At 36.3% G+C, this 72,089-nt stretch overlaps 1 protein-coding gene and 3 long non-coding RNA genes across 11 annotated transcripts in view; 3 read left to right on the forward strand and 1 right to left on the reverse strand.

Annotated features, from left to right (window-relative positions):
• Window positions 1-360, forward strand: part of LOC113306834 — a 1,280-nt gene extending 920 nt beyond the window's left edge. Inside the window, exon 3 of the mRNA XM_026555748.1 lies at window positions 36-360. Within this exon, the coding sequence (XP_026411533.1) occupies window positions 36-186 (151 nt within the window). The 3' untranslated portion in view covers window positions 187-360. The remainder of the gene's footprint in view (window positions 1-35) is intronic.
• Window positions 361-29,303: 28,943 nt separating this feature from the next.
• Window positions 29,304-35,618, forward strand: LOC113302633. 8 transcript variants are annotated; one of them, XR_003336986.1, is made up of 8 exons: window positions 29,304-29,446; window positions 29,639-29,697; window positions 31,518-31,744; window positions 32,396-32,483; window positions 32,799-33,185; window positions 33,289-33,987; window positions 34,436-34,566; window positions 35,218-35,618. It is a non-coding gene; the product is annotated as an uncharacterized LOC113302633 (long non-coding RNA). The 8 variants fall into 8 exon arrangements; XR_003336981.1 differs by lacking the exon at window positions 35,218-35,618 and having other exon boundaries at window positions 31,518-31,767; window positions 34,436-34,932; XR_003336979.1 differs by lacking the exon at window positions 35,218-35,618 and having other exon boundaries at window positions 34,436-34,932.
• Window positions 35,619-36,622: 1,004 nt separating this feature from the next.
• Window positions 36,623-37,874, forward strand: LOC113304085. The gene is made up of 2 exons (XR_003338039.1): window positions 36,623-36,769; window positions 37,580-37,874. It is a non-coding gene; the product is annotated as an uncharacterized LOC113304085 (long non-coding RNA).
• A 3,613-nt stretch (window positions 37,875-41,487) lies between these two features.
• LOC113302634 lies at window positions 41,488-42,939 on the reverse strand. Its single transcript, XR_003336987.1, has 2 exons — window positions 42,634-42,939; window positions 41,488-42,294 (listed from the first exon to the last, which is right to left on the reverse strand). It is a non-coding gene; the product is annotated as an uncharacterized LOC113302634 (long non-coding RNA).
• Between the last annotated feature and the right edge of the window lie 29,150 nt (window positions 42,940-72,089).

A 72,089-nucleotide genomic window follows, 5' to 3' on the forward strand; every position in this document is an offset into this window, starting at 1 on the left:
TTTGAGTTCTGATTCTTATTTTGTTTATATTACAGAGTTACCAAAGAGAATAGCGCTGCAGGAATTCTTGAAAATTTCGAAGAGGGAGAGAAATATGCCGAACATAGATTCAGAAAATTCGTCCAAGGTCGTCGTCCTGAGATCATGCCTTCTGTCAACAACTTCTTCACAGATCCTAAATTCTAAAAATGATGTATGTTCTTGAAATTTCATTTTCCATACTTTAAAACTGTCACGAATACAATGTAGTAGGGAAAAAGTACTCGAACAAGGTTATCTGGAGAAATAGCTGAATATTATTGCATAACTATTGGTGTATGACTCAATCTCATTCATTAATAAAAGTAGTCTTTTTGGACTTGAAAGTCTTTTTCAGTTAAACTGATATATTCATAATTTCAACCCGAGAATAATATATATCCCCGCCCCTTTTCCCCACTCTTTTCCCCGCGCCTATGTGTCATGTAGGTATTAGTTAATCCAATAATAATGGGACTCCTGCTAATCCCAATTCAAGGTATCAATGACTAAGATCATTTCCATCTGATGGTGGAAGAGACTGGGGTAAGTGTAGAAGCTTCGATTTTAACCAGCGGCACTATGTGGAAACTTAGACTAGAGCCAAATTGGCCATATGAAATGGTAGAGAAGGAAATTTTGGTCCTAGGTGCTATAGAAATGTTCGTAATTCTGGGACCAGAGGCCACTGATAAAAGTAATTTTGGAATTTTTTGTCCAGTGAGACAAAAATTTGCATTCATTCAGAATTCAATTCCTTGACTGCCAATTACCCGAACTTAAAATTTTGGAAATTTTAGTCCAGTTCGTTAGGAGCCTCACTTTCGTACTCGTGCTCTAGAGTTTGTTTGGAATTCTCATAAAATGAAAACTCCTCTCATGTATATTATGGGGTTAGACTAGATCTTCAAGGGGAATAGACTCGGTGGTTTCGGAATTGCCAGGGGAAGGTCTGGGCTATGCCATATATCAAAAAGATAAACACTAAAAATACTAAATACATATGATTCAGAGAGAAATTCAATGTTTTTTTTGAGGATGATGATTTTTGGGTTTCTTTCCGACCATTTGAATATCCTCATCAAAATCTAATGTTCCCCTATAAAGGAACAATAATTGCATAATACAGTGATTTCAATCAAAGTCAGTAACCATGGGAAATATTGATTATTGAAATCTATGTCAAGCCGGAACAAATCGTCATCGACGATATACATCATCACAAGTTCACAAACACCCATAAAGGAAATCATGTTCTTATGTCAATAATCAATCATTAGAACATTTAACGAAATAACAAAAATCCAAACCCAAAATCCCTGTAAATCAAGGATGAGTTTTATTATTACCCAAAATTTACTCTAATACTAATTAGAATAAATTTGGGCAACATATGATTAATCGAAACATGATTAGTTTTGTTATGTAGTTTTGATACTTCTGATTTGCAATAAAACCTTCATTGGACTTTCTTACTTCTTTAATTATTTCGTCATTTTCTGATTATGCCACCCCTCCAACCTATTTAGTTTTGTATTTTTTTTCATATTCGGCAGACCAAAGCGTAAAAGACCTTGCTCACTATCTTTCATATTTTTCTGGATTAAAAGCAATTTGTAGCAACATTTACATTAAAACCCAGTTATAAACTAAGCAACCTTATTTGAACAACTATAACGTCTTTCATGGAGTCGTGCTATTATTATTTACATTCTAACTTGGTTCTCAATTATTCATTCCTTTTTTATTAATAATTCTCCAATCTAACTGTTTCTTCAAAGAAATTTTCTTTCACCCTTCTCATTTCTTACTGCACCAATTCACAAGCCTTTACTTCCAAAACGAGGGGGTACCAATTACACCACATATTTTTTTCGTTCGGCAACCTGTATGGACAAATTCTTAATACAATTCCAAGTAGATCAACTTAATGATCTTTGAACAAAATTGTACAAATTTTTATACATCTTTCTCTTAAAATCAGAAAGTTCTAGACAAGGAGTCGGTGAACCTGATATAACCGTAAGATTACTTGGACGATTCCAAAGATCAATACCCAAGTTCAAGCTAGTTGAATCCAATAACCGGATTGGAATTCTGCCAAACAAAAAACTTGTTACCTATCTTTCAAGATACGAAAGAACAAGTTCTTATATTAGATCACAATCAATATGGATTATATAACTATGATTGATTATGTATTATAATCCTATTATAAAGATAGACAATATAATGTGGAAAAGGAAAAACACAAGACACCAGAAGTTTTGTTAACGAGGAAACCACAACTGCGAAAAAAAACCCGGGACCTTGTCCAGATTTGAACACCAAACTGTATTAAGCCGTTACAGACATTAGCCTACTATCAGAACTTCAGACTGAAATGTAGTTGAGACCGAATCCGCCCTCCAAGCAATTCAGTTGTAGTCGTGCTCCTTACGTCTTTTGAATCTTTTAAAATTCTACGCAATTGATTCCCTTAGTTGACGTCCTTTAAAACCTAAGTGAAGACTTTTGATACCAATATGCCTCAAACAGATAAGCATATATGATTTATGTTTAGATCGTGAGATCAAGGTGAGGAATTTTTTTTGCAATAGACAAATCTATCAAACCTCAATATCCAGTACTTATGACTTCTGAAGAGCATCCTAGATTATTATTCACCTGACAAGAACAATCTTAGACGAGTTCAATTAAGAATCATTATCAGATATCTATCTTGTGGAATCAAAAAGTCTGGGACGAAGAAACTTTGCGATTACTATCTATCTTACCTGAAAGAGATTATGAAAACCTCGATAATAGAAAAGCAAAATTAGGATATGCGAACTATCAAGGTGAAAGATGATCGGACCTGCGCTCACGAATACCTAAGTGAAGTCTTTAGGTCGTTAACCTAATTATGTTTCACAGGGGAAACATAGATATCTATCTTTTGGAATCTTTATCAGATATCTATCTTGTAGAATCACAAAGTCTGAGACGAATAAACTTTGCGATTACTATCTATCTTTCCTGAAAGAGATTATGAAAACCTCGATAACAAAAAAGCAAAATCAGGATACGCGAACTATTAGGGTGAAAGATAGTCTGACCTGGCCTCATGAATCCCTAAGTGAAGTCTTTAGGTCGTTAACCTAATTATGTTTCATAGAGGACTAATCTAGCATACAACTAGGATACATGAAAGTGTCGGGGATTGAATTTCCCAGTTGTTTGAGTCTCTCTATTTAAATATTTTCTAGATCAAAGGTCGCTTAACATTCAAGTGAAGATAGCTTGGGAATCAACCAAATATTTTATCTGTTTAGATAAAACTCTGATTATGGTTTCACGTAAGCATATGAGAAATGCAACTTGAAATCACATAGAAAAATATACATTATGGTCATCCGTAAACGGTGTATAATGATAGTTCATGGTAGGTTAACCATTTGAAGCTAAGCCATATTCATTTAACCTTTTAGACTTTAATCTCGATGCACAATCACAAGTGATTAAGTGATCAAATATGTCTTAGAAGTGTTTTCCAGATTAAGTGAACAAATGACAAAAATATCATAGAAATAGTTTGAATGTATCTGAAAATATTCATCAGCGTAAGTACATGTACCGGATACGTGTACTAGACCCAATTCGTGAAATCATACTGCCAAGGTAGTGTACCCTTAAGGAAATTCTCGGACAGACTATTTTGTGACGCATACTGGGTACATGTACCGTAAGTCGGTTTATGAACTCAGACTATTTTGGTATGCGTACTGGGTAGCCAATTCACGAGCTAAGCATGTTTTAGTATGCCACGGGGTATGTGTACCATGAGTCGTTACCGAACTAGAGCTTCATCGATACACGTACTGAGTATGCGTATCACTGATCCGGAACCAGTATATTAACAAGTTATCTGATTATATATTTTTTATTTGGGTGTTGGAACCTTTAATGGTTGGATGGTTGACATCTTGCCTACAAGTATGAAGCCCGAACTTCATATCTGCACTTGATGCGTTGATAACTCCCTCGTCTTATGGATAAGATGTGGAAGATGAAGTTCAGCAGGCATGTTTTGAAATATTATACGGGGAATAGGCTGGACCAATTTAACGGTAGTCTTAGAGGGGTTCCAGATCTATTTGGAAACAAGTCTTGGCCAATATCATGTATTGCAAAAGTAAAAATAATCTTTACTTTCAGCTTCAGAGATTTTTTTATTGATTTTAATTAGGAATGGGAGACGATGTTGCAGGCAATATAGCTGATGAGGATGCATACGGAAGATCTAATTAATGCTGGAGGACCTGTCACTCTAGATCAACTTAATCATCATGCATATAATCCATTTTATTGAAATGATTAGATTAGTTAAATTTGTTAGATTAGTTAGTTGATTTATATGAGTGGATTTGGAAATAATTGAGAGTAAGAAAAAGTATGAAGTAATAGAGGAAGTTTTTTTTTGGGGGGGGGGGGGGGAAGTTAGGGTTTTTGAGAAATCTGTGATATGAGTGAGATGAGTGATTCTAATCCTGATTTTGAAGTGGGGGAGTCTTCTAAATTTATTCCTACGGATGAGTACTTGTATGATGATCTACCAAATCATGATCAAATGGATTATATGCATGATCCTCACTTTTATTTTAAGAGAAGGTTAGTGCACATACGTTTACTAGGTCAACTTAATGGTCCGTGGACAAAATTGTACAAATTTTTTATATATCTTTCTCTTAAAATCAGAAAGTTATATACAAGGAGTCGGTGAACCTGATATAACCATAAGATTACTTGGACGATTCCAAAGATCAATATCCAAGTTCAAGCTAGTTGAATCCAATAACCGGATTGGAATTCTGCCAAATAAAAAACTTGTTACCTATCTTTCAAGATACGAATTCTACAAGAACAAGTTCTTATATTAGATCACAATCAATATGGATTATATAACTACGATTGATTATGTATTATAATCCTATTATAAAGATAGACAATATAATGTGAAAAAGGAAAAACACAAGACACCAGAAGTTTTGTTAACGAGGAAACCACAACTACGAAAAAAACCCGGGACCTTGTCCAGATTTGAACACCAAACTGTATTAAGCCGTTACAGACACTAGCCTACTATCAGAACTTCGGACTGAAATATAGTTGAGACCGAATCCGCCCTCCAAGCAAATCAGTTGTAGTCGTACTACTTACGTCTTTTGAATCTTTTAAAATTATACGCAAGTGATTCCCTTAGTTGACGTCCTTTACAACCTAAGTGAAGACTTTTGATACCAATATGCCTCTAACATATAAGCATATATGATTTATGTTTAGAACGTGGGATCAAGGTGAGGAAATTTGTTTGCAATAGACAAATCTATCAAACCTCAATATCCAGTACTTATGACTTCTGAAGAGCATCCTAGATTATTATTCACCTGACAAGAACAATCTTAGACGAGTTCAATTAAGAATCATTATCAGATATCTATGTTATGGAATCAAAAAGTCCGGGACGAAGAAACTTTGTGATTACTATCTATCTTGCCTGAAAGAGATTATGAAAACTTCGATAATAGAAAAGCAAAATTAGGATATGCGAACTATCAAGGTGAAAGATAATCGGACCTGGCCTCACGAATACCTAAGTGAAGTCTTTAGGTTGTTAACCTAATTATGTTTCACAGGGGAAACATAGATATCTATCTTGTGGAATCTTTATAAGATATCTATCTTGTAGAATCACAAAGTATGAGACGAAGAAACTTTGCGATTACTATCCATCTTGCCTGAATGAGATTATGAAAACCTCGATAACAAAAAAGCAAAATCAGGATACGCGAACTATCAAGGTGAAAGATAGTCTGACCTGGCCTCATGAATCCCTAAGTGAAGTCTTTAGGTCGTTAACCTAATTATGTTTCATAGAGGAATACTCTAGCATACAACTAGGATACATGAAAGTGCCAGGGATTGAATTTCCCAGTTGTTTGAGTCTCTCTATTTAAATATTTTCTAGATCAAAGGTCGCTTAACATTCAAGTGAAGATAGCTTGGGAATCAACCAAACATTTTATCTGTTTAGATAAAACTCTGATTATGGTTTCACGTAAGCATATGGTAAATGCGACTTGAAATCACATAGCAAAATATACATTATGGTCAGCCGTAAACGGTGTATAATGATAGTTCATGGTAGGTTAACCATTTGAACCATAAGCTTAGCCATATTCATTTAACACTTTAGAGTTTAATCTCGATGCACAATCACAAGGGATTAAGTGATCAAATATGTCTTAGATGTGTTTTCCAGATTAAGTGATCAAATGCCAAAAATATCATAAAAATAATTTGAATGCATCTGAAAATATTCAGCAGGGTAAGTACATGTACCGGGTACGTGTACTATACCCAATTCGTGAAATCAGACTGCCAAGGTAGTGTACCCTTAAGGAAATTCTCGGACAGACTATTTTGTGACGCATACTGGGTACATGTAGCGTAAGTCGATTTCTGAACTCAGGCTGTTTTGGTATGCGTACTGGGTAGCCAATTCACGAACCAAGCATGTTTTGGTATGCCTACGTGGTATGTGTACCATGAGTTGTTACCGAACTAGAGCTTCATCGATACACATACTTGGTCTTTGGTACCGTTCAAGTTAATTTCTCTTGTATTCAATTAGACTCCCAGATTGTTATTTGCTTGAGTAAGTATTGAATCGAGAAATTGAGATATAACCCCTTAAAATTAAATCTGACTGTCTAGTTGATTCTCTTAAAAGTATATTGGAGTTAGTCCATACAGATTGCTAAGCAAAATATTGGGTGAGGTTGTTAGACCCCCACTTTTTCACTAAAAACCCCATCCAAGCGAACTGGATCCCCATTTCACAGCACTAGATTCTGTGCAATGCTACCTTATCTAGACAGTAGCCCAAAAAATCATAAATATCTACCTTTTCAAGACAAACCCCCTGATTTGTTTTTCAGTACATGTTCGAAATCCGTAATATACATTACCACTTCTAGATAAAGATGCCTAACCCAAGCAGATGACTAAACAAACCAGAACCCTCTCCCAATCACCAACTTCCTATGGACATTACCATGTCCCAAAAAAAAATAAATTTTTTCTTGTGGAAAACAATTATTGAAGGTCTCTTAATCATATCCACCTCACCAACTCCAAGCTCTAACAAAGCTGTAACAATGACACAAAATCGGTTCTGTTAGAGAACTGCTCGGTCGAACTCGCAACCGTTGCTATCTCAAGCTTGTTTGTCAAGTTTAGTTGCCAAAACTATAAGTCTTGATTTCTATTATACTTATAGCTAAGTCTCGGATTAGGATAGAAAGTGTAGTTGAGCATTATAATTCACGACGTTCATCGATTGAAGACGAATAACTACTAAAGGGATCTTGTGGAACTTCATCAACAAAAGGTATGTGGAGACTTGAACTCATCTATCACTCAAAAGTCTATCTATTATATCTCCTATTTGAGATAAAAGTCGCATATCTATATAGACTTCAATTATGCACATTTGATATTTCGAGATGAGTTTAACTCGCTTACATAGTTCTCGAAATATGTGTTGGTAAGCTTTCTCTTTAACCAAGTTCATCTTATATTCTTGACGAAGGTCAAAAGATGATCATGAGAAAATCGCCTTGTAACATCTTACATAATTTGTGTGAGACAGACATACAGTCATTTGATGTAGACTCGGATGTTTCGTATTGATCATTCGATCACTTGAAAATTGCTTTGAAGCTAATAGTTTGTTTGAGACATCTATTGTCGTCTTCCAAGAATGTTCCAATGGTTGAAATGAGAGTTTAGAACAATTGGATATAAGCATAGTATGCGTACTTGCATATATGTAATCCAAGTCCGAGAACCATAGTATGCATACCCGTATGCGTACTGGTTGGTTTAACGAAAGTCTGGGAACCTTGTACGCATATCGGTACCCGTACTGGCGTGAGGTTGAGGTCCGGGAATTTCTGCGGAGTTTGGAAAGTATGCGTACTCGTTCGCATACTGGTGAACCCAAACTTAGTCTGGGTACTTAGGTATGCATGCCCGTATGCATATCTGAGTAAGTTAAGTTCTAAAATCGGTTTGTTCATGAACTAATACATTTATATAATAAGGAATGCAATCTTTTGCAAACCGTGGCTATAATGTTCATGACTTGATTCGAGTGAATCAAAATCGATTTTGCTTCAATCGTGTCTTGTATACTTCTTTGAGAATATAAACAATTGGACAACTCTAGAAGTAGTTTTGTCATTTGAACTAGTTATGGTTAAGATGAATGAGGTTGATATGAAAGTGTTCATATGGGTAACTTTGGTTAACTATTGTTGAGCCAACAAAGGTGTACACGTTTAGGTACGTTACTCGTATCTAAATGAAGTCACTTTTCATTTGTGTGTAACAATCTAAGTTCGATCTAACGACTGAAAGATATTAGCTTGAGTCTAACAAGGTTTTCATCTAACGGTGAATATTAAATGCTTTGTTACCAAGGAAGCATTGATTTTAAACCCTGATTTGAAGATTATATACGGGATAACTTTAGCAACTGGGAAACCTAATCCCCACACCTCATATGTGATACTAGTTGCGACTAGAGTTGATTCTCCTTTAACCTTAGGTTTTTCCAGAACCCTGTAGGTTAACGACTTGAAGACTTCACTGGGATTATGAAGCTAGACCCAACTATTTTCTATGTAGTTGCGTGTTCTGATCTTGCTGTTTTCTATCGTGATTGAGTACTATATTTTCTAAGATTTGCTCGAGATTTAATCTCTGATAGGCAAGATAAAAAGTAGTCACAAACATCTCCGTCTCATCGTTTGTGATTCCACAATATCTTGTTTCACAACCATACAATTAAGATTATTGTGAGGTGATTGATATTTCTAGGCCGTTCTTCGGGAATATAAGTCTGGTATATCAATTGGTTCCTGCTCACCTTGATTTATCAAAAGACATAAGAAAACTTTTTTGTCTATTCAATAGACTCTTTTGTGTGAGACAGATTGGTTTATCAAGTCTTCGACTTTAGGTCGTAGCAACTCTTAATTGTGGGTGAGATCATCTAAGGGAATCAAGTGCGCATAATACGACGTGGTTCTAGAGGCGTAAAGAACGCGGCTATACCTTGATCAGTGTGATATTGCTTACAGCTTAATTGCATTCCAGTCGAAGTTAACTTGGAGTAGGCTAGTGTCTGTAGCGGCTTAATACCGTGTGGCGTTCAAATCTGGACTAGGTCCCGGGGTTTTTCTGCATTTGCAGTTTCCTCGTTAACAAAACTTCTGATGACTATGTTATGTTCAATCAATTGTGAATCCAACGTTTGGTTGTTGATTATATTGATTGATACTTGGATATTGGTTTTTGATACCGTCCAAGTTATTTCTTATATTCAATCGGGCTCACAAATTCCTATTTGTTGATTGCGGATTGAACGAGAAATTGAGATATAACTCTTTGATATACTTTTCTTAAGATTGAGTCTCACTGTCTAGTTGATTCTCTTGAAAGTATATTGGAGTTAGTCCATACAGATTTCTATGCGAAATATTAGGTGTGGTTGTTAGACCCCCTCTTTTTCAGGTTCACTTTCTATTTCGGTTCCAAATAACATCTTATGCTTGGAACACCTTCCTCGCTCGCCTTTCAAACCAACTAGGTGCTCACGACTGATAGACACATTTTTGTGTCTATGTTGTCCTTAATTTCATGTATTGTTGGTACTCGATTTTTGTACTTATTATGGTATTTTATGTGTTTGTATGCATTTTTGGGAAATAAACATTATTGGAAAAATCGGCTCGAAAAGTTGTCTAAAGCACCCGGAGGACACATGTTACTCGGACTCGCACTGTTAGATAAGGGGCACTCAATTACTAAGGGGCACCTCAACGGATAAGGGACACCTTCCTTACTATTCACACCCCATAAGGCAAGTGCTAAAGGGACACCCATACAGGATTAGGGGGAGGTCATCTTCTCCATTTGAATTTGGAATTTGGCGGGAAAAGCTATTATCAAAACACCAAAATTAGGGTTCGTGATTTGAAGGCGTTTTAGGGAGTCAATGGCTGAAATCAAATGGGTTTGTTGCTAGGGACTAAACAGGGCTGGTAAGGTCCTTGGAATCGATTAGATTTGGCCGAAGAATCGTGTGGAAGCAAAACACGAGTGAGGGAAAACTTTGGTGTTCTTACTTTCACGAGGGTTGATATTCTCTTTCCCGAGTTATTCTATGGTTGGCACGAGCCTGGAATGTGTATGGATCATTTTATTTTCAATATTCAGCGTGTTGAATGGAGTTAGGAAGCTGCAGACGCGTGAGAAGGAAAATCAGGGAAGAAAATATTCCGAGAATATTTTTCTTCACTGTCGAGTAATGGGAGATTTCGTGGAGTAATGAGGAGTTATCCTTGGCCCTGTTGATTATAAATACAACTTTGGGGTAGCGTAGAAGGGATATAGAGAGTTTGGGAGAGTTACAGAGCATCACAGAGCCGAAAAATCGAGTTGCAGAGAACACCATTTCTGCTGCTGCAGAACTGAAGAACATGAAGAACAGACTCACGAAGACAGTCGTTTATCAACAGTGATAACGACACATAGGCGGGGGTCGTAGAAGCTGAACAACGACAGTTGGCTTTTATCATTTTATGTAACAGTGTTTTGCAACAATTAAAAACGTTGCAAACACCCGAATTTTATTAGTTGTTCTCCAATTCATAATTTGTAAACACTTTGAGCAATGAAATCAACTTTTGAGCGCGTTTCCACAATGATGAGCTAAACCCAATCCTTGGGGCGACGGAGGATGCTATCTTTCCAATGAAAAAGTGGTAATTCTTAATTATTTAATTTGTGCAATTTTTATTTATGATTATTTTACTAGATTGAAAATAAATTTTATGGTTTTTGTTAAACAATTGTATTTTCTTTTGATGGAACATGCTTAGCCTAGGGTTTTGATGTCTCATGCTTTGGATTAACATTTGTTGTTTCTAAAAATCTACTTTTGCAATAGTTGAGAATCAATTTGAATGTGTGAAATTGCATGATTATAATTAGTATAACTTTGGAATTGGTAAATAGCGAATCCTAGCCCCAGTCTCTCCATAATTCTCACAACATTTTTTATTCGAGTTTGTTATATTTTTTTTATTTATAAAAATTAAGTCTAAAAAAAATCTTCCTTCACAAGTCTCAATGAACCTTTTTACTACAACAACTTTGAAACCCCATCACCAGGCATATACCTGGTACAACAACATCGCACCAGGAAGCATCGCCAATTTGGGAGCAATGGTTAACGCTTTCTACAGGAAATACTTCTTCGTCTCTGAGCAGATTACTCTTTCTGACTTAGGAAGGATGGCACAGAAGAACGCTGAAAATCCCAATGACTATGTGAAGAGGTTCAGAATTCAGGCCTTGGATTGCCATGACGCCAACATTACTGAACAACAACTGGTGGATTTGTGCATCAACGGGATGATCCCAGTCTATAGAGCTTTGCTGGAAAATCTCCGTTTTCCGACCTTCTCAGAACTTCATGAAGCGTCCAAGCGGTCAGCAACTACTGTACCTACTTTACTGGAAAGAGCAAAGTCTACAAGGTTGCGGAATCTCGAAGTATCCGACGCCTAGTCAAAAAATCAGTACAATCACCAACCTTCCATGAACGTTGTTGCTGAATGGAGCAAAGGGAAAGCCGAGCCATCACAGCACAAGCATGCTTCTCCAATCTCCCAGAAGCGCAAAGAGAGGATGAATAATCTTGAAATGCACAAACTTCAACCCTGCATCAACAAATGGGAATATGATCAGACAAACTCAAACTTCCCTCTTCTCACCGAAGAAGTGATCGATTTACTGGAAGTCTGGATTCGAGATGGTGCAACCAAATTTCCATTCACCAGAGGAGAGCCGATCGAAGAAGAAATAGAGAATCACAGAACTTTAATCTCCCCGAACAACCTTCCGACGAAGCAGTTCAGTCGTTGATCGAGCATATCTGCGAATTGATTTATCTGTCAAGAGCTCAAAAGAAAGACATGCTCACGGCTCTGAATCACATCGTGTCAGCAAATCCATTTCGGAAATACTTTTTAAGCCTCTACCCATAGACAAAGAGATGTATGACTGGGGACTGCTCACCACAGTCAATCTCCAAGAAAATGAATTTGAGAGAATGTTGATCGATGTTGTCGCTTCTATCAACACCATCCCACTGAAAACCCTCAGAGCCGCATGCATCACTCGATAAGAATCTACTCGTCATCCCATCATCGGAGCACTTGGAGAAATTTCGAACTTTGACGAGGTTGAAGCAAAAACCTGCAAAAGATGCATAGACATTCATCAAGAGGTTCCGCACTCAGGCAAGTCTCATTCCTTCCATGTCCATGTCATTTATTTCCTCACATGCTATCCTAGTATGGGGACTCAATTCTGCTAGAAACTCTGCAATACGTTATGAATGGTAGCTTCACCGCATTGGTATTTTACCAAGTGGTTGAATCTGACACCGCTTCGAATCGAGCATCTCACCGAGACATTCACTACTAAGAGATGACGGAATCATGGCAAAGAACACTTTTGGCATTTCTCCACTTGTAGGAATGTCCACGAGTATCAGAAATCTCTGATGTCTGCACAAGTGTTGAATCCCACTATCGCAACAGAATGTTGAATCAACAGAAGATACACGGGCCTAGACGATCAAGCCTAAGAGATTTGACGCTTCAGCGCTCAAGCACATAATAAGCCTTCGAATTGTACTCCCAATCAAAGAGTACACCTTCGATAATAACGCCTCTAGCTTCAGCACTACATCTCGACGATGATACACTGGTTCAACACCGACACGATCAAAGTGTAGCTGAATTACAATCGATAAGTCTTCACTATCCCATGAAAATACTTCTGAAGCAGATGTAATATCATTCATCAATGGATGCTAAAAACTCCTTCAAATTATGCTAAGTGAATGAGGGATGCACTGGAGACTTGATCTTATTGGAAATATCAATTCAATATATTTCAATAAATGTTATCCACACAACAAGTCATTGCAACTTGATGAAACGTCATCAAAATGAACCTATCTACATCACAATCCCCTGCACGACTGGGGAACTTGCTCTCTTCACCAATCATATCCAGAATGAAGACTGTTGTTGCTATCTACCGCGCAACAACATCGATTCCATGACGAAGACACTTCACAGTAAAGTCATATCATGAGAATTTGGGTTGAAATACTAATACACCTTCATCTTAGGAATGCTCAACTCACCAATTAGTTCGTGCATGCTCACTGGATGGAAGAGCAAAGAACATCATCTTCGGTCTCTGGAGAAACTCCAACCATAGTATCGGCATCAAAAAAGGACGAGTGGAGGAACTCCGTTCATGGTCTCAGCATCAACAAGAATTTCTGGAGAAAATTCAATTGTGGTCTCATCAGCCTCAGACGCAACATCCGACTTCATCAACTATCCATTCTCTGAAGCGTTACTCTATCGATCGTACTTCTTCAAGCTCTGATGATTCATATCAATATGTTTATACCTGAAAACATAGTAACATGAACGTCTTCCCAAAGCTTATACGACAGACGGGCATAAACCAAAGTCTTCTACAAGATGTTTTCATCACTTCTACAAATGAGATACAACACACTTCAGGCCATGGGTTTATAAAAACGTACCAATGGTTGGGGAATGGGACAATACTTCCTCAATGAAAGATGTTCGTATATGTCTCTTCTACAACATACCAAAAGGGCGCATCAATCGTACATACGAGATGAAAGATATGGCCTTTACCGTCAGGTCTACGAAATCTAAATTTTTTGTACGGGATTACAAATTACAAATGTGCACGCTTCGTTGGCTGACCTCTGCAACTCCAAATTGAGTGATTCTTTTCTCATGTGATAACTCAGTCTCCTAGCTTCAAAATTTTGGGTCAAGCATCGAATTTCCTACGTCGTATGAGGTTCCTACAGTTTCCAGATCATACAACATGCAAGCAACAATTCTTAGACGGGATTCATAACTTCTACAGTCGATCGGTGTCCACCAGGTCGTTCCGCTAAGTCCTTCATCAAGGTACCTCCAAATTCGACCACCTAGATCTTTACATCAATTTTTCTACCTGGGTCCTCTATCTAGGTCTTGTCATAAGAAGAGAAAAGCGAAAAGAGAGATTTAACAAAATACTAGGGACTGACGGTCCACTAATCATGGCGATCAGCTTCACAGTCCAAGACTCGTGACACCAGACTCTCATGTGCTGATCATTCATCATAAAAGGAATGATGCCACCTAGACATGCAATCATGGTCATTACATCACCCCCTCTTGAGAGCAACCTCAGTGGTGGTCCCGTGACTAGGATTTCGGAAGTGATGTTTCTACGACTGACAGAAACAAGATGGCACTGCAAGCACCATGCTCATGTATCAATCAAGGAGTGCCGATCTAAATATAATAAATGATATCAAGATCCTTCACCAACCGTTCAAGACACAAGCGAATGGTCTAAAGACGCAAAGGGAGTATTTTACGACAAACCCGTCTGAGATAATTTTACACTTCCCTGTACAAAGTGACGATCTGGGAGAAACTGGTGAAGAATATAGGGATGGGTCATATACCATTCTCTTCGTATGGATGTTATCTACAACATATCCAAAATTCACAGAAATTGGATGAACGAGCAAGGAAATGTGGCCAAAACATTGGGCAACATACAATCTGAAAAAGTTCTGAAAGTCTCCTGGAAGTTTACTGTTTCGCCTTTTTCAGGCCCTAAACATGCTCTAAACTCAAAAATCTTCTTCAATAAAGCTTGGAGATTTTATGGGCATGAAGATACATATGCAGACCGCGAAAATCCGACTTTGTTCGAAGATTCTACAGCATTTTTACTAAAAGGTTAAAGTCTGAAATTTTCTGGTGACGTATTTCGGCAAGATTACTCGTATACTCACATGGATTCTCATTTATTCATTCAGAAATCAGCAACAATTAAAAACGACAAAGAGGTCCGGTTATAGAAGCTGAACAGCGACAGTTGGCTTTTATCGTTTTATGTAACAGTGTTTTGCAACAATTAAAAACGTTGCAAACATCCGATTTTTAATAGTTTTTCTCCAATTCATCATTTGTAAACACTTTGAGCAATGAAATCAACTTTTGAGCGCGTTTCCACAATGATGAGCTAAACCCAATCCTTGGGACGACGGAGGATGCTATCTTTCCAATGAAAAAGTGGTAATTCTTAATTATTTAATTTGTGCAATTTTTATTTATGATTATTTGCCTAGATTGATTTTATGGTTTTTGTTAAACAATTGTATTTTCTTTTGATGGAACATGCTTAGCCTAGGGTTTTGATGTCTCATGCTTTGGATTAACATTTGTTGTTTCTAAAAATCTACTTTTGCAATAGTTGAGAATCAATTTGAACGTGTGAAATTGCATGATTATAATTAGTATCACTTTGGAATTGGTAAATAGCGGAATCCTAACCCCAGACTCTCCATAATTCTCACAACACTTTTTATTCGAGTTTGTTTTTTTATTTTTATTTATAAAAATTAAGTCTAAAAAAATCTTCCTTCACAAGTCTCAACGAACCTTTTTACTACAACAACTTTGAAAATCACATCAAATTTTTGGCGCCGCCGACACGGACTTGTCTTTAGGCTAGAGTTTTTAGATTTTTTTTTTTAGGTTTTTTTTTTATTTGTTCTTCTTTACGTTTTTGGGTTTTTGTCCTTTTCTTTCAGATTTTGGAATTTGTAGAGAAAGAAAATTTTGCCAAAGCTTTTGGTGAATACTTAAAGACTGGAGTAAAAGGAAAAGCAAAAGGAGCGAAAGAAGAAGATTTTTTTTTATAAAAAAAGAGAAAAAAAAAAGAGAGACATTTTTATTTTTGTAGATTTTTTTTTTTTTGACTTTCTTTTTATTTTGCACTTTATATTTTTGGACTTTGGACTTTAAATTTTGGGACATTATTTTTAAACCCTACGGAAGGGTAGTTTAAATATAAATTGATTGCAGAGAAGGACGGTGATTACGATATCACTTCGGCCCCTCGGGTTCGTACATGACATAGGAGTCGTGGCCCGAGTCGACTACAAAGGTTCATCCCCCGTCTGGTACGGGAGGTAAGTTTGTCGAAACACTCGCGAATCCCCTGTCAGCGAGTTACTGTCTTCCTTCGTATGCATATATGTTGAGGACTTGAAAACGGCTGCTTTAATTTCCTAGTAAAGGGCAAGGACTGACCATACAAGATAAGGGTTCGGATTTCATCACCGTTCTCTTCTTGCCCGCCTTAGGAAAACGACACCAAACGCGAACCTAAGCCTAAAATTTTGACTAGAACGAGACCGATAGGGTAACGAGCTTAACAGGAAAGTCATTCGAAAAATATTGGTTACTCTTTTAAGCATAATTCGAAGTTCTTGACGGTTTCTGTAAGTTGAATGCGTGACTGCGCCGCCTTGTAATACCGGTGAGGCCTTTGGTATCAAAGCTCCACCGAACTTCCCTCGCCTCTATTCAACTTACTTTGACTCGGATTGATTCCATAGGGGTTTGCTTAAATTGTAACGAATTCCCGTTCGAAGGATTAGAAGTTGGTCTAGAAACAATCTAAGTGGAGCCATCATGCTTTTTGTTTGCTAGAAATCAGTAGGTTTGCTGTGGTGGAGTCAGCCTTGTTTGTGTTTGCATAGAACATCCCTTTCGTTTTAGGACTTTTCTTTTTGATTTTGTTTTTCTAGTGTATGCCCGAAGTTTTTAAACGAGCTTGTAAAAGAAACACTCTAGGTCGTTTTATTAGTGACAAACCTAGTAGTTCTTCTTGTGAAGGCGGGGAGCTCGAAGACTCTTCTTTTGAGAGCCCCGTTTTTGGAAACTTCAGTTTTGAGAATCTGTCTCTTCGTGAGGAAAGTATCCCTAGTACTCCTAGTCATTTGGTAGTGCTAGAAATGACAACTTTGAAAGCTTTGCTAAACCCAACTAGGATCTCTCGACCGTCTTGTATCAAGTTAGCTGAAACCGAGGCAAATTATGAACTGAAACCTGGGACTTTACAGATGCTCCCAATGTTTTTAGGGAAGGAGAATGAGAACCCCTATTTTCATGTTAGGGAATTTGAGGAAGTTTGTAGTACTCTGAAAATTAAAAACCTAAGTGATGATGCGTTGAAACTTAGGTTATTCCCCTTTTCCTTAAAAGATAAAGCCAAATCTTGGTTGTATAGTTTGGACTTTGAGTCAATTGAAACCTATGACCAACTTACTTCTGCCTTTATACATAAGTTTTTCCCAAGGCATAAAACATCGTCTATTAGGACACAAATATGTACTTTTTCCCAACAAGAGGGAGAATCTTTATATAGGTACTTAGAAAGGTTCAATGACTTGATATCTCAATGTCCTCATCATGGTTTGGAGAAGGTTAGGTTAGTTCAGATCCTCTACGAGGGTTTAGATTATTCAACAACAACCATGGTTGAGTCCTTATTCACAGGTGGGTTTGAGAATAAAACTGTTGATGAAGTGATGACATTTTTGAATGAAATCGCCGATAAGACCCAACAATGGAAAAACAGTAGGGAACCCCAGAAAACAATTCTTCTAAGTTGAGGAAATGTTAATAGGGTAGAAGTTTCTCATGAGTCCGATGCCAAAATAGCATATATAGCCAAAAGGTTAGAAGCCTTAGAATTAGGTCATTCTAGTGGTAGTAGTGGAAGAAATGAGCCTTTTTGGGAAGGCCATGCTATTGAAGAGCAAGCCAATGCTTTTTATAACAACACTAGGTTTGATAACCGACAGAAGTTTGACCCATATTCAGAAACCTATAACCCTGGCTAGAGAAACCATCCAAACCTTTCTTGGTCCAAGGGCCAGAATCAAGGTCAGTCTAGTGATGCTCAGGTTCCCCCAGGTTTTGTCTATACTAAGAATCCTTCAACTCCGGCACAGTTTCAGATCCCTTCAGATAAGAAAATCATGAGTTTAGAAGAGTCTCTTGCCTTGTTAACTCGGAACACTTTAGAATTTCAGCAATCGGTTGCACAAGGATTAGATGAAAATAAAAAGATGGTACAAGCTAACTCTCAGGTTATTTCCGAGTTGAAAACCCAGGTTAGTCAGATAAATAAGACATTGAGAGAAAAAGGAAAGTTTCCTAGTCAACCACAACCCAACCCTAGGGGACTCCATCAAATATCTTTAGCTGTGAGAAATCATCAAACCATGTGAACTCGATAACAATCCTTAGGAGTGGTAAAACGGTAGACAATAAGGTAGCCATGCCTAGTGGACATACTGTAGTTCCACCTTCTACTTCCCAAGAGGAGCCCGTAGACGAGGAAACTGAAACAATCTCTAAGGATTCCCAAGAAATTCCTGATAGGTCTACCTTTGTGCCTAGAGCCCCATATCCACATTTGTTAACCCCAACAAAGAAAGAGTCGACTTTCAACGAGATAATGGAAACATTTAAGCAGGTGAACATCAACATTCCGCTATTATAAGCAATTAGGCAGATGCCTGCTTATGCCAAGTTCCTTAAAGATCTTTGTAGCGTAAGCTTAATGTCCATAAGAAAGCTTTTTTAGCTGGTCAGATAAGTTCCATTCTTCTGAACCAAACACCCCCTAAGTATAAGGATCCTGGATGCCCCACCATATCTTGTGCGATTGGTAATCACATGGTCGAGAAAGCTTTACTTGACTTAGGAGCTAGTGTTAACTTACTCATGTATCATGTATACACCCATCTAGGTCTTGCTAAGTTGAAACCGACTAAAATGACACTACAATTAGCTGATAGGTCTGTCAAAGTTCCCCGTGGTGTCATAGAGGATGTTCTGATTGAGGTTGATAAGTTTATTTATCCTGTGGATTTCATTGTTCTAGACACCCAGCCTGTTCAGGACCCAAGTCGTCAAATCCCAGTGATTTTAGGTCGCCCATTTTTAGCCACAGCTAACGCTGTCATCAACTGTAGGACTGGGCTTATGAACATATCCTTTGGTAACATGACCACTGAACTAAATGTCTTTAATGTTACTAGACAACCTTCTGAGAACGATGATTTAGAAGAAGTGAATATGATTAGAACTTTAGTTCAGGATTTGGTTCAGGATAATTGGCTTGACACTTTGCTGGTAGATTCTTTAGACGATTTTGAGGAAACCATTCTCTTAGATCAGATATGCGATCAATCTTTAGAAGAAGCTCTTGAGTATTTTAAAGATTCTATGGACCCAGAAATTCAGGCAATAGTTAGAGGTTTGTCTGTGAACCCTAAGTTCGGGGGTAGTGATGGTTCTTGTGATTGTATCGTATCCCTAATTAGAGTCCCTAACTTGGGACTCGAGCCTTGTACATCTGATATATTACTTGAGTCTTTTCAGACTCCGCAACCCGATCATCCTGATACTGTCCAGGAGGTAACCCAGGTATTAGAGACCCGTTTTTCGGATGAATCTATTTATCGAGACACACATATGAAGTTCAATTACGCGCCGCAGATAAACCCAGTTGTCTTGACAGAAACCTTAGATGAGGACGTGCTCCTTCTTTTCATTTTTCTGAATCAGTGCAGTTGTCTCATATTGGTGTCAGCTCTATTTGGTCTTATGGACCCACAATTGTTTCGACTATTGATGTATGACTTTGGAAGGTGACAATCCTTTTTGAGGTATTTTATGTCTAGCTAAAGACTTTAAATTTAGCATTTCCCGAGAGGTACTCATGCTTACGGTAATATCCTTCCTTATTTCTTTTTCCATCCATCAAGTGGTAACAGTTTCTTATTGTTCATGCTTTTAATTTCATCTTTAGAACATTGAGGACGATGTTAGATTTAAGTTTGGGGGTGGGGAAGAAACTTTTTGTTAGCTCTTAGCTACAACAAATAAACTCCAGAGCCTAGAAATTTATGCTTATTAAGGTTGGCACTAACCAATCTAAGTGGATGGGAACATCTTGGTTATAGGAGTTGAGGAACCAATCTGATTAGATGGAAACATCTAAAGGCACAGAGCTCAGGTGTTAGAATTAAAAAAAAACATGGTAGTTTCGCCATATCTCGTTGAATCCTAATCCTTCTGTTTTTATTTTTTTTTAAGTGATTTGGTGGGGCACACGATTCAAGTTGTTACCTTTGCTAGGGTGGAATAGAGTGATTGAGATACCACACACAAAAAAAAAACGAGACCAGACCATTAGACCAACCGGAATAAATTCAATAAAGTCGACCACTGGTCCCCTTGTATATGCCAGTTGTGTTGATATTAGTCAGACCGGTATCTCAGTCCATCAGGATAGGTTCACCTTGGCAGAGGTCTTCAGACAGATATGAGAAACACCGTTCACTTTTAACCATCTCTTTATCCATCTTCTTAATCTTTCTATGTGATTGGTTGACTCCGGTTATGATGTACAGAAACTATCTGAGTAGAGCTCTGTCACTTATATATGAATTTTAGTATGCTGAGTGCAAACTCGTGTACAACAATTGGAATTTCGCATCAGGGTACTTCCTCCTATAGTCAATGATTGTATGCCAACCAAGGAGATTCTTTAGTGCCTTCCAAGGTTCTGCGTAGATAGCTAGGGTCTGTAGTAAAGGTTTTATGGGTACACCTCCGGTAAATCCTCCGGAGATAACACTCCGCCGCTAGGGCCACCTAGCGGTTTAACGCCTTGCTGCACGTGCTAAGTTTAGTAATTTTATTTTTCTAGATTAGATTTGCTCGAGGACTAGCAAATAATAAGTTTGGGGGTATTTGATAGACACATTTTTGTGTCTACGTTGTCCTTAATTTCATGCATTCTTGGTACTCAATTTTTGTACTTATTATGGTATTTTATGTGTTTGTAGGAATTTTTGGGAAATAAACATTATTGGAAAAATCGGCTCGAAAAGTTGTCTAAAGCACCCGGAGGACACATGTTATTCGGACTCGCACTGTTATATAAGGGGCACTCAATTACTAAGGGGCACCTCAACGGATAAGGGACACCTTCCTTACTATTCACACCCCATAAGGCAAGTGCTAAAGGGACACCCGTACAGGATTAGGGGGAGGACATCTTCTCCATTTGAATTTGGAATTTGGCGGGAAAAGCTATTATCAAAACACCAAAATTAGGGTTCGTGATTTGAAGGCGTTTTAGGGAGTCAATGGCTGAAATCAAATGGGTTTGTTGCTAGGGACTAAACAGGGCTGGTAAGGTCCTTGGAATCGATTAGATTTGGCCGAAGAATCGTGTGGAAGCAAAACACGAGTGAGGGAAAACTTTGGTATTCTTACTTTCACTAGGGTTGATATTCTCTTTCCCGAGTTATTCTATGATTGGCACGAGCCTGGAATGTGTATGGATCATTTTATTTTCAATATTCAGCGTGTTGAATGGAGTTAGGAAGCTGCATACGCGTGAGAAGGAAAATCAGGGAAGAAAATATTCCGAGAATATTTTTCTTCACTGTCGAGTAATGGGAGATTTCGTGGAGTAATGAGGAGTTATCCTTGGCCCTGTTGATTATAAATACAACTCTGGGGTAGAGTAGAAGGGGGATAGAGAGTTTGGGAGAGATACAGAGCATCACAGAGCCGAAAAATCGAGTTGCAGAGAACACCATTTCTGTTGCTGCAGAACTGAAGAACACGAAGAACAAACTCACGAAGACAGTCGTTTATCAACAGTGATAACGACACAGAGGCGGGGGTCATAGAAGCTGAACAACGACAGTTGGATTTTATCGTTTTATGTAACAGTGTTTTGCAACAATTAAAAATGTTGCAAACACCCAATTTTTAATAGTTTTTCTCCAATTCATCATTTGTAAACACTTTGAGCAATGAAATCAACTTTTGAGCGCGTTTCCACAATGATGAGCTAAACCCAATCCTTGGGGCGACGGAGAATGCTATCTTTCTAATGAAAAAGTGGTAATTCTTAATTATTTAATTTGTGCAATTTTTATTTATGATTATTTGCCTAGATTGAAAATAGATTTTATGGTTTTTGTTAAATAATTGTATTTTCTTTTGATGGAACATGCTTAGCCTAGGGTTTTGATGTCTCATGCTTTGGATTAACATTTGTTGTTTCTAAAAATCTACTTTTGCAATAGTTGAGAATCAATTTGAACGTGTGAAATTGCATGATTATAATTAGTATCACTTTGGAATTGGTAAATAGCGGAATCTTATCCCCAGTCTCTCCATAATTCTCACAACACTTTTTATTCGAGTTTGTTATATTTTTTTATTTATAAAAATTAAGTCTAAAAAAATCTTCCTTCAGAAGTCTCAACGAACCTTTATACTACAACAACTTTGAAAATCACAACAACGACCTGCCAGCAACACATCAAACCGATCACTCAAAGTAGGTTGGATGCGCGGTTTTGGAAACCCTAATTTATGTTATCGGCAACACATTACTGTCGCAAAACGATCTCGGCCGTCCAACCTAGCTAGACAAATCGACCGACCCAGATCCAATTATAGGCAGTCAATGAGGTGTCGAGTATTCTCGAGGGAGACTCGCCTTTAGCCCTGGCCAATCGAATTTCTCCCAGCCTGCAGCTAATGCTTAAAATCGTTAGCTCAAAGTAGGTCGGCTACACGTCTTTAAAAGCCTCAAGGTCGACCAACGACATCACATAACTGCCGCAAAGCAATCTCAGCCAGCCGAATTGACCGACCTAGATCTGATTTTGGGGAACCAATGAGATGTCGCCGTGATAGCCGGTTGTCCCTCTTCCATAAGAATTGGTAGGCCAATCCTCAGCATACCCATATAGCTCCTGGAAGCTTCCTAAAGATGCCATTCATGCTTATTTTAAGATATTAAGTTCTGCGACTACGCTGACAGGCTTCATGTGCATCAATTATTTTGAGTTGCTTGCTTAAAACAGATGTTTTATATGCATCGATTACAATCGATATTTTATAAATAACTGTTTCATAAATAATTTAATTATTTAACCTTAGAGAATTACATGTTATTTCTTGCGTCAAGTCTCACAACTTGACTTGTAACATATGACTGCCCGTCGCCTACCTTGCGCGTGATTGGTCAAAATAATTAGGTCTTGCAAGAAAGACCCACTCAGCAACTTGCTACATATTTTTCCACGAAAATACTCGTGATATCAAACATGTCACAAACTGTGGGATGTTCATCATGTTATTGGTCTGGCGGTTTACAACATGCGGCGTGCAACACGCCCATTTTGAGAAAGTGTCAGGAAAGGTGGACGGTTGATAACAGTAAAGGAATAGTGGGTGTAAAACTGACCGATATTTCCTTCATGACAGGGACATGGTTTTCACCACTTTTACACGATCCCCACTTCTCCACTACTTAACTACTACCTACACTTCCTACGAGATCAGTGTGTTCAACTATGACTTGTATAAATAGATTTTCAATCTATTTCAACCAACATCGGTTTTGGTTATCAACACAAGTATCCATAAAACACCAAGAACTTATAGCTTACATTCCGCAAGCAAGTTCCACATTCTGATACAAGTCATAAAACAACCACACCTTCATAATTCATTATTCTGATCTCAACACCTTCTTCGCTTCCCTCCCTAAGATCAATCCCTCTCCTTCATTTTGTGACCGAAGCAGGACTGGAACGACCATTTATTGATTTAGGCCAGGATTGTACATATTGATCTCTCGAATCTAAACTAATCATGTGCAGTACATTTGTTTAGGGTTTAGATTCGTTTCTCGGTGACACACCCAATTTACCATTTCCAGCAGAATCAGTTTTTACCCTACTACAAATTGGCGACCACAGTGGGAGATTAATCTCTCGGTTACAAGAGATTAATCTCCAGAATGATGGATCTTAGGTCTAAATTCAATCTTCAATTTCATATAAATTTTCTCAATTCCAGAATGATGGATCTTAGGTCTAAATTCAATCATTAACCAAAATTCACTTCAATCACCAATCCCAACTTTCCACTTTGTAGTGTACCCCGGTCAGTCAAACTCTTCCAAAGCCACGAATGCTCGAAATCCAATCCATGGAAGGTATGGCAAAAATGCTAGAGGATGTTGTCGCAAATCAAGCTGATATCGTCAAGCTGCAAAATGAGACACTTTGTCTCCTAAAGAGTATGGCAAACCATTTGTGGCAAGTGTCAGCAAACATTCGCTCGGGGAACGCCTCCAATTTTAGAGATGACACAAAAAATGTTGAATCCTTATCTGAAGTTTGTGCCTCCGCCAGTGATGATGCAGACAGAGTACATAGCCGTATCAGACGGGAGCAGAAAGGGAATGATCAACTAAATTCAGCAAGTGACAAAGAGCTGAGGCAGTTTGACCAGGCTAAGGGTAGAGACCATCCAGGTGTGTCACAATATATGCGTGATAAAGGTAAGGAACCGGCTTATGAAGCTTTGTTGGAAAACCTGTATCTTTAGACCCTCGCGGAAGTTCAGAGAGTTGTCCAACAGTCCGCAGCCACGACCGCAATAACCTTACTAAAAATAGAAGCACATGAAGAAGGGGAAATCTACCAAGGCATCCATGAAGAAGTGAACTGCGCCAATGAACGGTATTCAGTCCAACCACCTCATATAGTGTCACTGATGCAGGGCCCTCAAGAGAAGTTGTACTTCAACAAAATTCCCAAATTAAACGATCCGCGCATGCACTAACACTCCCTTAAGTCTTGACTCTGCCCTCAAAGTGAGATTCATTTCAAATCCTACAAGAATTTCCATGACAACAACTGCTAACGCGAGATAAATCAGACTCAAAGTACCCACGCTTCCCGCTCCCAATAGGAAAAGTTCTAGAGTTGCTGGAAGTTTGGGCACGAGACGGGGTGGTTCAACTGCCTCATGTATGGTTCCCTCCAACTGATCAAGATATGATAGATTCAAGATATTGTCACTATCACAGATTCATCTATCATCCTATCAGTGAATGCAATGTCCTGAAACGCATTTTCCAGGAAAAGATTAACTCGGGAGAATTACGTCTACGAAATTGAGGTCCTCCATTTTTCTACAGGCCAACATGTGCAGTTAACAAAAAGCAACAAAAAACCAAAGGGCGGGGACTTCTAATTACTAGGGTTGCATCACACAAAGAACTTGGATTTGAAGTAATTATCCTGGAAAGTCCAGTTTCGTTTGATGGGAGGTCTCGTGAACAAGTAAGTTTCATTAAACAATCATTTACACAACCAATTGTTTCGAAATTTGTTGGGGACTTGACACAGACGTCAGTCCCATATTAAGAATAGCAGCCAATAACCCGATTATTCTAAAATGTCATATCACTCGTTCCTATAGTATTTACCTTTTTCATGCAATATTTGCAATTTCTCCAAAATGATTGCGCTACTTGCATTCGTAATTAGGATTTTAACTTATTAGTTGATCCAAGTATCATTCCTTTCAGAAAATTACTCAAGAATCATTTCAAAAATAAATCATTTAAAAAATCCTCACAAAGCAATTACCTACTAGTTCGAAGACCAGAAAAAAAAAATGAAACCACGAAAGAGATGTCTCACGTCTCTCAAAGACACCTAAAAAGGGAATATAAAAGAGAAAGAACAAAGTATACAACGGAACCAGCAGGCGTGCATCCTTCTTGGAGAAAGCATTTTTCATGTCCTGGAGCGCGGCGTGTTTCAACTTCAACTCATGGGACAACTTTTTGATCTTCACTTCCTGCTGATTAATGAGATCCGCAGAAGGAACTTCAACCATTTCAGTTTGCAGCTCTCGGATTTTGGAAATCCCTTTACATAACCAGGAGGTGTTAAACTCAAAGTTCGCATACATATCCCGATGGTGCTCCCAGTTTGAGACTACTTATTCAGAAACGCTGTGCCCAGTCACGTTACACTTGTTGCTAATTGAAGACAAGGCCTCTTCAACACGTTTGGCTAGTGAAAAACGACTTGTGGATTTCTTGGTCATGGCGATGTGCCCATGTTTCTTCCATATTTGAGTATACAACTCCCCATATTTATCCGTCCCTCTGAATCCTCCAATCAACACGTGGTCTATAAATGAAGCATCAAATGGGGGATCAAAAGCAGCTCCTGCAGCAGAATGCACAACTAACGCCATGTCAGTTTTGGGGGGTTCCTTGGAGGCGATCGGGTCTACAACCACAGACGCAACATCTTCATTCTCCTTGGAAGGAACATCAATGTCCCATGCATCATTATCCATCTCCACCTCGAGATTATCTTCTTGTACAGTCTCGTCCTGTAGCATCATTGATTAATACTTATTTTGTATTGAAGGACAAATCATTTAAGTCGGAGAATGTATAAAAGACATACCAGCTCATCCTCCGGCTCGCTGGAATAGCTAGATTCGCTATTACACTTAGAAGTTATTCCTTCATCACCGCCAGATCCTGAACCTTCTTCGCCTTCATCTTCATCTTCGAGAGACTCAGTATCACCGGATTTCTCCTCTGGAGGCGCCATGTTTCGGTTGCGTGCGAGTCTAGTAACGACGTTCATGCTTGCTTAAAATCGATGCTTTATATGCATCGATTACAACCAATATTTTATAAATAAAAATTTCATAAATAATTTAATTATTTAACCTTAGAGCATTAAATGTTATTTCTTGCGGCAAGTCTCACAACTTGACTTATAACATATGACTGTCCGCCGTCTAGCTTGCGCGTGATTGGTCAAAATAATTAGGTCTTCCAAGCAAGACTCACTCAGCAACTTGCTACATATTTTCCAAGAAAATACTTGAGAAATAAAACATGTCACAAACTGGGGGATGTTCATCAGGGTATTGGTCTGGCGGTTTACAGCAATGCGGCGTGCAACACGCTCATTATGAGAAAGTGTCAGGAAAGGCGAACGGTTGATAGCAATAAAGGAGTAGTGGGTGTAAAACTGACCGATCTTTCCTTCATGACAGGGACATGGTTTTCACCACTTTTACACGATCCCCACTTCTCCACTACTTAATTACCTCCACTTCCTACGAGATCAGTGTGTTCAACTATGACTTGTATAAATAGGTTTTCAATCTATTTCAACCAACATCAGTTTTGGTTATCAACACATGTATCCAGAAAACACCAAGAACTTATAGCTTACATTCCGCAAGCAAGTTCCACATTCTGATACAAGTCATAAAACAACCACACCTTCATAATTCATCATTTTGATCTCAACACCTTCTTCGCTTCCCTCCCTAACTCCTTCATTTTGTGACCGAAGTAAGATTGGAACAACCATTTATTGGTTTAGGCTAACCCCTATGGGCTAGATATCTAGCAGCTAGATTGGTCATCCACGTCAGCTAGGGCAACTTCCTAACTCCTATGGGATAGCGAATCTAGCAGATAGTCGCTGAACAGAACAACGTTCGATGCTGAACCAAACAGCGCTCAAAAATTTACCAATTAAATCAACTTCACTAGTCCACGCATGCATTTATCGTGTCTATCAATCTATCCATCCCATCACATCCCATCCCATCACCGTTGTATTTGAATATTAAAATGAAATGCTAGCTAGCTCACGCGTCAATGTGCTCGAGATTCAAGAAGCACACCTTATTGCACATACGACAGTACATCATTGGATTCAAAAAGGTTAATAGTGACTTGTCATCATCAGAAGCATTGATTTTATCATCTTGGGTACCGTGTGATAACAAGTGAAAGTTGACTTACAATAATAACATATTTCCTTCTCAATGGATAATAATATTTACTATCAAAGTTGTATGGTTCAGCGTTTCGGCGCGGATCCTTTAGAATATTCGTCCAGCGCTGAATTGTTCAGCGTTTGAGATCACATTTTGAGCACTGAATGATTCAGCGTTTCAATCTCGCTGCTAGTTGAACTGCGAGCAGTTGCTAGGAGAGAGAAGTATCCAGAAGTAGTGTTAACTTTTTTCCCACACTTTTTTCTTGATTTGCAACACTTTTTGGCCAATCTAGCAGTTCAATCTAGCCCATAAGGGTTAGCCTTAGGCCAGGATTGTACAGATTGATCTCTCGAATCTAAAGTACTCCTGTGCAGTACATTTGTTAGGGTTTAGATTCGTTTCTCGACGGCACACCCAATTTACCATTTCCAGCAGAATCAGTTTTTACCCTACTACAAACGCATACAAACAAAACCCTCAGATACAATAGTTACCTCATACTGTTATCTATTCCGGTCCTTGTGGATAACCAAAAATGAACTAGTATATTTCCAAAGCAATCAACCCCGGAAAATATCCTGCAAATGATGATCAATCTTCAACAAGAATATATTCGGGTAAAAGAGAGTTTACCTCATGTGCTTCTCGGTATACCACCATACTTAAACCCATCAACACTACAAGAACAACTACAATTATATCGGTACGTTGGATCACCCCAAACTTAACCTTGTGGGCCATGCTGATTCTGTGGGGTGGGAGGAGCGGGGTCCACCAAAAACTGTGAGTGTCACTTTTAAATTTGTTTGATATCTCGGTCCCGTAATGAGCCATCAAAATTGATGCCCACATAAAAAAAAACGCACCTATCAAAAAGTTTTGGGGTTGTTCTCCATACAACATATACGATTTAGGGCTGTAAATGGGTACCCATTACCCGGAACCAGAACCGAACCCGTGGATTAGGGTCCGGTTCCGGATTCTAAATTTGGACCCATTAACAATTTAGGGCCCGACGGGTATTATCCGTTTGGACCCGTTAAGATTTCGGGTCCAATTGGGTATACCCATTGAGTACCCACGAGTATCGGGTACCCGGTAATTTACTCTTTAATTCACCAATTTAGCGAAATTCTAAGTGTTTTGCTAGTTTCGGCTTTGATTTTTTTCATTTTTCATTTTCACCCTTATATTTAATCTTTATTTAGAATATTAATAGAGACAAATAGAGAAATCAAGATGAACTTTTATAAAAATAGATAGCATTCAAGCAAAAAAGAGAAAAAATTCGATGTTTTGTGATTTCTTGATCGTTTTTTTTAATATCCAACGGATACCCTGAATCAATGGGTATCCGTCATTATTATAGGGTCCGATTATGGGTCCACTAATTTAGAAACCGGACTCAACTTTTATAAATAAGGTGCGGGTACAATGCTATCGGGAAGACCCGGACCCATTGACACCCCTAGACCGTGCAAACCATGCTTAGAATCGGAAGTCGGAACATAATACTCTTTTGACTTTTCAATTGCCCTATCAAACCATGTTCAGAATCAGGATGACTCCGGCTTGGTGATCTAGCTTTCTAATCAAGATTATCTAAAACAAAATAGTTAATCATCAATTCAGAAGTGATCCTGGAGGAGCAAGGTTGCCTGGTAATAATACAATCTATCCTCTTCTTTTTCAGTTATAATTTTCTCCCCTCCAAAAAAAAAAAACAAACAAACTGTATTTTGTTGTTTATTTGAATTTGTTGTTCGTAGATTTCGTCTCTTTAATAGTAGTTAGAGAAAACAATGTTGAGGTCATCTATATTGTGACTTGGGAGTATGATTTTGATATAGTAGGTCAGGGTATGGAGGCCCATTCAGCTGGAGTTTCTAGTTTCTACTTACATTTCTAGTAGGTAAAATTTTCATTCCCCTTTTCCTCAATTCATTTTTAGTTTTCAGAGGCAAGTTCCTTCACTGGGAATTTGATGTTTACGCTGAAATAAAGGGAGAATAGGTTAACCTTGGTTTAAAAAGGCGTTTGTGGGGGGCGCTTTTGGGCGCTTTTTTGCGCTTCAGGTCTTAGGCGCTTCTAGAGCGCCGCTTTACAAATTGGTTTATATTAGAAAGGGAAAAGTAGGTCTTTGAAGCCCAGCAGGGCATGTTCCACGTTTTCTAACTAAATACTAATAAACCATTTACATGGCATGATGATCATGTCTACATGATGATATGAATGATGAAGACATTCGTGGCTAGTATATTTAAATAGCTCTTGGGTCGAATATGCAATACCAGTATGCCATATGCTTAGTTAGTCTAATTGTTTCTTTCATTATGTCTGAACTTCGTAGTTTTCTTTTATTAGGTCGATAACTTCTTATTTATATATATTATTATATATCTCAAAAAGCTCGCTTTCGCTCTACGCTTTCGCAGCGCTTTACGCTTTGGTATGAGAGCGCTCGCCCCGCGCTTTCGCTTTTTAAAACCTTGAGGTTAACTCGGAAATTCTTTCACTGGGTGGCAAAATTTTTGGATGGTTCATGATCCGAGGTTGAAACTGCTTTCGCCGTAGAGAAGCAGATACTGATGAAGGGTCTGAATTTCTGTTTTTATTTCAAATTCTATCATATCCCTTGGAAGATCTTACTTTGAGTGTTTCAAAATGTTTGGGAAGTGGAAATTGCTTTTTCTTAACATTCATTTGCTTTATGTTAAACATGAGATTGCAGTTAGTGTATACTTCTTGTTTGGGAAGTGGAAAATGTATGTGTTAACAGACAATATGGGCAGAACAATTTCATATCCATTATGTGACAGCTGAACTGATCGAAGACATCTTTAGAGAGTCACACCGGCTGGAAACCTTTGATGCTCTAAAACAATACCAAAGATAAGGGGACAAGTCCAAGAGTATTTGCAGATAAACAGTGCATTAGTAGCCAAAAAACTGAGCGCATGTCTTCTTTAATTAATTGATCCCAGAGCTTATACTATCAAAATAAAAGAAAATTATAGTTCATAAAAGATATCATACTGGAGCCTAGGGAATCAATTTTACTTTTCAAGGTTCAATCTCTGCATCTTGGTTGCAGGTTTCAAAATCATTGTTTTTATACTCTATAGTAAGGCAAGGAATTGTCCGTGGATATTCGGTTTGTATTCCATAAACCATGCTTTCTCTTCTCTTATAAAGCATCATTAAAAGAAAATACCATGAACTATAAGCTTGAACTTTCTTATGAGAGCATTCGGGGAACCCAGCTGTGTCGACCGAAATACTTTAACGCTCGGTTTCTCGTAATTCAGATTTGATATCTTCAAATAAGTTTATTGTTCGATAGTCTGATAATGGTCCTTATATTCCCTCCAGCAAGTAGTCATCTTAGCACACTCCGTCATTTTCTCATATGAAGAGCGAAATTCAAGAATCACTTATCACAACTAGAAGAATCAAAACCCAATAATTTAGTGATATATTCACCTTTTGAGTAGTGGAGAGTGAAAAGGGAATTGATTCAGGATGACTTACATGTCGAGACAGTGGATGGAATTCCATCTCACTGATTGCGGGTTTCATTCTGTCGATAGATTCGTCGTGGATCTATGAAGTGGTCATCGTTTTTCGTTGAGCTGGTATCATCATTCACTAAGCCATAGGGATTTGATGGAGTTAGCTCCACCCCAAGCTGCACTTGAGATAGTTGACTTTGAACTAACTCCCTTTCTGCAGGTCAGGTGGTCCAGGAGGTGAAACTCAGCTATGACGCAGGGCTCATTGACTTTGAGTTGGATCAGACAGGATCTATGCTTTTAAGTTATTTCTTGGATTGGACATGCACAATGGAATTTGTTTACATAAAAAGTGTGGCTCAGTTTCTTCAGAAGAAAAAAGTAAGTTGCAGTCAAGCTGGTTGCTTTGGAATAGAACATCATCTGGATAGGCCATGCCTGCTTACGGTATTCTTTCATTAGTTGCATAAGTTAAGAGCTTTATCTCTTTATATTTATTGTTATATCGTATATGAAGATTAATTGTATGATCATTTGAAGTGTTTCTGCTGCTTCACAACTCATTCGCTAACGGTCGCAGCAAAATTCCAAATGGATATTGCTAATGGAACTTTGTGATCTTAACAAATTTAGTACGATATCATTTATAGCGACTTTTACACTCACTGTATTGACACAAGTGGTTATCTTTTTAGAGATTACTTTATATGTTTTCTTTTTTGTATTGACACAGGCAAAGCTGGGCCACCCCCCACTGCCATCCCCGTCAGTCAACCCCCTTATAACACTTACATAGTACCCCTTCCAACTCTTTCCATTAGAGGGAGGTTATAAAGGGGAAGCCGTAGGAAACCATCCTCTTCTAACATTACCTTATCTATTAGAAGCATAGTATAACAATTGCAAAGCATACCTCATTGACAGCATATAAGCTTCAGTTCTGAATCAGATGAAGGTTCTTACTTTATATAATGTCAGAAGAAACTTGGGACTCCATCTAATCCTTAATATAAAATATTTGTGCTTACAACAGTTTTTCTGTCAAGTTCTCCTGAAGCTCAATTGCACTAATTAAGTAAAGAATTTTGATGTTTGCAGATGCTTGCTGCTAGGGTTTATGTAATGCTCCTTTTTGATATCCTAGAAGGGGGTTGGGTTATTTTTTCATACATTGAATAATCAGTGGGTAAGAGCAAGTAACTGAATCATGTTTTATTGGCAGTCCTCTGCAATGTGTTTGGATGTTTAATGTGGCTGTGAGCTCTCAAATTTCAGTGGAAATTTGGGTTGGTTCACAATGCAGTCCGGTTCTAAAAGTTCTTGATGCTCAGATCTAATTCCTGTTATTGAGCCTCCTGGAGGACATAGTTGAGACATAATATTTGTTTAAGATTAATTCCTTGGTCCAAAAATGGCTGTCTTACTGATCTATGTACACGCTTACAAATATGGAGTATTTCAGATGGCTGACTCTCGCTTTCCTCCTGGTATGTGTTCACAGTTTATAAATAACAACCCTGAAAGTGTACTTCATGCGTCTGAAGAATAATGAATCTGATAGCGTTTTACGAGGACTCAGAGGAAACCCATTCAACTGATCTATGTACACGTGCGGCAACGAGTGACGAGAAAAATAGGACCTTGCTTTAAGATGGGATACTGTCTCCTTCGCTATGTGGAGTGGTTATTTGTTATAAAAAGTATGAGTTTCTTGTCTTCTCAGCAATTCAACTTAAGTGACAATTCTGCATGGATGTTTGCTTCAAAGGGTCCGTTGACAGCAGCTAGTATCAGGGAGTGCATAGGTGATTTTCGAGATTATTAGGAACTTGGCCAAATTTGCAGCAAGACTAGGTCAATCTTTTGCTTCCTCGACAGAAACTTTAAGGTTTGTAGCAATGAAATTGAAAGCATTTGTCATGCCGAGATCAAAATTTATGGAATTCTATACATACTGACGAAATTGGAAATTTTCCTGGTAAATTTTGCAGTGGCGAGTAAGGGCGGGTTGAAAAGTATGCCATCTGCCTTCTTCCAAAATAGGTATGGTGGATCTAGTGGTTTTTCAGAATCTTAAAAAGCATGAGTAAATTCACGTCACAGAACACCAAACTTGATGTTCTAAAATGGAGCAAGTTTCAGCCATTTTTTCGTAATCGTCAAGTAATGATCCTTTTGTCTAGGCATCAGTGATTATGTATTTGAAAATGAACAAAAAAGAAGCAGTCTATGAACTTGATTCGATATAACCGGTCCACTAAGGGCATGTGAAGCACTAGGGATCCTGTCCGTAGCAGAAGCTTTTGTGTGATTCCAAGGCTGATCAAGAATCATTCCTTTCAGTGATGCTTCAAACAGTTCATGTGGCCAAGCTGTTAGAGTTACGGACTAAGACATAGATATTTGTTGTTCCAAAGAGAAGATCTATGATCAGATACATAGATGAAGCGGCGACCTTGGAGTATGGGAAGGTATTCGTTCAGGTTTCTTGCCTTGGTCGCGAACAGTCTGTGGAGATTCACACTCTATGCTTAATGAGAATGGACCAGAGGACAATAACTTTGTTGTACTTGGAAAGGTCAGCATTGCTAAAAATCCGTTGCTGCACCCTGGTGATATGTGTCTTGCAGGCTGTCGATGTGCCAGCGCCATATGGTGGATTGTGTTTTATTTCCTCGATAAGGAAAAAGGTGAGAGTATTTTTATCATCTAGTTTGAGCAAGAATTAGTAGTACATTGAACTATATTCGTCATTACCTGCATAGTAGTTATTAATCTAGTGGTTAATTTCCTTTCATGTTTATGAGGGTACGGAGAAGATTAGATTAGCATTGGTCATTCCATTTTATACATAAATGCTAAGTTAAATGGTTTTCTTCATTCTTTATTAGCCCGATAACCTATAATTCTCTTACCGAGGCATGAGATTTAGTTACCCATCATTTGTCAAACAGTATCGTTATCTTCCACTTTGGATCAAAATTCATGAACTAAGTCCAAATCATTTTACTTGGGAGATGATGGTTGGTAGCTTATACCTGAACTTTCAATTTGTACACGTCAAATGAATTCTTTGTATGTGCACTAGTTTCATCTCATTTATATGTTTGCTGATATTTATTTGACATTTTGATGTAGACCCCATCCAAATGAATGTTCAGAGAGTGATTTTAAAAGTGACGAGTGACTTATACTTTGTCTGTTGCACCTCATTCAAATCGAGCCTATGTACGATGATGCAGCACCTATAATAAGGCTCTTGGATCATGGTATGTCAGATTGAGGTCTGGGTACTGTGGTTTTTGTAAGCAGTTATTCTACTTGGTCATTCTTGTCTTTAAGTAGCAGAAGCAGTTTATACCCGACACCTCTATATCATGGAAAGGTTTTTTTCTTATCTTTTCTGGAAACAGATTAAGCCGGCAAAACAAAGTTAGGACTCCGGACTCTCTATAGCTTTCAAGTTAAAAATGTTAAAAATTAATCTCTTATGGCATTAAGACAGGTCAGCCAGTAGAGTCAGACAATATGAAAAGGTTAGCGCTAGAAATTATGTACATGATCATGATTGACTATTTATGTAAAATTTCATATTTTTCTCCTTTTATCTTTGAAAACAAGATACCATTGTTGTACACTCTATGCTGATATAGGGTTGGTGATGTATTGTTACTAAAAGTTATACTAGAAGTTAAGGTTCTGAGCAGATTTAGGTATTTTTTGTTGTCGTAACTCAGTCATGTCACCATATAAGTACGTAAAATTTACATGAATATTTATAAATACATTTTAACACCATTGGCTTACAAGTCAGGAAAATGAGTTGCTGGTTCGCCTTGAGCTGGCTACATTGTCAGACTCTGTTTCTCTGCATCGTTGTTACTGTATCAACAATTTTATACCTTGCTCTTTCATTGCAGAAAGTCTGAGTAATCGCTGTTTGTGAACAATGGGAAAACCGCTACACAAAATATGCGGCCCCTTGCTAACCTCCCCAGGGGGGGGCCTACTAGGACCCGCAAACTCTAAAATTATGTGAGAGGCGGTTTATTTCCGTTGTTTTTGTTGCGGTTTGTTAAGAATCGCTCATGTCATTGTATGTTACATGTCACATAAAGCATTGTTGATTATAACATCTCTTGACCAATGTCATCCATAGCACTGCATTGGAAAAAAGAGCCGTTGTGATGAGAGAGAAGCTCTATGAATCGGGCGACTGAGTGGACTTCCGAGCCTCTGTTTCTCCATTTTCTTTCTTTGTTGTTCTCTTTGTTAAGTTTTAGCGCTATGCAGTGGTTGTGTGTATTGTCCTTGTTTTTCATTCTTTGTTTGATTTCATTGCTTTTCTTTCAGAAAATAGAAAAGAAGATCTAGATTACCTTTTTCATTTAAATTGTTTTTCTGTTTGTTTCAGTCTTTCCTTGTTTCTTGGCTGTTCACCTATAATACTGCTCATCTTTGCCACTGTTACTCGACCTTTCTACGTGTGCCTTTGAATTTACTTCACCTCTATTCCTATTGGTTCCTGAACTAAGTTTGAAGTCAAAAAATGGTATTACATATCAGAAGCTTTCAACAAAATTAGCACTGGATAAATTTGAAAAACCAGGAGACAAAAATTTGTCCTATTTTCATACTTTTGATAGAAACAGAAATCAAAGAAAGAGAATTAGGGGCATAATCATTTTTATTTATATTTATGTTTTTCTGAAAAAGAAAAGGTTATATTGAGGAAAAATTGTTTCCTGAGCCTAAGAACATCAGATGGACAGAATTTGGCTTATAGCAATGCCTTTAAACATCAGTATCTACAAACCAAAAAATAATAATATGTTTTATAAGCACCGTCAGCTCATCCACCTCCTTAGAGCTTCTCAATGATATCGTGGTCAGTTTCACTTGTGGTATTTATGGGAAGACATCCGTCATCTTACATGGCAATCAATTTTCCTAAATCAATTTTCCTCGCCTAGTTTATCTTCTTATTTACAGATTTTATTTGATTTGATAATATAACGCGCGGGTTACATCCCCAAAGCTATTAACATCCATCCGTGCATGAAAACTCTAACAAAACAAAAGATGAAAAAAAACCCCAAATTCACGAACTGTCAAAGATATCCTTTCATCTCTCGGCGCAGAAATGAAAAATAAATCACTCCGACGTTTGTCTCCTTCCAATTCTCTTTCTTAATCTCTCAAAATAAAAAAATAAAAAAACATCAGATCTGCGAATCTCCGGAATCATTTTCGTTTTTGGTTCTCTCTTGTTCTCTGGAACCTCTTTTTTTTTTCTTCGCATCTACATGGTTATAAACTCAAAATCATAAATTGAAATATGTTACGACCTAAAATCAAAAAAGGAGAAACAAAAATCACAAAAAACAAGTTAAAATGGTGGGGGGAAATGCTCAATAAGAGAGAGAGAAAAAGATGAACAACTCCAGAAAACGATTAAAAATCCTCTAAAAGGTAAGTCAAATCCTTTTTCTCATGTTCTTCGCAAAAGCGTTTGAAACAACATTCATCATCGTTTTCTATGTTCGGATTGAAGTGATAATTTTGGTTTCACCAACTATTTTGTTGATTATTTTGGTTAGACAAATTGTATTGTGTTGTTCTTATTCAAATTTAAACAATCTTTTTTTCAACATTTTTTGATTGTTAGATTCAATTCCACCGGATCTGGTTTGGGGTTGTTGGTTTATTCTTGTCAATTTGTTGAAACAATTTTTGGTTTCAACGTTTTCCGATTGTTAAATTGGTTTCACCAGAACTGGTTTGATGTAATTGGTTTACTATGGTCTTTTTGATGAAACCAAGGTTTCATCACTTTTCCTTTGTTGAACTGATCCACCAGAATTGATTTGGTGTTGCTGGTATAATCTGGTATTTTTTATGAAACCATTTTTGGTTTCATCATTTTCCGATTGTTAAATTGGTTTCACCATAACTAGTTTGGTGTTGTTGGTTTACTCTGTTTTTTTTTTGATGAAACCAATTTTGGTTTCATCACTTTCCCTTTGGTGAACTGGTCCCACCAGAATTGATTTGGTGTTATTGGTATAATCTGGTCTTTTTGATGAAACCATTTTTGGATTCATCATTTTTCGATTGTTAAATTGGTTTCACAATAACTAGGTTGGTGTCGTTGATGTATTCTGGTCTTTTTGATGAAACTATTTTTGGTTTCATCAGTTTCCATTTGTTATATTGGTGCCACCAGAATTGGTTTTGTGTTAGTTTATTATTATTTTGAATAAATTTAGTTCTGTTTTGCAGAGAAAAGACGTGAAGATTCGTATAGGTACTGGTTGACACACTCGGAAACACCTAAAATAAAGGTTCTGATACAAAGAAAAAATAACGAAGGCCCTTCTACCAATGCCGGTTTTGGAGTTTCCTTAAACTTCTATGAAGGTGCACCGAAGGAAGATGAATTGAAGAATAAGATGATTGTAACACACGAGATTGAATTGAACCTAAAATTAGTTTTTAAATTGAAAAAATCGATGAAATCTGGAAAAATGTGATATATAAAAACCCTGTAATCCAAACACAAGAAGAATCTGGTAAAGAAGATCTCGAAATTTGTCAGTAAATCTGATCTCCAAAATCTTTGTTCTGTTTTCGCCAAAGTTTACACTTTAAAGATCGTGTATAAATATGTGGGAAAGGCCAAGATTGAAATTATAAAACCTACTAAATTTAACAATTTTAAATAGAAATGGGGTTTTTGTTCCATTTTTATTAGATATGGTTTTTATTTAGGCCAAATCATATGGCTGGTGTTTTTATAACTCAGTTAGTATCACTTTGGTTTTTAAGAGTTTAATATGTTGATAATATCATAAAATATATATTAAAGTCTTCATTGATTGCAATTCACGCTTCTCTTCCTAACTCCAATTAAGTAGCAGTGATCACTCCATCACCACCGGCTATGTTGATTGCAATTGCATGGGCTTCTATCCCATCACCGACATCACAAAGAACAGTTTTCTCTTGGGGCTCGATATCGTAGAACCTAATGTGAACTAAAACATGAATTTCCAGTTGCATTACGATCATTATATTCTTTGATATCCGTGAAACATTCAATGATAATGTCTTGACTGATGAATAAGGGCGTCATTCACAAAAACGTGAAAAGAGAACTAAAGATTAGCTTTATACCTTCAATATTACGTACAGATTATTCAACCCCTTACGAACACTTAATTTTGTTAATGTGCATATATGATAATTTCCAAAGCCTGATCGACAACCCAAGGTATCACAGTTTATTTTTGAAGTTACAGTTGTCTCAACGGAGAAAAACAAAAGGGAAAGAAAGAGCGATAAGAAAAAAAAAATCGTGGAAACTATGGAAATCAGATTTGATATAATCTTAATTTGGATTTAATAATCGTTTTTTCTTTTTGTATTAATGAAAATTAAGATTTTAATTGAAAAAATGCTGATTAGGATGGATAGACATCCTCTTGGTGAACCTATGAGACAAGGGGTTGAGCAAGAGGATGTCTATATAAAAATATGACATGTCATCTATATGTTTGTTAAAGAGGTTAGGGTTGGAGATACATTTTAGGAAAAACGAAAGTGATTCCTACGTGGATGAAGACTTTTTTCTTCGTTCACAATCCATTGGAGAAGCTCTTAGCTCTGTCACCAAAAGCTCTACAATTCATTTTCTTCCTTATATGCCAAAGGATAACATAGATCAACTTCATCCAAACCTCCTTACTTGGCTAACTATAACACATTGAACCTCCAAGTGTCTACTACACACATTATCCAAGCAAAGCCGAGAGACCTTAAATGTCTTTATAAATCGAAACCTTACTTCATAAGCATAAGAACAATGAGAAAAATATGACATCGCTCTCTTCCTTTTTACGTAAAAAGCAAATCTCATTTTGCACATCAATACCCTCATGTCTTAACATATTTAAGGTTGGAAGAGAGTTACGGAAGTTATTCTTAAAGCTTACTTTATTAGGAATTAACCTATTCTATCAGAAATTTCAAATTCAGCTTCTAACATTGTTTTCTAACTGTAATTCATAGCACTGGTATTGAAAACGGAGATATAGTTTTTCACTCTCTATTTTGCTCTGACTTGAAATGTGTGCAGAATAATTTTCTTGCCTGGTTCAACAGAGTTCCCTGATCTAGCAGTAATGGAGTTATAAGGTAATCATCATATCCCTTATCTTTTGTGCTAATACGCTGTGATTTTTGCATGTTATTCATCTGAAGTCGCTCTTGCTTCTTCACGATCTATCAGTTCTTTCACTTCCCTTGCTTGGGTAGTATTTGTTCTTGAGTTTTATGAAGTCACTCTTACTTCTTCACGATCTATCAGTTCTTTCACTTCCCTTGCTTGGGTAGTTTTTGTTCTTGAGTTTTAGTTTTGGAATAGTGCTCCAATAATCAACCCCTCTATTGTTCCTTCTCTCTCCCCTTTTCCCAGGATAATTTGAATTTTTAACTGGCTCATTCAATACCCATCCACCCCATTCACTTTCTCTCAGTTCTGCTCTCCTGCCCCTGCAACTCAGCTGTTTTCAGTCCACCTTTATGCATTAAGTTATTCTCATTCTTATTCCTCCCCCCGTATTTCTAGTGATACAACCTTCTCTACCTCCCCAACCGTTTTGTGCCCTTCTTAAGAGATCTTGCCTTCCCAACCGATAGTAGGCCTGCCCAACTGATAGTAGACCTTCCCTCGACCTTGTCCAATTATGACCTATTTCTGGGTAACTTGTACCAGCTGTTATATGTCTTCAAGGCTTTTGGTCAATACTGAAGTAATTTTTCTCTGGTGGTTATTCCGGTACTAATTATCTGCATTAGTTACAATGCTATCAATTACATGGTGCAAAAACTCAAAGACCTTCTATTAGATATTTCCCTTGAGTGTTTGAAGATCAATTCAATGTCTGCTTTAATGAATGAAGAAGAGTTGTCTGAGAAAATGCTTACGCAACTAGATATCAACAAAGAGTATGTGATTGATTAAAAGAAATTACTGAAAGTAGAGCTAAAACAAAGTTTCTAATCATTACAAAAATCAATTGCAACTTCAGGCTCAAAAAGGAGAGAGCAATAAAGACTGTTCAAGATGTTTGTAATATTGATTACTCCCCTGAGTGTACACTGATCTTGAGAGGAAATGAGAAAAACATCTTTGTGTCTGGTCTCAAGTCGATAAATGATGTATAATATGCGCTCCCAAGGAATCTGTGGAGTCTTGACCCTTTTATTGTGGTGGTCCAAGAGTATCTTTGTAGGGTAACGCCTGCTTCAATCAATATGGACATCATAACCAAGTGGGTTCGTGTCATAGATCTTACACCTGAGTTGGCAATAAATATGATGCCGTAAAACATAACAAGCTCAATGGTTACATGTCTTATGGTGGAACAACCATCGAGAAGTCAATTAACACTATATTGACCAAGAGCATCGTTGGAGATCAATGTTAATCAGAGATTATGGGATCACATCCCGGTTAATATCGTAAACCAGAAAATGTACAAGTGAAAATTTACTTTGAAAAAGTACCAATAGGTTTCTGCAAGCATTGTAGAATTATCAACCATCCAAGGAAGAAATGTGCACCAAAGAGCCAGAAAGGTTACCACATGACATTCGAATGGAAGATATGGAGGAAAAGGAGAAAGAGTATATTCTTGTTGAAGAATAACTCCAATCTATAAAAATGGCAGTTGTTAAAGCATTGTCTCTCATACATACCGGGGGATCTCACTTCTTTCAGAAAGGGGAATCAAGTAAATCTCAGCCAAGGGACTTAAAATTTAATAAGGCCACTAGTAAGGACAATGATGAAAGCGTGACTGCAACTCCAGGATTTAAAATAGGGGTTCTCTCTCAAGAGACCCTTCTAGATAATGCTGAATGTCACTCTAAAAGACATTCCACTGAAGGGGAGGAGATGGCACCAACAACAAAAATTTTAAAAACAGAAACAACTATAATGAGAGGGAGACTCATCGCACAACAAAATCCAGTAGTTTTCGATTTGTGCATAGTCCACCACTGGAAGTTAGCTTCCAAGCACAATCTGAATTAGTTTTTCAACTGGTGGATCCGACCTCTTTCAATGAACCTCCACCAAGCTTTGAAAAATTCAAGAACTCGACTAAGTCGACACAAAGAATCCAGATTGAAAATATTGTACAAAATCTCCAGCTAATAAGATTCAATTAGACAGAGGGAAAGGAAAACAAACATATGAAACAAAGAAGGTGGCATACTGTCTGGGAAGGAAAGGAAAAACAACCCTCTCCATAGAGGGCTCTACAGGCAAAAGATCATATCACTTTGAGGCCGTTCAATCTTATCAGAATAACAAAGAAAAATCTAAGCTATCTATGGGTACTGGAGAAAAAGAAGAAATAAGTTAGGTGCAGATGAGAATTATGAAAGACAATGTTGGAAAGATGGCAACAAACTTTGAAACCATAAAAACTCAGACTGTGCAGCAAAAAAGGAAGAATGAAGAGGTGACAAAGAAGACAAAGCTGAGGAAGAGAAAAGTGAATACAAGACTCTCAACCAAAATTCTCAAATCCAACTATGAAAAGGCCTTGATGCAAGCTATGCTCCAATTGGCAAAAAAAAAGCAACGGAGGATGAAGGAAACAATCATCAAGATGGATTTTGAGCTCAACCCTAACCTAAAGCTTCCCCATCAACTAATGCTCAAAAATCAATTGAATCATAAGAATTTGCCTTCTGAAGATCTGATTCACCCCCAAGCCATTACCATCACAACCTTAAATCAACACCATCTATCTGATCCTTCAGCCTCTGTGAATCCCCTTGTCTCTCCCTACCCATATGCTTTTCCTGCCTCCTCAAACTCTCTGAACATTGCCCCTTTCATTGAACTGCCTTCTAGACTTTTATTCCCCTCCCCTGTTGATGGAGAAGTGGAGCCTAGCGGTGAGAGACTTCAAATGCATCCCCTGCGAAGTTGCACAAAGGCATAAGATGAGAAATGGACAAAAATTGTGATCTCTAACACAACAAATGGAACTGCTAGCTCAAGCACAGCGGGATCAAACTCGGATACGAACCAGGAAAATCTAAATCTAGAATTTCTTTTCGATTTTAATTCAAATAGAAAGCATCTGTTTCAAATTATGTCTCATAATATTTTAGCACGGAATTGTCAAGGAGTAAAGAAAAATACCAAGAAGCATCTTGAAACCCTAATCAAAAATCAAAACCCAAACATCATATTTCTACAAGAAACAAAACAAAGTGAATCATATATCAACCCCATAATCAGGAAACTTCAATACCTGGATATGATTGTTGTAAATCCGACGGGGGTGGTTGGAATTGTTGGAATTATTTTAGAAATCTTGCTGGAACTGTTGATTTGCCGTGGCTTGTTGTGGGAAATCTGAATTTTCTTCTCCCAACTTATAAATGAGGCGGGCCTAATAGACTTGGGATTTGTGGGCTATGAATTCACATGGTCTAAAAAAAGGAGCTGGAAATGATTTTATTGAAGCTAAACTTGATAGAGTTTCTACCGATTCGGAATGACTTTATCTTTACCTTCGTGCGGTAGTTTACCATTTTTCCGCGATGTGGTCAGATCATAGTCCAATCCTCATTAGGAACTCCCTTTACTAGAAGGATGGAGCTAAACCATTTTGGAATTTATTTGGAGGACCCGACGTGCTTCAAAGTTATTGAAGAAGCGTGGGACTTGTAGATAGTTGGGTCCCATGCTTTTCAGTTTGTTGCGAAATTAAAAAATATAAAAGAGAAGATTAAAATCTGGAATGGAGACCATTTTGGGAACATACAAAACAAAAAATATTGATCAAATTCTTTTACATGCTAAAAATATGTTGCAACTATCGGAGAATAGTCTAAGTATAAAACTTTTGCACGAAGACTTGGAAAGATGATATGATTTTTAAGAAGCTTTCTGGAAATAAAAGCTACGGATTATTGTTTATACCTATGTGACAAAAATACTGGTTATCTCCACTCTTTCGCTAAATTTAGAACAAAAAAATTGAGAGTAGAGGCAGTAAAACATGACAATGGGAAATGGTGCCATAATAGAACTGATATAGTGAACACTTTCTTTAAGCACTTCGAAAAAATGACAACTTCCTAAAACCAGTTATTTAGGAGGAAATCCTAAATATTATCCCTAAGAGCATTACCGAGATGGATAATATAAAGCTACTGAGAAAACCAACGGAGTTAGAGATAAAACTAATTGTTTTTTATATGCATCCGAATAAATTCCCAGGCCTAGATGGCTTTCCAACAAGCTTCTATAAAAAAAAATGGAATTTTCTTATGGAAGATGTTACTAAAGTGGTTATACAATTTTTCGAATCCAAATATCTTTTTAAGGAGCTTAATGCTACTTTCATCACTCTTATCCCTAAGAAAGAAGCCCCAGAGTCTCCAGCAGACTATAAACCTATTTCATTATAAATCGGTTTTTGTCCCTGGTAGGAAAATTTCAGATAATATTGTGATAGCCCATGAAGTCATTCATATAATGAGAACTAAAAGAACAAAAAAGAGGATATTTAGGGTTAAAATTGGATATGTCGAAGGCTTTCGATAGAGTTGAATGGAATTTCTTAACTGGAGTAATGAAGAAACTGAGATTTTGCGATGAATTGGATGGGATGATGCTGCAATGCATTAGTACTATTACTAGTGTGGTCCTTGTAAATGGCTCTCCAATAGGCTTTTTCAAACCGAGCAGAGGTATCCGTCAGGGCGATCTTCTATCCCCCTACATATTCATCATTAGCATGGAAATTCTATTTAGGGTGTTTATAGAAGCAGAAGACAGAAAATGGATACATGGGGTCTGTTTCTCTAAGAATTCATTCTCTATATCGCATCTCGTATTTGCGGATGACTTTCTAGAGCTCAGAAAGAAGAATGTAGGAACTAATGGCTATCTTAGAAATGTTTAGTAAAGGGTCAGGGAAAATCAGAGATATTCTTTAGCAAATCTGAAAAAACGGGGGTCTAACAACTTCACCTAATATTTCGTTTAGGCAGTCTATATGGACAAACTCCAATATAATTCTGAGAGCACCAACTAATAAAGAGGGCTCAATCAAGAAACATATCCAGGAGCTATATCTATGTTTCTTAATGTAATCAGAAAATCAAATAGATAGAAATTCGTGAGCTTGATTATTATAAGAAACAACTTGGACGGTATCAAAAACCAATATCCAAGTGTCAATCAACAACCAAAGGTTGGATTCACAATTGATTGACCTTACACACAACCTGTGATATTTCAAATATATAAACAAATATAATGCGGAAAACAAATAACACAGACACCAGAAGTTTTATTAACGAGAAAATCGCAAATGAAGAAAAACCGCGGCACCTAGTCCAGATTTGAACACCACACTGTATTAACCCGCTACGGACGCTAACCTACTCCAAGTTAACTTCGGACTGGAATGTAGTTTAGCCCCAACCAATCTCACACTGATCAAGGTACAGTCACGTTTGTTACGCCTCTGAATCCCGACAAGACTCTGCACACTTGATTCCCTTAGCTGATCTCACCCACAACTAAGAGTTGCTACGACCCAAAGTCGAAGACTTGATAAACCAATTTGTCTCGCACAGAAAAGTCTATTTAATAGATAAATCTGTCTCCCACAGAAATACCTATGAGTTTTATTCCGTCTTTTGATAAATCAAGGTGAACAGGGAATCAATTGATACACCAGACTTTTATTCCCTAAGAACAACCTAGTAATATCAATCACCTCACAGTAATCTTAATCGTATGGTAGCGAAACAAGATATTGTGGAATCACAAACGATGAGACGAAGATGTTTGTGACTACTTTTTATCTTGCCTATCGGAGATTAAATCTCGAACAAATCTTAGAAAAGATAGTACTCAATACGATAGAAAACAACAAGATTAGAACACGCAACCACATAGAAAATAGTTGGGTCTGGCTTCACAATCCCAATGAAGTCTTCAAGTCGTTAACCTACGGGGTTTTGGAAAAACCTAAGGTTAAAGGAGAATCGACTCTAATCGCAACTACTATCACACAGTAGGTGTGGGGATTATGTTTCCAAGTTGCTATAGTTCTCCCTTATATCGTCTTTAAATCAGGGTTTGCAATCAATGCCACCTTGGTAACAAAGCATTCAATATTCACCGTTAGATGAAAACCTGATTAGACTCAAGAAAATATATCTTTCAACCGTTAGATCGGACCTAGCTTGTTACATACAAATGAAAAGTGACTTCATTTAGATATGAGTAACCGTACCTAAAAGTTTGCACCTTGTTGGCTCAACAATAGTTAACCAAAGTTATCCATATGAACACTTTCATATCAACCTTATTCATCTTAACCATAACTAGTTCAAATAACTCAAATGAAACTAGTTCTAGAGTTGTTCAAGTGTTTATATTCTCATAGAAGTATACAAGACACAATTGAAGCAAAATCGATTTTGATTCACTCGAATCAATCCATGAACATTATAGCCACAGTTTACAAAAGATTGCATTCCTTAATATATAAATGTATTAGTTCATGAACAAACCGATTTTAGAACATAACCTACCCAGGTATGCAAATGGGTAGGCATACCTAAGTGGTCGGACTTACTTTTGGTTCGCCAGTATGCGAACGGGTACGCATACTTCTAAACTCAATTGAATTTCCGGACATGAACTTTACGCCAGTAGGCATACGGGTATGCATACTAAGTTCCCGGACTTTAATTAACCAACCAGTATGCATACTATGGTTTCGAACTTGGAATAACTAGCAACAGTTTAGAATACAAGTACGCATACTGTGTTATATCTGAAAAAGCGGAGGTCTAACAACACCACCCACAATTTCGCTTAGCAATCTGTATGGACTAACTCCGAAATACTTTCTAGAGAATCAACTAGACAGTCAGACTCAATCTAGGTAAAAGTATCTCAAGGAGTTAATATCTCTCTCTTGTTTTGATTTACTCGAGCTAATAGAAATCAGCGAGTCTTCAATCAAACACAAGGAATAACTTGGATGGTACCAAAGACCAATATCCAAGGATTAATCAATGACAATCAACAACCAAAGGTTGGATTATTCTAATTGATGATCTAAACGCACAACCTATATTATTTCAATTATATAGATAAAACAATATAATGTGGAAATTGAAATAACACAGACGCCAGAAATTTTGTTAACGAGGAAACCGCAAATGCAGAAAAACCCCGGGACCTAGTCCAGATTGAACACACACTGTATTAAGCCGCTACAGACACTAGCCTACTCCAAGCTAACTTCAGACTGGACTGTAGTTAAACCCCAATCAATCTCCCACTGATCCAAGGTAAAGTTATGCTCCTACGCCTCTGATCCCAGCAGGATATTGCGCACTTGATTCCCTTAGCTGATCTCACCCACAACTAAGAGTTGCTACGACCCAAAATCGCAGGCTTTGACAATAAACAAATCTGTCTCACACAGACAAGTCTATCAAAGGATCAATCTGTCTCCCACATATAAACCTTAAAGGTTTTGTTCCGTATTTTGATAATAATCAAGGTGAACAGGAACCAATTGATAATCCGGTCTTATATTTCCGAAGAACAGCCTAGAGTTATTATTCACCTCACAACAATCTTAATCGTATGGTAGCGAACCGAGATGTTGCGAAATCACAAAAAATGAGACGAAGATGTTTGTGACTAATTTTTATTTATTGCCTATCGAGATATCAATCTCAATCCAATCAATCTGATTGTACTCGTACGATAGAAGATGCAAGATCAGGTCACACAACTAGGATAAAAATAGTATCCGTATGGCTTCACAATCCCAATGAAGTCTTTAATTCGTTAACCTGGTTTTAGAAGAAGAAAACCAAAGGTTAAAGGAGAATCGACTCTAGCACGCAAACTAGTATCACACGTAAGGTGTGGGGATCAATTTGCACAATACTAGATGTCTCCTTTATATAGTATTTCAAATCAGGGTTTGCAATCAATGTTAGCTTAGTAACAAAGCATTCAATATTCACCGTTAGATGAAAACCTGATTTAGATTCAAGCTAATATTTCTCAACCGTTAGATCGAAAACTTAGCTTGTTACACACACTTGACAATGCACGCTTCTAGGCTTGTTAACCGTACCCAAACGTATGCACTAGTTGGTTCAACAACAGTTAGTCAAAAGGTTAGCCATATGAGCATTTCATATCAACCATGTTCTTCTTCACCATAACTAGTTCAAATGACTTCAAATGAACTAGTTAGAGAGTTGTTCAATTGCAAGGAAATCTTATGTACTACACAAGACACAATTAAAGCAAAGATGATTTAGTCACTTGAATCGGTTCATGAACTTTTATAGCCACTGTTTGCAAACTTCATTCCTTAGTCTTTTTAAGTTTAAGTTCAGAAATCATCTTCAGATATATAACCTTCTCAAGTTCGCAGACTAGGTTCGCGGACTTAAGTTACTGGGAAGAGTTTACAAACTCCAGCAGAAATTCTCGGGTATGAGAACTTCGCCGGTTCGCGGACTGAGTTCGCAGACTTAGCTTCACGCAAGTAGTTTGTCAACTCCAGCAGAAATTCTCGGGTTTGAGAACTTCGGCAGTTCGCGGACTTGGTTCACGCCATTCTTCCGGTTCTCTTGATCAACAAAGTTCGCAAACTTTGGTTCAAGGAATAAAACTTATACATAAATGTGTTTCCACAACAATGCTTATGTCCACCATCGGTTATGTAATCTAAACTCTCATTTCAATAATTGAAACATTCTTAGAGGATGTTATATAGTTGTTACACCATTTCTCGTTAAAGCAATTTTCAAGATGATTGAAACATATCATGACTTTCGTCACATGGTAAAGATAAACTTGATCGAAGCGAAAAGCTTACCAACACATATTTCGAGATATAGATAGGCGAGGTATACTCGGCTCGAAATACCAAATGTGTATAATCCAAGTCTATATATATAGCATACGACTTCTTGTCTCAAAGAGTAGGAGATAAAGTAGATAGACTTTTGAGTGATAGATAAGTTCAAGTCTTCACATACCTTTTTGTCGGGAAGTTCCACTGTTTCCTTGAGTAGTTATTCTACTTGTATGATGAATATCCATGAAGTCCTTGAGCTCAACTACACTTTCTATCCTAGTCCGAGACTTAGCTATAGTAGACTAGAAATCAAGACTTATAGTTTTAATCACTAACATTGACAAACATGCTTGAGATAGCAACGCATGCGAGTTCGACCGAGAAATGCTCTAACAATCTCCCCCTTTGTCAATTTTAGTGACAAAACTATCAACACATATGGAATACAAAAAAGATAAAGAAACTTTAGTAGCTCCTATTCCACGTGTCTACTTTTCAACATTCCTCGAAATCTTCGTCACTTCCAAGTACTCCAATCATCCAAAGGTTGTAAGTTTAGCATCATCGTTGTTGAAGATCCGTAGCTATAACAATGAGAAAACATCGGTCTCGATCATTGTTATACAATGTCATAGTATTATTACACAGCGGCTAAGTTCAATTGTATCACAACTTCAACAATAATACTATGGTGATATGTATCATTCCCCCTTAGTCAATACTCCATCTCACATGGAAACCACTCCCCCTTACACGATGATCCGAAAACCATATGTATTTGTAGTGTGAACTACATATTAATTCTCCGCCTTTTTGTCAATAAAATTGGCAAAGGTACAAGAACGGGATCATAATGAAATTTACGAGAGAGACATTTCATGACAAAAGAAAAAAAATACATACCAACTAATTTAGATGCAATCATAAAGCCGAGGCTAAATCCATTCATCAACGAGTTTAAAGATACAAGATAACCCCTCTAAAATTCCACAGCCGCACACCCCTCAAGATATGACCATTACGCACAAGTTCAAAAGAACTCTCCCCCATTTGATGTCATTCCCGAAAAAACAACAAGAGCGACCTTAATTTCAAAAGAAAAAAAAGGATTTTATTGGACACCAAAAACCATGAAAATGATTTTCTATATCCAAAAAACTCAATCAAATAAACTCATGATTAATTTAATCGGAATACACAATCAAATTAAACACAAGAGGTGATAAATTCAATTGATTATGCTCAACATAAGAGAACTTATGGAAACATGAAAATACTCAACTAGATTAATTACAAGACAACCCATAATTAATCTAATTGGAATACACAACCAAACTAATCACAAAAGTAATCAGTTTAATTGTCATTTGTTTTGCTCGACATAAGAAAACTTACAAAGCAATAACTAAATAACCAAATAAGATGATTAGTTTAGTTCAATATGCTCGACATAACATATCTCACGGAACACCAACTAAGCTAAAAGATCAACTTGGTTGTATAGTTCTCAACATAAGATACATTACGGAGCCTCACAGTAATACATAAAATATGGATCAGGGATGATCAATACCGAGGAATACACAAGGATTCATTCTATCTTCAATCACTGTTTGCATAACGACAATTAATAGACATAATCCTTGAAAACAAAAGATTTTAACCTATCTTCCATCAAATGTTTGACAATATAGGCTTAACTTTTGTATTTGTCAAAATTCTATTCATTCTTTTACCAGTACGTGAATATTGATCACAAACGACTTTGCTTTTGACAGAGTATGGGACAAACATAGTTCATGGACGCAAACACCAATATCCCATAACAAATTGCAATATAACAAATCATAAAGATTAATACTGCAACAACATCATCCTACAAATATTTTTAGAATTTAATACCAAATAAACCTAAAAAGGAACAAGAAGATGAAAAATAATAGCTATGTGTAGTCACAATAATTGCTATTCAAAATACTAGTTATTCTTCCAACTAAACCAAAAAGAAGACATACTAGGCAACAATTGAATCAGGTTTCTTTGAACACTTCATACCTTTGAAACGGACCACCAAAGTAAGTATCGTTGATATCCTTGATCTTCTTGACAGTCGAAACACCATGTTTAAGAGTTAAAACATTAGTTTTTCGGTCAACAATGTGAGCAAGATGTCTAACTTTGGCGCAGTCAAAGATAACTTTCTTCTGATTCCTGATTAAGATATTCTGATTACCAAGGATTTTTGCATGTCTATCAATAAGCGGGTTTATCTGCAATTGAAGGTTAGCAAGTTCGTTCTTAACCTCACTTTGAACGAGAATTAAATCCTTGACAGATTCTCCAATCCAAGAGTTATACTCTTTTCTTTCGAGCATCTTTTTCAGAACAAAATATTGAGCTGGATCACATCCTTTTAGGTCTTCCTCCATTGTAGGGTTTACTTCTTCTTTAGGAACAGTTTCCATAGACATCCTTTTTGAAGATTAAGAACACATATATGATATATATATATGATAAGTAGTACACCCTAGACAAAAACCCTAGAGTTCCTTGAGGAGATATGGACGTTCGTGGGCTAACCCGAACGTATGAACAAAAAGGATGGACCAAACAGGGAAAACCGCATATTGTGACATTTTCAATGCTTGTGAACAGGTTAGAAGAGTCACAATGAAGAAATACTAAAAACTCACAAAGAAGTTATCAATCAGACAGATGAAAATCAACTAAATACTTGAGCATCTCTCAATCATCATCCTTGTATCTCTCAAGTTAGATACAAGAATGAAACCTTCTACTACTAGGTAGCAGAGGGAGCCATAGTCTCACCATAGGTATTGAAAGAATAGTTGTGTTTTTCACCTGGATGTCTGACCTCAGTATTTCTTGTCTTCCCTTGGCTTTTTTCAAATTTAGAGAAATTCCTCGCAGCCCTTCATGAAAGCTCAAGAAAAGAAGCTTTCTGATTACTGAGTCTAGGACCTCTAGAGATCGCTACTAGAGGATTTTCCGAAATGTGTCTCCATACTCTAGACTTAGATTTACCATAGTTGTTCTTATAAGCACATGACATGCTTTCATTAGCAGCACAAGAATTTGTACCACTAGAATGCACAAGGATCCTGTAATGATTTCTAGGGAAGAGATCATTCTTATAAGTTGTCTGGTTTCCTGTGGACATAAGGTTCACTGATGTAGTCGACTGACTATTTGTTACATTGACAGCGAAACGAAGCAAATTTTGAAGATTAGCAATTTGTTTCCTCCTGACAAAACAGTGAATAGAATAGTGGTTCCCTTTTCCACAGAAAGTACAGATTCGTGGAGGAGAAGCAAAAAAAGACATATGATTTAACTTCACAGCCCTGTGAGAAGATGGTAAGTTATGTAACTTTTCTTGACACAATCTTCTCTTGGAGGATATTTCTTCATGTACTGCACATCAGGAACAGAAGAATTTTTCCTTAAGACAGAGTTATCCTTTTCCAAGTACTTGCACTGTTCATGGGATAGTGAAAGGAATGCTTATAGTTTCTATTTTTCAACACGAAGTCTGTCAAGATCAGATGAATGTGTTTTGATCAAACGGTTTTCTCTAATTGACCCTTCTTTGACAATCTTTTCAAGATCACAAATCTTTTCACGTTGTAGATTATTTTCTTGAAGAAGTTTCTCAATATCCTTAGAGAATGACTCAATAATGTTATAGAGTACACGTTCTCGATCAATAGACTTTTCAATCTCATCGATGAGTTGATCATGATTATGAAGATCAACAAACTCAGTAGAATTTTTTGCGATTCTGGTGAGCTCCATTTCAGCTTTTGCCATTGTGTCCAATGTCTCATTGGAGGAAGAGTGATCAACACAAGATGAGACAATCTTCCTACCTCGGGATTCGGAAGAATCAACTAAGGAGCAATCCTTTGAGGTATCCCCGAGACAGCTGCCATAGTTTAAGGCTTTAGGAGGCATCTTGGTATGCGTAAGAAATTCTATCCTCAGACTCAGATTTCTACAAACACAGACTTGTAAGGTCTTGAACGTGTTTGCCTTCTCTGATACCAATTGAAAAAGCGGGGGTCTAACAACACCACCCAATATTTCGCTTAGCAATCTGTATGGACTAAATCCGAAATACTTTCTAGAGAATCAGCTAGACAGTCAGACTCAATTTAGGTAAAGGTATCTCAAGGAGTTAATATCTCTCTCTTGCTTTGATTTAGTCGAGCTAATAGAAATCAGCGAGTCTTCAATCAAACACAAGGAATAACTTGGATGGTACCAAAGGCCAATATCCAAGGATCAATCAATGACAATCAACAACCAAAGGTTGGATTATTCTAATTGATGATCTAAACGCACAACCTATATTATTTCAATTATATAGATAAAACAATATAATGTGGAAATTGAAATAACACAGACGCAAGAAATTTTGTTAACGAGGAAACCGCAAATGCAGAAAAACCCCGGGACCTAGTCCAGATTGAACACACACTGTATTAAGCCGCTACAGACACTAGCCTACTCCAAGCTAACTTCAGACTGGACTGTAGTTAAACCCCAATCAATCTCCCACTGATCCAAGGTAAAGTTATTCTCCTACGCCTATGATCCCAGCAAGATATTGCGCACTTGATTCCCTTAGCTGATCTCACCCACAACTAAGAGTTGCTACGACCCAAAATCGCAGGCTTTGCCAATAAACAAATCTGTCCCACACAGACAAGTCTATCAAAGGATCAATCTGTCTCCCACAGATAAACCTTAAAGGTTTTTTTCCGTCTTTTGATAATAATCAAGGTGAACAGGAACCAATTGATAATCCGTTCTTATATTCCCGAAGAACAGCCTAGAGTTATTAATCACCTCACAACAATCTTAATTGTATGGTATCGAAACGAGATGTCGCGGAATCACAAACAATGAGACGAATATGTTTGTGACTACTTTTTATATATTTCCTATCGGAGATATGAATCTCAAGCCAATCAATCTGATTGTACTCGTACGATAGAAGATGCAAGATAAGATCACACAACTACGATAAAAATAGTATCCGTCTGGCTTCACAATCCCAATGAAGTCTTTAATTCGTTAACCTGGTTTTAGAAGAAAAAAACCAAAGGTTAAAGGAGAATCGACTGTAGCACGCAAACTAGTATCACACGTAAGGTGTGGGGATCAGTTTGCACAATACTAGATGTATCCTTTATATAGTCTTTCAAATCAGGGTTTGCAATCAATGTTACCTTAGTAGCAAAGCATTCAATATTCACTATTAGATGAAAACGTGATTTAAATTCAAGCTAATATTTCTCAACCTTTAGATCGAAAACTTAGCTTGTTACACACACTTGACAATGCACGCTTCTAGGCTTGTTAACCGTACCCAAACGTATGCACTTGTTGGTTCAACAACAGTTAACTAAAAGGTTAGCCATATGAGCATTTCATATCAACCATGTTCTTCTTCACCATAACTAGTTCAAATGACTTCAAATGAACTAGTTAGAGAGTTGTTCAATTGCAAGGAAATCTTATGTACTACACAAGACACAATTAAACCAAAGATTATTTGTTCACTTGAACCGGTTCATGAACTTTTATAGCCACTGTTTGCAAACTTCATTCCTTAGTCTTTTTAAGTTTAAGTTCATAAATCATCTTCAGATATATAACCTTCTCAAGTTCGCAGACTAGGTTCGCGGACTTAAGTTACCGGGAAGAGTTTACAAGCTCCAGCAGAAATTCTCGGGTATGAGAACTTCGCCGGTTCGCGGACTGAGTTTCCAGACTTAGCTTCACGCAAGTAGTTTGTCAACTCCAGCATAAATTCTCGGGTTTGAGAACTTCGGCAGTTCGCGGACTTGGCTCACGCCATTCTTCTGGTTCTCTTGATCAACAAAGTTCGCAAGCTTTGGTTCAAGGAATAAAACTTATACATAAATGTGTTTCCACAACAATGCTTATGTCCACCATCGGTTATGTAATCTAAACTCTCATTTCAATAATTGAAACATTCTTAGAGGATGTTATATAGTTGTTACACCATTTCTCGTTAAAGCAATTTTCAAGATGATTGAAACATATCATGACTTTCGTCACATGGTAAAGATAAACTTGATCGAAGCGAAAAGCTTACAACACATATTTCGAGATATAGATAGGCGAGGTATACTCAGCTCGAAATACCAAATGTGTATAATCCAAGTCTATATATATAGCATACGACTTCTTGTCTCAAAGAGTAGGAGATAGAGTAGATAGACTTTTGAGTGATAGATAAGTTCAAGTCTTCACATACCTTTTTGTCGGGAAGTTCCACCGGTTCCTTGAGTAGTTATTCTACTTGTATGATGAATATCTATGAAGTCCTTGAGCTCAACTACACTTTCTATCCTAGTCCGAGACTTAGCTATAGTAGACTTGAAATCAAGACTTATAGTTTTAATCACTAACATTGACAAACATGCTTGAGATAGCAACGCATGCGAGTTCGACAGAGCAATGCTCTAAAAATCTCCCCCTTTGTCAATTTCTTGCTATGTTGTTCGCGGACTGAGTTCGCAGACTTAGCTTCACGCAAGTAGTTTTTCAACTCCAGCAGAAATTCTCGGGTTTGAGAACTTCGGCAGTTCGAGGACTGAGTTCGTGGACTTGGCTCACGCCATTCTTCCGGTTCGATCAACAAAGTTCGCAAACTTTGGTTCAAGGAATCGGACTTATATAAATATGGTTCCACAACAATGCTTTTGTCCACCATTGGTTATGTAATCTAAACTCTCATTTTAATCACTGAAACATTCTTAGAGGACGTTATACAGTTGTTACACCATTTCTCGTCAAAGAAATTTTCAAGATGATTGAAACATATCATGACTTTCGTCACATGGTAAAGATAAACTTGATCGAAGCGAAAATCTTACCAACGCATATTTCGAGATATAGATAGGCGAGGTATACTCGGCTCGAAATACCAAATGTGTATAATCCAAGTCTATATATATAACATACGACTTCTTGTCTCAAACAGTAGGAGATAGAGTAGATAGACTTTTGAGTGATAGATACGTTCAAGTCTTCACATACCTTTTTATCGGGAAGTTCCACCGATTCCTTGAGTAGTTCTTATACTTGTATGATGAATATCCATGAAGTCCTTCAGCTCAACTACACTTTTTATCCTAGTCCGAGACTTAGCTACAGTAAACTAGAAATCAAGACTTATAGTTTTGATCACTAACATTGACAAACATGCTTGAGATAGAAACGCATGCGAGTTCGACCGAGCAATGCTCTAACAATATCCAATCATGGTTAATCGTTTAAAACTCCCATTTCAACTGTTGAAACATTCTTAGGAGATGACAATAGCTGTCTCACACAAATTATTAGCTTCAAAGAAATTTTCAAGTGTTCGAGTGATCAGTATGAAACATTCTGAGTCTACATCAAATGATTGTCTCACACAAATCATGTAAGATGTTACCAGGCGATTTTCACATGATCATCTTTTGACCTTCGTCAAGAATATAAGATGAACTTGGTTGAAGAGAAAGCTTACCAATACATATTTCGAGAAATATGTAAGCAAGTTATACTCACCTCAAAATTTCAAATGTGGATAATCGAAGTCCATATAGCTATACGACTTTTGTCTCAAATAGGAGATAAAGTAGATAGACTTTTGAGTGATAGATGAGTTCAAGTCTCCACATACCTTTCGTTGATGAAGTTCCACAAGTCCCCCTTAGTAGTTCTTCGTCTTCAATCGATGAACGTCGTGAAGTCTAATGCTCAACTACACTTTCTATCCTAATCCGAGACTTAGCTATAAGTAGACTAGAAATCAAGACTCATAGTTTTGGCAACTAAACTTGATAAAAATCTTGAGATAGAAACGCTTGACCGAGCAGTGCTCTAACAAAATCGGTAACTAATAAGAAATCTAGGGAGATAATAGAGATTCTAAAGGTAGGAAGAATAAACATAGAAGATAAATATCGAGGAGTACCCCTTTTCACCCATAAATCTAAAGTCAAGTGCTACGAATCCTTAGCTGAGAAACACAAATGTCGATTATAGGGATGGACAGGAAAACTCCTCTCTAGGGCAGGAAAAGTTGTCATGATAAAACATGTAGTGGACTCGTTAGGAACCTATAATATGACTTGCTTCATCATACCCAAGACTATCACTAAAAAGATGGATCGGAGAATAGAGCCTACTGGTGGGGCCATACAAGAGAAGATAGTAGGAGATATTTTCCCAAAAAATGGAAAAGTGTGTGCATTTCAAAAGAATTTGGGGAGATGGGATTTAAAAACTTCGAAAAGTTCAACAAGCCTTAATCACTAAAATAGCTTGGAGGATGGTTCAACACAAAAATCAATTATGGGCCAAAGTGATGGAGGAAAAATACTTCAAAGGTATTTCTCCTCTATGCGTAGAAAAACTGAAGTCCAATAGCTCTTGGAGATGGAAGTGTCTTAATATTGGGTTAGGATTGATTGAAAAATTGGGAATATGGAAAATAGAAACAGATGAGAATGTAAAAATCTGGAAACACTCTTGGTTCTCTAGAAATCACCCGAACATGTTGACAGAGGAGCAAATCAAACCTATCATAGGAAATACCCTTAACTGGGTGAGTGAGGTGATTGATGGCCAATCAAGACAGGTGGAATGTCAGCTTTTTACAACAAGTGTTTCATCCCGCTGCAGTGGAATACATCAAGAATATAAAGCTTAAGACCTCTGATAACCAACAAGATAGATTGACATGGTTGTATATCCCTGATGGAATGCTAATAGTCAAATTTGTGTATAGGTGCCTCATAGTGATGGATAAGTCGACACTTCATGTACCACGGACCAACCCTATATGGAAAAGTTATGGAAAATTTAGGTTCTCCCTAGAACTCAAGTGTTTATATGAAAATGCTATAACGATATTCTCCCAGTTAATACCAAACTGGTCACTCGTATAACGAATATATCTTTTTTTTTTGTCTCTGCATTACACAGGATGAAACACTTTCACATTTGATCCTCCACTGTTCCTTCAATAGGGAGGTGTAGCTTGGGTTATGGTGTAGGAGTCCCAATGGTGCTAGCGATACGATTCAACTGAGGATTGAAAGATGGTTAGTCAACACAACCAATATTTCCAAGGAAATGATACAGAGAAGAATAATTGAAGCAATGACCTGCTGGTGCATTTGGAAAAGTCGATGTGCAAAAATCTTCCAAGCAGTACCAATCAAACCGGAGACAACATTCAATCAAAATTCGGATTCTAAAACAATCGGAACCACTACCCCCAACATATACACATATAACAGAAACCCAACAACAACCCAGTTGCAAAACCTGTAGTTACGAGTCCAACAGAAAACAATGTCCGCAATCATATATTGCAACTATCAATCTCATCCCAGACTCTCTCTGGTAATTGTTCTTTTTGCATGAAGAAAATAAAATCGAAGAATGCAAATTCTTCACTTGCAGGGTAGAAACACAATAGGAAGGCAACACACCTGGACTCATTGCAGCTCTGAAGTGGAAACAACTGCATAAAGAAAGAAGTTGCAATATCCAAGTGGATGACAAGAAGCTGATGAATGATGTGAAGAAGAAGTGGAACAACAACCAATACCAGTCCAACAACAAACTATTAGATCACTATGTAGATTACATTTTCTATTTTCGCAAGCTTGAATGTAATTCCCTAAGGCATGTGTGGTTGCCAAAATTGCAGGAAATAGCCTCAAACTATAACTCTGATCCTGAAAACATTGAGTTAAGAGAGTTATTCCATGATAACAATGACATTGTAAGAAAACATGTTTGTCAGGGTTTTTCACCTGGATAAGCTCTTTTCTGTTATGTTTTTCAAAAAAAAAAAAGAACTATAATTTATATCACTTCTAAACAGAAAAACCACATCTTACTTTGACAACATCATCTTGTTCATGCACTAACCTTAATTCATTACAGAACACTCGACAACCTTTTTTTTTTTTTTTGCAGTTCATTTCAATCTCCCACCTTTCACCTACATAAGCATGTTTCTGATGACGAACAACATAGCAAGAAATTTGTTCTTTAAAAGGCCATTTGTATTCTACTTGTCAAACCAGAATCCAGTAGCCTTACCATTCTGTAATTGAAATTTTATGTAAATAAAAATTAAACTTCGGGATATTGTGCCACATACTTGTACCCCGAGGACTATAAGCATAATGTTATGACTATTCACTTTACAAAAGTGTCAACTCAAAAACAAAAAAAAAGGATTAATTGAAGATTTTATCCACGACATCCCTTCCTTGATCATGGTTAAATAAAATAATGTTTTTCTTTCAGTATTTGTTAAGATTTGATAAAAGCTTCTTTGTTATGCCTACAAATACGATTCCTTGGTCTGATGGTGTCTCGACAGAATTAATCCTTTTTTTTGGGACAGGGCATCTCCCGAATATCAATACAATGGTCCAAATATTTTTTTATTTTTAGTTTCATGCTAAAAGAATTAAACACCGATTTCATTCTTATTTCAAGAAACCAAAATCCTTCTTTTGTTACTCATTTTAAACCTATCAGTCTTTATAACACAACTTACAAAATTGTCTCAAAATTAGTAGCTAACAGATTGAAAGTCTGGTTGACAAAATTATTTCCCTATTCCAATCCACTGTTGTTCCTAAAAGGAAAAAGTTTCTGACAATATCATTATTGCTCACGTCACTTAACGAGGAAAATAAAAAGAAAACTAGCTTTTGGGGTAGCAAAAATTATATGACAAAAGCTTTCGGATTAGTTCAGCGGACTTCATGATAGTTGTCTGAAGATGGGTTTCTGTGATGAATTGAACAACCTAATACACCAATGTTACTACAACCTCTTTTGTCACAATGATGAAGGAAACTCCTGGGCCAAAAAACTATCATACTAAAAAAAGTCAGTGAGACTTACTCTCTGCATATCTTTTTTATGAAAGCTTTTTCTAGACATCTCATGATAACAAAAAAAAAAATCTATTTGTAGGATAAAAGTTTGGAAAAAATAGTCTAGTTTTTTGTTTCCGGATGCTTTTTTACTTTTTCTTATGCAAATATTATTGAGACTACAAATTTTTTTTTATTTTTTTTTAAAGATTTTAGTCAAGCATCTGGCCAACTGATAAATTAATAAAAAAATTGGGATTTTTTTTAGTGCTCCTAATAAGTTTCAATGGATAATCATAATTTTTATCAAAGCTTTTTCCTTTTAAAAAATGGTTATAAATTTATTAAGAAAAAGTAAAATTACAAATTATCCATTGATGGTTACAATTCAATTACAAATTCCCTGTAATATAACTTTCCAGTGGGTCATCAATTGGCTAAAAAGGATGAATCTAAACCAGTGTGTCTCAAATACCCATAAGTAAATGGTGCTCTTGATTTCATCAATGAAAGCTTTGGCCTCTTTTCCTCTTTCTTTGCCATCACCCTTTAATTTTTATTAAAGTTAATAACAAATGTCTTTGATCCCCTTTTTCCATAGACACCTCTAAAATAAAATAAAAATTGAACCAATCATGGCAAAATTCAAAACCGTGTTAAGGGGTGTAACATCACCGCTAGTAGAATGATTTTAGTGATGGTTACGGAGAGGATGTGCTTCACAATAACTTTTCTTTGAAAACTATAAACTCATGGTTATGGAGAGGGATGAGCAATGCGCTCGTAACTACAAATTTCACAAAATTTATTAAGCTCATTGAAATATGATAAGTGGATCCCAGGTGAAACAAAAATCTTAGGGGCACTGCATAAACCCATTGCATATGGGCACTTGGCACTTGTCATTCCTTTTTTACAAAGTACGTAAGCTGATGGATAATAATTCTAGAAGTTGAGATACCTTAAAAGAGTTGTATCACTAAAAACACAACTAAAATAATTATAACCAAACCCAATCAAAGCTAATGGAAATGACATCTTTATATGGCCTTCAACTTTCGGTAGAAACTTCTATAATGGGTCTTTGTATAAAAGCTTGGATAACAAGGCTCTTCCACTATATACCCACAAAAACACCAACGATATCCCTGTATCTGTGTACTCTTCAAGTTTATTGTTTTACCCCATCAAACCTATTAAATTTGCATATCCCCTGATGAAGAACCATGGAAAAAGGTAATTGATTTTTTGATTTATGTTTATACGTTTCAATATTCATCTCTCAGTAGTTTGAAGGATTGAAATAGAGGAGTGGAAAACCAAACAAACACTAATATTAACGTTTATCAAAACCAGAAAACTACAATAAAATCCTAGTAAAAACTTGGGCTTTTAACTCTGAATCGAGATCATAATTGAAAGAGGTAACAATCAAGACAACTTTTAAACAAGACATATCAAATTGATTTTCTTTCCCTTCAGTTGTTTACTTGTGAACATGTTTTTGATTCTTGATCAAACTTTTCATTAAATCTGGGCTTATTATGTTTCGTTTACGGTTAAAATTTTGACATATGGTTGATAGATTTGATGATGATCATTACTGCTAAAGCATTTTTTCATGAATTGTGAATTCACTAATGAGGTGTGGAAAATTTTTAATCTGCAGAATTAATTGTTTGAAGATTCTAAATTAGTAATATAAAAAATGAGATCAATATATGGTTATCTAAAAACAAATAAATAAAGAACTTGCATAAAGGAAACACGGCTGAGATGTTAGCAATATGGATCTCTATAATATAAAAACACAAACCAGGAGTGGCTCTCAACAATGGAAAAAAAATCACAAGCGTTGTAGACTATAAATCAAACAAAAATTTCCAAGTAAAAGAAAGAGACGTGAGATTTATACCAGGTTTCCAAAAAATTGTGGAGGGTTAAAGATTTCAGAGAGTTACCGATTATAGATCAGATTTGAGATGAGTTAGCTAATACTTTTCGTGGAAATAACTGAGAAATCCAACTCTCTCTTCCATACACCCATTATTAAAATGGTATATATGTCTAGTCCATAATATAAGATTTTCACTTAAAAATAGTAACTTGAACTGACTTAGTTTTTTCAATTTTTTGGCATCGATAAGTACCTTTTAACCTCTTATATTTGTTAAGAAATTCATTCAATTTATTTATATTACCAATTTAATTGGTTAATGTAATCAATTCTTTAGCTGAAAGAATATTTTCTCATTCACAAGTGTCCCGCACGTGCGTACGCACGTGCAAGCTAGATCCGAGTCCATTACTTTTGGACCTAAATTAGTATCTTATGGTATTTCTCATCAAACAATTCAATTATTAATATGCCCTCCTATTATTTATTTCTTATCACATGCATCACCATTGAATAAGGGCAAAATAATCAAACTAAAATTTACAGCTTCAAATTACTGTTCATGTACAGTACTAAGGGGTGTTACCTTTATAATAGTAATAGATAATTTTTACAATCTTATCTACTAACAAATTAATTGACAATATTTATTATTTTCCAATCCCATTAATTTAGGTATCTTATCTATAGATAACTAATTGAAAATATTTTTTGTCCCGTTTTATTTTCATTCAGTTTTTTATTATTGTTATAATATTAGGGTTTTCTTGGAAATATCCTTGTGAAAACCGCACTTTTCATTGCAAGTGAAAATGTACAATTTCATAATGTTTAGGGTGAAAATTGATATTTTCACAAGTGATAATTACATTTCAAAATAATTAAAAAAACAAACCCAACAGTTTTCACATAATTGAATCGTGATAACTATATGCATCACAATAATTAAGTGTGAAAACCCCATCTTTCACAATGCTTCTTAGTATTTCTGATTAAAATTGGTGATAAATTGAATTGGTAATTTTTGAGCATTGCTTGGTCGAATTCACCAAGCGTTGATATGTCAAGTTTGGTGGTCATATTTTAGTTCCAAAACTTGAAGCTTCCTGATTTGATTAATAGAGTCAACTTCGTTAGGTTAAACTAGGAACATAGAAATGTTGAGAATCTCTCTTGTTACTCATGAAGAACATGAAGACATATCGGCATAAACGAACACATCATCCTTCAGTTCTAGGTTAGTAACAACATATTTGACTTGTTTCATTCCTATCATAGTTCTTTCAAGTCAGTATTTATTGAAAACATAACATATGATTTGTTTACTTGTCTCTAGTATCATTGATTTAGTCATTATATTATGATCAAAGTATCAAGGAAAGATATATTAGTTGTTTTTATACAACTTTGTAGATCATTAGTACAAAACAAAGCTAGGCTAAGTTAGCCTATTGTGTCATAAGAGTGGCCTCTAACCCGTGTTCCACCTTGGTTGGAATTAATAGAAAAGATAAATCAACGGTGGTGGTTTGTTCGACTTAAATATCATAACTGCTTTATTAATTAGTGTTTCACTAATTGCACGTAATAAATAATCTATTCATTATAAAGTGTTTTATTAATTAGTGTTTCACTAATTTCTCATAATAAATGACTAATCGTTTTTTAATTATAAATATTTTCTTAATTAATTATAATATTTATTTATATTAATAAGTAATTTTGATAAATAATATCAATAGACATTTTTGGCGACAATGAGTAGTTGAAGAGGTGGAGGCCGAATGATTAGTGGTGGTTAAGGGCGGAGCCAAGCACAATTATATTTATTTTTGTTCTTTTATCATAAAATGGGATACAAAGTCCATTTTTCAGATGTATCCAACTTGCCAAGAGTGTTTTCTCCCTCTTTCCTCAAAATCCTGGCTCCGCCCCTGGTTTGTGGTGGAAGAAATAGTGACGGTGAGTGCTAGTGAGTAGTGATGGACAATATTAATTTTATGTTGTCGTTACAACATCGATAACATCGTAGTGTGGAAGATGTGGTTGGTTGTTTTTAACACTTTTGATAAAGGAAGGTACCATATATTTCAGGGATGATATCATACAAGATAATATTTTCATGATCGTAGTTGAATCACCCAAATACCTGTTATCTTTGGTACTATATCGTATGAATCATGATTTTTTAATTTTAAAATAAAATTGATTTCAATACAAAAAAGAATATATACACGGAAAAAAATAATGAAATTAATCAATTGACGACATTTTGTTCAATCTAAACCTCATAAATGGCATTTGTAATTGAAAATTAGAATTGCGTCCAACAACCTACATGGGGTGGGCGGTAGTGATGGTGACAGTGGTGGAGTCAAAAATTGGCATTGAGGAGGCCTACTTTTTAAAAATAAAAGAAACATGTAAACTTTGGTGGACTAAACCATAAATATATATATAAACAAATTACTATTTATAAAATAAACTAAAAACTTTATGTAGTTGTTAAAAATTTAAGGGGTTAGAGTCAGGTTAGTCAACTCTTGGCTCTGCCACTAGGTGGTGGTGGATAAAAAAAAGGATTCATATGGTTTTATGGTGGTGACGGGTATTGGTGAACAAAAACATATTATGCTAATTTCGTAACGTCAAAATATGTAACGTTATATTATAAAGTATAAAACGTGGTTGATCATTCTAATGTTAAAATAAACTCGATAAAACACATGTCCATTTTAAAAAATTAGTGCAATCAATTACCACGTTATGTAATAACTAAACAAACGACACGAATCAAGATCAAAACATATGAAATTATTTATTATCGATTTGTCTATGTAAAGAGTGGTCAGGATTTGTCCTTGGCAAAGATAAATTTATCGCTAGGGTTTGTCTAACTTAACCATTTTTAAATATTTTATTAATTAGTGTCTCATTGATTGTTCATAAAGATTAATTAAATTTCTATTATAAATGTCCCTTTAATAATCTAACATAAATACATAATTTTATTAATAAATAATTGTACTAAAAGCTATATTAATTCTAATGGTGGTAGTGGAAGTAGGGTTAGTATAAACAGTGACGGGTGTTTGTGAATGGTGGAGGCGGTAACATTACTATTGGTGGAAGAAATAGTAGCGGTGGATGGTTTTTATGGTGGTGGATGTTGGTAATAGTAGTGGATAATAATAGTTTTTGCTATTTAGTGAGTTTTATTGACCGAGTAAAAAAAAAAATCTTCACAAAACATGCAACATTGTATTGTGAAAGATGTAATTGGTTGTGTTTTAGCATCATTGATAAGGACAAAAATCAAATATTTCGAGCATGATACCAGAACGTATAAGGCAATATGATCATGACTGTTGGATCACCGAAACGGTATCCATATTATATAAAGGCAATTGGTGTACCCGCGTAAGAGAATATTATCGCTCTCTCAAGTATTATTACATTTTTTTTTCCTGAAAGACCATCAATGTCGAGTTGTTTCGCGATAACTACCTACAAAGACAACAACTTTCACTCAATTCCAGATATAAAACATTTTTGACCGGGAAAATGCATTTGCATTCTAAAATATTTATTTGAAAATTATGTTTGTTCATCAAAATCATCATAAAAAACTCTAAATCATAAATCTAAATTTCACCTCCGATGTTTATAGAATATTTTTTATATTTTACATTCTCAAATCATGCGACCTCTTGATTACAAATCAACAATATCAAATTACGGATCAATATGTATAGGTTTCATTCACTGGGTTAGAAGGTAGAGTATATACAGATGGGTAGATCACACAAAGCAGAACATGACTGAGAATACTTCAATAATTTGGTCAAAAAATAAGGTCAAAAATTTATGATTAACTTTCTATATGACTAATTAGATCGGTTTCGATAGGGGCCGACTAAAATATGGATTAATAATAATTTCCACGTAAGACAATTTCAAAACATAGTTCGGCTAACTCTGCATATGTAAAGAGTGGTCAAGATTTGTTCCTCCTCAATTGCTATGTTATGTGAGAAGAATGTGATATCTAAGATTGAGGTACAATTCAAATCTATTAGATTCATACCATTTACAACTGGACGCCTTGAAAAAATTGACGTGTTGTTATTATTACAAGTAAGGGATACATTGAACACACTTGCGCAAATAGCTCACTTCGCAAATGATTGGTGTTGCATGTACTGTCTAGAATGCAACGATGAATTTGAGGAAACAAGGCACCAGAAGCAGTGTCCGGAGTATTTTGGATATAGTAACTTAGACCCGATGTAATACTTTTGTTCTTTTTTTTTTTAGTTTTTCCACAATCTATTTATTTAAGAAAAATGAACATTGCAAATACATAACATCAACAAAAATTAGACAGATTGTGTTTGATAATAATGGCTACCGATGGTCCGGAAACGGCAAAAGAAAGGAATTGTTGTAGAAGAATTGTTGGGATATACGACGGATTACTTGATATGAAGGAAAGAGGTATAACTATTTCGATTCTGAAATCACATAAAATTCACAGTAGAAGATGACATCAAGTTTAAAGTTAGTAACAAATATAATATGGCTAACTAAAATGTTAAAAACAAACATGATATATAAACTTAGAAAGCCGTGGGACTTGAAGAGGCCAATTTTAAAAACTACAATCTTAGAAAGCAACGATCCACAATACCATAGTTTTTTTTTTTATAAATATTCAACGTAGAAGATGTCAACTTTTGGTAAAGGATCTATTGAAAACCTATAAATTTGAAATAGGATCAGGGAGTACAATATGTGTTCAAGGTTCTTTATGAGGTAATGTGTCGCCAGATTGTATTCCAAGTGAAGGTACGAACATATGGAAGTGACAAAATGTCCAAGACTTTTGAAGTTACCAAAGCCTTCGTTAAGATGAACTGTTGGGAATAATACTTTGTTGAAGATTTAATGGAAGAGGTTTGCAGATATACAATCCCTTCGAAAAGGTAATTGGTACACATTTTAAACATTGTCATCTAATGGGTGTTGAAAAATTACAGGAAAATCATGTCACATTGGAGAGTTTGTATCATTCGTTCGATGAAAAAAATATTATTCTCTGCCTATTTGGAGGATCGACAACATGACCATGATTGATGAGTCAGCTGGAGCGAAATAGGAGCATGGGGAGACTTTTATGGACGATATTGATTAGTTGATTTCACTGAGATGAGCGCTGCTGACGACATATTTCCAAAAAATATTTAAACTTCCATGTTCATGTAGAGCATTATCTCATTATAAGCAATGAACCTAAATAAAAAAGTGTCTGGAAGTTAAGATTATATTTCTTTCGTTTGAGCAAATCTCCGGCGGTAAAATATTAAAGGAAAAAAAACATGAAAAAAAGAGAGAAAAATCCCGACTATTTTTTATGACAAACCCATATTAAATCATAAGGAGTTGATAAGTATTCGGGACACAAATTATACGATATATTAAAAATGAACCAACATCATGGCCTGTGCCGTAAGGGCTAGTAAAGTTATGAAGTATAGTTTATCTATAGGCTTCGTGAGTCGATGTTACACTAATTGGTAACCTGTTATTATTTGGTGTATTTGAACTTTCGGAAAGAATTCAACCCTTGAGATTATTGACGAAGGAATATCATATACATAATCTAAGGAAGGAAAATTGTGAAATTATGTTTCGTAGTTGAAAGAGGATTCATGTCTAATCTCTTTGTAGGTACGATCCTAGCACCGATCCCAAGTAAGGACCGCTCCATTATGGCAAGAACCTATACCAGGGTCCAGGACCGATCATGTTTAGATATTAATCTGTATTTGCATTTCGATATGTTTGGTGATATTCGGGTTTGTACAAACATCTATATGTATACATATTGAATTTGGAATGTTCACATAGTGATTTGAACATATGTTGAATTCCTATTACTTAATTTCAAGTATTTTCCTTGATTCTCAGGGCGATATCTCAAAACCGAAAATCAAATATCTATTAAGATATTCAAAATATATGCTTATCATATCTCATAATTTTGCATATCTCTAGTTGTTATATTAGTAAAGTATATGTATGTGTGCTATCTAATATTAGTTGTCAACCAGAAGTGATTTCGGTATATTAGCTGGATTACAGTTGAAATTTATCAAAAACCTAAAATATACATTTATTGCACATCTTAAGGATTTTTTGATTTGGTAATTCCTTGTTTCCAAAGAAGCCTTGGTCATTAGTGGAGCTTGTATTTTTACAAACTCATCCCTTGACATACTGCCTAACCATTTGTATGGGAGGCAAACTCGTTGATATAGGAGCGTAATATAATTAAGTGAAATCTATTGCGCTGTCTTCGTTTAAAGTCTTCTTTAGGATCAAGAAGCTTTAAGTAGTATTGTTGGTGGGAAACTAAACCATATTGTGATTTTAGTTTTTGATTATTTATTTGATTGACTAAAGGTGTAGTTATCATTGATTTATCAAACTTGTTTATTCCATGGTCTTTCTCTTCTGATATAAGGCCATTTAAGTTTGTTTGAGGATTGACTATTTCAGATATAATTATCAAGATCTGAAGATAAAACTAGTGATCATCTAACGTTAACAAACTTCATTCCATCTGTGATCGATCAAGTTGTTTGTGCAGGTGATATTTTAAAGACTAGAAGACCTTTTCCTTTTGGTATTCTGATATTTGTGATTCTTCGTGCACACTTGATTCTATGTTATCAAACAAGCAGTTTATTTTATAAACTTCATACTTGTGGAAAGATCAGGCAAGCTGATCAGGAAAGCTGGTTAGTTTTCTTATAAAATTGCTTGACTAAAGCTTGCTGACTGAGATAAATTATTTATATAATTTTTGTCTTGGTATTAATTTTTGACCAAAGGAATTTATATTGAATAAACGGAAGAACCTTTATACTCAACTTTTCTCTGACCATTGTTGTTTGGGAGGTATACAGTGAGGTGGTTACTGGAATAAGTTATCCTTTAACAGTTCTGGGTTACAATCAAAAGGAGTTGAGAAGCATAAGTTTTCACAACAAATGAAATAACTTGAGATAGTGGACTTTATCTTGGGATTCACATGCGTAGACCATATTGATTGTAATTGCATGGACACCAAAGTGTGTTGGGCTACGGATATACTTCTTAAAGCCTCGTTTATGTTATGGACATGTTAACACAATTCCTTGTATATATTTTAGATGCTTAATTCGCGTGAATAAATGTTAAGTAGGATAATTGCAAATGGAGTAAATAAAAACGGAAACTGCAGGGCGAATATTTTTTCTTATTGTAATAAACTATACAACTATTTCGTGATTTTGAACTTATGTATGATCAAAGGCGCTTCAATTGATCGCATCATTCTTAATTGGAAGACTTTCATACGCCATTAACTCTTGTAATTACTACCGAAGTTTATTTTTAATATGAACTTTTTTATTCAAAAAAAAAATCTCTATTAAATATGCTCTTAATTGTTCTAGTAAAAGTATTTTCATTAATTGAGAATAATCCGGAGAACAATATCCATGGACATTAGTGTTGGTGGTGGTGGTGTTGGTGAGTGTTGGAGAGTAGTGGAAGAGGTACATGCATGATGGTGAAAACAATGACGGTTATGGTAATTGTTGTGGTGACGGTGGATGTATGTGAAAATGATCCTTTTGTTCCCTTTGTTCGGATTGGGTGGTTTTGGGCATGAGCTAATCACACCGTTTGGATGGATGTTTGTGGTCAATGTATATAATTATATGCTGCCACGACATGAATTATGCTATATTATGAAAGATGTGGTCGGGAATCTTTACTGCTAAAATTAACTTGGTTACATTATAAAAGTAAAACCATAACAACTAAAAGGTCGCCGAAAGAAATTGTTGCTTTATGCAGTAACAATAGATAAACGACATGGGTCAAACTCAACACTTAAATATTACTTATTATCCATCATGTATCGTTATGAAACGGTTCACCATATACAACCATTCTTGATCTGCACGTAACTGTAATATTTTTTTTCCTCGGCAAAACAAAAGTTTACAGGAAGTAAGCAGTTTACGAAAATCCAAAAGAACAAAAGCAATGATCAAATATCAACTACCAACTGCTTACAACAATGAAACAGATAAACAAAAACTGACGCCCACTACCACAACAAGAAGAAAATGTTACACGTACTACTCAGATTATAAAAAATTGGCACCAGTTGGACATAACATCGCCGAGCTGGACTCCTTTTTAAAGCTTCAATATTTCTAGACCAATAGTAAACATGATATTTAATTTATTTTTTCACTAGCTTCTCATCGAAAGTGATGTCTTCAAAGATCTGTTTATTTTTATGTGTTCGAGTGGTCCATGGGATTTCCGATGGAAGCATCTTCCACAGTAATTAGCATGATGTTGGGAGATTATCGCGCTTCCAACCTTTGGTGATTAAGTCGATACGGTTTGGCATTACCCATTCCACATTTACATAGGAGAGAAAATAATTCAAAATTCCAGCAGAGGTGGGACAATAAAAAAAATGTATAGCAGATTCTTTTGTCTTGTGGCAAAGAAGTGAATCATTTATGATCATATGACCTTTTCTTAACAACGTGTCCATCTTAGATATCTTCTTATGATAAACCTGCCAAGCAAATAACCCAACTTTGTGTAGCCACGCTTTATATCATACACTTAAGTTCTTATTTTTCAATTTCATGATATTTAGTGTGGAATTCCCTGACTTATCAAGCGACCAAGTTAACATGTCTTCGGTGATACCCAACGAAATATTTTCTAAAACTGAAAAATAAAACATATAACTTCCAATATTTGGTTTCATGACTGTGTCATTCTTGGCAGAAGTAATTGCATAAATTAGAGTGTATCTCAAATTAAAAGCCTGATTACCCACCCAATGTCTTCCTAAAATATGATCGTCTTACCATTTCTCACTTTTAAAATTGTACACTGATTAAAAGAGCTGAGAAGAGAGAAGATACCTTTCCGGACATCGCAATTGTTAGAAGGCTTTGGTTTTTTTGTTTCTCTATCGAAATGCAACTAGTTTGATTATGAGACAATTGCATTTCTCCCTCCGTGAGGCAGCTTTGTCATTGTTAAACACCACCACCAATTGGATACCATGGCTCCGTTTACGGTCTTCAGAGATTTGAGACCCATCCCACCTTTTCTTAAAGGAGTATAACTAACTTTCTTATGTACATAACGATACTCCTTCTTTGTTTCTGGTGAGTCCTAAATGAAGTTGCATATAACACTTCAAAGGAATTTTAAGATCTTTGGAGAAGTACTAAAAAGAGAAAGCATATATATGGGATACTTGATAAGACACTCTTTGCTAGAGATAACTTGCCCTCTTTAATTAAAGTCGACCTATTCCACAAAGAAAGTCTACTCTTGCGTTTTTCAATGATTTCCTCTCACTTCGGCAAATTGACTTTTTTGTCCCCTAAAAGAAGGTAACCTGTTATAGGGGCGACATGGTTTATTAGAGGGACGGTATTCTAATAGGATAAAAATGGTCATTACATGATCATTTAAGGTGTTCCTTATAAAAAAAAAAATTGGAAATGACAAATTAATCTTCATAATTGATAACCTAGTTTAATGATGATAATCAAGTTTAGTGTTAATGATTAATTTCACTTATATTAACTCAAAATCAAAACCAAAATCAGATTTTTAGAGTTAAAAAAAAAAGTTTAGAGGAGAAGGTCAATCTCAATCAATTGAAGAAATTAACCAACAAAATGAAGAACCAGGACCTGAAAATGATCGGGTATACTTCTAAATTAGTCCCAACTAGCTTTTTGTTGCTCAAAGTTATCTAAAATACGTAAAAAATTCATTTTGTTTACATTTTCAGAGCTAATTACGATTGGAATTTTTCTCATGACCAACCGTAAATCGAAGTTACGGTTCGTAAAAGATGAACTACCAACCGTAACTGGCTAAATTTGAAGAAATCCAATCGTAAAACTAGTTACGGTTGGTAACTAAATGCTCGATACCAACCATAACTGAAGAAAATTCTCAGAGATAAGAACATACGGTTGGTAATTGAACTATTACCAACCGTAACAACATCAAAATATCCAGTTACGGTTCGTAATTGAGTTAAAATCAACCGTAAGTCACATAAAACCAGAAATTTCAATTTCAATTTTCATCTAAAACTCTAGTTTTTGATAGAAATTAAACTTAAATCGAACAAAATAAACCAAATGTAACTGGGTTTTCAAAACATACCTCATATAAGTCATTACACTACACTTGATTAATTTTCGAATCATCGATTAATCGAAGATGATGAAATTTTGAGTTTTAATGGAGGTTACGGTTGATGGGAGGAGGAGAAGAGAAATAGAAAGAAAACAAATTTTTAATTTAGCTTTGATTTAGGTTAAAAATGGGAAGGGTAATCTATTTAATTTTAGACTCTTTATAGAACATCCCCTAACCAAGTAGAGGGACATTACTATCACACTACCGCCCCTCTAATAGACCATGCCGCCCCTATAACAGGTTACGAAAGAAGACCTGAATAAGAATAAGTAGAAGGAAATGATTTAATTTTATAACCCATTATTGTTGACATGGCTTCAAGATTATTTGCTCCATCGACCCCAAAAAGACTGCATTTAGCAAAATTAGTTTGCAGTCCCGACACCAACTCAAAACCCAAAAGCTAGTATATAAGCATTCATTTGATCAATGGAGTCGTCTTGTCTCCGGCGTATTGAAGATGACTTAGCTTGATTCTATTCATCTCCATACTTCCCAAGTGTCCCTATTCGTGACCATGCTGGATGAGTAAATTCAAGGTTTCCGAGCTCCTGACACAATAAAAAATAAAAACAGTGATAGAGGGTCGTCTTGAGTCAACCCTTTACCAGTGGTGAATTTAATATGAGCTGAACCATTGATTAGAACTGAGGTTGGTGTGTTTGTTTTGCATCCTT

The sequence above is a fragment of the Papaver somniferum genome, chromosome 8, assembly GCF_003573695.1.
Source record: "Papaver somniferum cultivar HN1 chromosome 8, ASM357369v1, whole genome shotgun sequence".
Lineage (NCBI taxonomy): Eukaryota > Viridiplantae > Streptophyta > Magnoliopsida > Ranunculales > Papaveraceae > Papaver > Papaver somniferum.